General features: G+C 48.0%; 1 protein-coding gene across 1 annotated transcript; it reads left to right on the top strand.

Moving 5' to 3' along the window:
- Positions 1 to 28009: 28009 nt before the first annotated feature.
- Positions 28010 to 59150, top strand: prickle1a (prickle homolog 1a). Its single transcript, XM_018747047.2, has 8 exons — positions 28010 to 28408; positions 51545 to 51727; positions 52693 to 52806; positions 53106 to 53243; positions 54501 to 54704; positions 55822 to 56008; positions 56099 to 56908; positions 57517 to 59150. The coding sequence occupies exons 2-8, from the start codon at positions 51557 to 51559 to the stop codon at positions 58392 to 58394; spliced, it is 2502 nt and encodes an 833-aa protein (XP_018602563.1). The 5' UTR covers positions 28010 to 28408; positions 51545 to 51556; the 3' UTR covers positions 58395 to 59150.
- The last annotated feature ends 942 nt before the right edge of the window (positions 59151 to 60092 follow it).

The following is a 60092-nucleotide window of genomic DNA, read 5'->3' as shown; positions in this document are numbered from 1 at the left end:
AAAGCGACCGAACCAGGGGCATACGCTCACATCTGCGAATCAGAAGGCCGCCCAAACCCGACCGTAGAGGTTCTCCTTACTCTGTGCCCTGAAAGGTATTTTGAAAGGGTTCAGTTACACCTGGTAAGGTATGGAGACTACCCAAAAGCAAAATATAAAATAAAATCTGAGCTGGGTGTTGCTTTGCAGGAAAGTTTCTGCCAAATGCATGAATGTAAATGTAAAACATTGGGAGACAATACACTTTCATATAATGATATACAGTAGACCTATCAATACATACTGTATATAGAGGTGAAAGAGTTTCTCCATACACTGTAGGTCAACATGAGAGTTGGAATGACATGATGCAATATTTGGTAGCATATTAGAGATCGTGGTGTACGTTGTGGCACGATATGGTATCATTATTAACCGTTGAATGCATCCTTTGTTAAGAATGGATAGTCCAGATGTTTGCCATGATGTACTCTGTGAATATCTGTATGGTTACCCAACCTTTTTCAGACTTTGCGCGCATCTTCTGGAGTGTTGTACTTTTTACCATGAAGTTGTTACCAGCCTGTCCATCCAGGTGGCAACGCCCTATGGAGATCTCTGGAGACAGTCCACGGGACACCCTAGAGCATGGGGCATACCAGCTGGCTTCTCCGTGGTGATGAATTCTCGGCAGCGGTACGGCTGTTCGCCTTTCCTCCCCAGGAGGTATGTCAACACCCAGACGAGACCGAGTCGATCAGAATAATCCCTCATAATGAAACAGTACGTTACCCTTGCTGTCTGATCGCGCCGTTTCTCGGATCGCCTCAACGGGTCGAGACACTGCGGTAAAGTACTGCACCCTGGGGAAAGTGTTTAAAAATAACAACATCACTTCTAATGATATAGAAAGGAGGAAGCGGAAGACCCTAAAATGTTGTCGTGTTTTTATTTATCCCTGTGCATAGGAGCGTTTTTCTCAGCTGAGCGATTTAACAAAGCATTTCTGTGACAGTAATTCTGCTGTTTCCATGAGGATTTTCAGACTAAGCCTGTGTTTTATTGGGATTAGTTTTTGTTTACAACTGTTCTGCCAGGAGAACCGGCCTCAGAGATGGAGGGATCCAGCTGGTCAGGCTCACACAGATCTGGTTACGTTGGTCTAGTTAGCAAACTGCTTTCTCCGTGACCACGGGTGATGTAAAAACAAGCAGGCTTGCGGTGCTGCTGGGGGCTGGTGGCTGGCGGCTGCGCCGTCAGAGGGGAGCTCTCCCCGCACGTCTCGCCGCCTGGATCGGTACGTCACACCGAGGGCTGTTCTCTCGACACGCGAGCAGAGGCAGCGGGAAGTGTGTCCCCACGGCCCCGTGGCCGTTTTCGGCGCCGTTTGCAGGAGGGAGTCCAACCACGCTTAAATCAACTTCCGGCCACAGCGCTCCACGGGAACTGTAGGGCCACTGCAACCTGGTCCTGCCACGGTCACTTTCGTGGACTGCACCATTCAACAAAATCAAATTTTTTTGTTGTCCCACAATAATAATTTGTGAATTTTCACCATGGCCTGAGCTGAATTCAAAAATTAAATCCGGAATTTTGCATCACCTGTCGTTTTTTTGTTGAATGGAAAAAAATTCTGCATTGTACAGTGTTGTTGATAAAAGACTCCCTCCACCCGCCAATGTCTACCCTCAAGGCATGCCAGTTTCCTCTGGAATAAATGTCTCCAATACTGTTAATCTCCCATGTGAGTCCTTGAAACACAGTTCCACATATAACTCGATGGGAAAATTATGAGATTAAAAAATACAGCAATTAATTTGCTCCTTGTTATCAGCCGTTGCCTAATAAAAAGAGTCCATTTTCGTTTTTAAAGTTGTATTTTTTTTAAAAGTCAGTGAAACAATGCAGAGGGGGGCGCAGTGGCGCAGTGGCACAGTAGGTTGGACCGGGTCCTGCTCTCTGGTGGGTCTGGGGTTTGAATCCCGCTTGGGATGCCTTGTGACGGACTGGCGTCCCATCCTGGGTGTGTCCCCTCTCCCTCCAGCCTTACGCCCTGAGTTGCCGGGTTAGGCTCCGGTTCCCCGTAACCCCATATGGGACAAGCGGTTCTGAAAATGTATATGTGTGTGAAACAATGCTCTGGGGCTATTTCAGAATGTGTAGAAATACCTGAAATAAATATATGTATTGAAGGGACTGAGGGGACAGCTGGTAGTGTAATGGTTAGTGTTGCTTCATTTGGCCCCAAAGGTTGCAGGTTTGAATCTTATTTCTGCCTGTAGTTTTACTGGAGCAACGTATTTACCTTAAATTGCTCCAGTTAAGCAACCTAGCTATATAAATAGGTCAATAATTGTACATAAATCAACATTGTTAGTTGCTTTGGAGAAATGTGCCAGTTAAATTTAATTCAGACAAATGATCCTGAGGGGATGCGGTGGCGCAACAGGTTTGGGCGGGGCCTGCTTTCTGGCAGGTCTGGGGTTTGAGCCCTGCTTGGGGTGCCTTGTGATGGACTGGCGTCCCATCCTGGGTGTGTCCCCTCCCTCTCCAGCCTCACACCCTGTGTTGCCGCTTTAGGCTCCAGCTTGCCGCGACCCCCTGCTCAGGACAAGTGGCTTCAGCCAGTGCGTGTGTGTGTGTTCCCGCCCATATGATACTACATCGGGTTACTTCTACAATAAACCTGTTCTTCAGATCACCGAAACCCTGACGAAGCTCTGCGTTTGTGCAGTTTGTTGCAAAGAACTGTAAAAACAGAGTAGGTACAACTGGCACAGCTGGTAGTGTAGTGATTAGAGCTGTTGCCTTTGGACCCAAAGGTTGCAAGTTTGAATCCTACCTCTAGCTGCAGCACCTTTGAGCAAGGTACACACACACACACACGCATTTTCAGAACCGCTCGTCCCATACGGGGTCGCGGATCCCAACCCGGCAACTCAGGGCGTAAGGCCGGAGGGGGAGGGGACACACCCAGGACGGGATGCCAATCCCCCGCAAGGCACCCCAAGCGGGACTCGAACCCTAGACCCACTAGAGAGCAGGACTGTGGTCCAACCCACTGCATCACCGCACCACCACGCCCCCCTCTTGAGCAAGGTATTTACTCTAAATGGCTCTGCTAAAATTACCCAGCTGTATAAATGGATAAATAATTATAAGTATGATGTATGTAAAAACTGAGTAATGGATGAGTGACCCAGTGTAAGTAGTGTATCTAGCAGTGTAAGTCACCTTGGTGAATAAGGTATGTGGGCTGATGACACTACATAGAGTTCACTATAAGTTTCTTTGGAGAAAAACATCAGATAAATGAATAAATGTCCTCTGTGAGCCTGAGCCAGTACTCACATCTTACCAGGGAGAAGATCTCTTGGGAGGTGGAATAAGAAGCAGGTTGACAAGACAAGGGTATCACATCGCCTGCAGGCAGGACTTGGGGCTCGAGGTCAGACAAAGTTCAGGTAATAACTGATGCTTGTGAGTAAACATTTGGGAGCAAAGAAACCCTGCACTTTTGCCCTCCCCCCCCAGAGAGAACAGAATGAATGCCAAGTGTGACCACGCTGTTCTCGAACCCGAGCGATGACGTCATCTACGCTGCTTTATAGACTGAATCCTGCATGCGTGAAATTGTGCCTGACAGTAGCCTCTGATCCACATGACTTAATTTCACAGCGATGTACCAAATATGTATAATTAAAACTCGCCGAATGTGAGTGGCCCTAATCAGTTTAATCTCTAGTACAACTTAAAACAGTCTCTGTTTGTAGACAATACTGAATGTCAGAACTAAAGAGACTTACATTAAGAACATAAAGAGCCATAGGGGGAGTTAGAAGTGTAGTGGTTAGAACTACTGCCTTTGGACCTAAAGGGCACAGGCTCAGTTCCCACCTCTGGCTGTAGTACCCTTGAGCAAGGTACTTACCCTGAATTGCTCCAGTGAAATGACCCAGCTGTTATAAATGGGTAAATAATTGTAAGTAGTTTAACATCAGAGGTCACTTTGGAAAAAAGTGTCAGCTAAATGAATAAAGAGAAAAACCCAAGTATACATTTTCTGTACCTCAGTCATCAACCTGTGCTGGAACAGCCAAGGTTTGCATGGATCTCTTTCTACAGATACAGGACCAGCAGGGAAACAGTATTTGTACAGTACTGATAGTGCTATATTTTGGGCAACTGATAGCCTAGTGGTTAGGTCATGGGTTTGATTCCCACCTCCAGAGATTTGCTTGAGGCTGGTATAATAGAGCGGTGGGATTGATCAGGGCCTGCTGTGTGGTGGGTCTGGAGTTGAAGCCCTGCTTGTGGTGGACTGGCATCCTGTCCTGGGTGCATCTGGCCTTGTGCCCTGTGTTGCTGGGTTAGGTTTTGGTTTACTATGACCCTGCTTGGGACAAGTGGTTGTAGACATTGTGTGTGATGGTACTGTTTACCATGCTCATTCACTTATTCTGTTCTCTCAAAGCCACGGTAGGGTTACCTACTCGTTACAGTCACTTAGAACAGCAGACCCTTGACTAAAGGTTGTCCTCTGTCCTCCAAATTCATTCTAACAGATGGTTGGGGGCAGCAGGTGGCATAGCAGTTAGAGCTGCTGCCTATGGACCTTGGGTCATTTCCCATCCCCTGATGTAGTGCCTTCAAGCAAAACACTTACCCTGAATTACCACAGTAAAAATAACCCAGCTGGAGAAATGGGAGGGGGGGAGCACAGTGGTGCGATGGGTTTGGCCTGTGACCGCCATGTGGCAGGCCTGGGGTTCGAGCCCTGCTTGGGGTGCCTTGTGGCGGATTGGCATCCCATCCAGAGTGTGTCCCCTCCCTCCTTACCCCTGCGTCATATGTTGTCGGGTAGGGGGGGCCCCAGCTCACCACGACCCCCGCTTGGGATGAGCGGTTGTAGCAATTGCATTACATTGCACAAATGGGTAAATCACTGTAACGCTTAACACTCTAGGCTGGTTTGGAGGCAAATATCAGGTGAATGAGAAAATAGCAAGTTCATAACAATTATTTAAATCAAATTTGGCAAATTTCTGTTACTGCTGTTTTGATGTACCTTTGTAGCAGAGTGCTAAATGGTACTGAGAAGGTCAGACTGTTCCAAGCTTCACTCGGGGGGGGTCACTCTGGTGTGATGAAGAATCCAACAGTCAGCCGGGTACCAGTTGTTCCGATGCCACGGATACTTTGGCTTTGGCTGAGCATCTCGTTTATGATAGATTTAATGCTAACCAAACTCAGGTTGGCTTTGTTTGCTGTGCTTTGTGAAGTAACAGGGGAGGGGGTTTCAAAGTGTGTGTGTGTGTGTGTGTGTGTGTGTGTGTGTGTGTGTGTGTGTGTGCGCGCGTGCATGTTGTTCTATTACCAGCATGTTTCTAAAAAGTACATGAATAATTTATATTGTAACATGTAATGTAAGCACAAAGATTAATTTGCATTCCAAGCGGGAAGCCATGCTCAATTTCCGAAAATAAAAAGTAGGAATTCTGTTTGTTTTGCCAAAGTTCATAATAATTATACTAGTTAAGTAGGCTTTCAAGAGCAGCGTTAGAATTGCAGCATAGGTGTGTCTGCTACTGGACTCACGTTTTCTCACATTGTTCTCACACACACACACACACACGCACAGGCACACACAAACAAGATGTCCAGATCATACAAGTTATAATGTGTAATTATGTCAAACTAGTAGCAAACTGCCTCACTGAGACCTGCAACCAGATCAGGAAATGCAAGTGAACCACAGATAAATAAAAACATCAGCAATTAAAAAATAAAAAACTGTAGGTTCTGAATGCTGGAGCACGCAGAGAAACGGTGGTGATGATTAAAAACATCACAAAGGTGCATAAACAAAGACACGTGCAGAACGAAAGCGTGTGACCTATTTGCATTTCCAAGACGCCCCAGTCGGCTCGTGTTTAATAAGCCCCTGAGCGCAGATTGCCCGCAGCGCCGCTCGCTGTCAATCAGGTAACACGGTTAATTGTACCGTGGGTTTGAGACCCCAGAGCCCCAGCGGTGTACTTATTAATTGTGGTGCTGGGTTCATCAGCCCATGTTGACCATACCGGTGCCCCGGTTGGCTCCGCATCAACGCTACCCGGAGGTCCCCGTCCTGCTGTGCCGTCCATCACCGAACACCGTCACCATTCTCGTGGGCAATTGCTGTTCCCCTAAATAATGCAGTATGGACCTTCTCCGAACTCAGCATAATACGCCAACAGACCCTTCAGCTGTCAGCCGCAAGGGGCGAGGACAAGGATATTCATAAGCCCTGAGTGTCTGGTCAGTATTCTAAGACAATATAGAAATAAGACTTTAGTATTATTACATTAATAGAAATTATTCAGAATGAACAATTACTAATACATTTAAATGACCTTCTAAGAATGGCAGCTAGCTGTGCCCAAAGTTGGATTTAGTTTAGTTAAATTATGTTTTTTTTTTAGGTAATGGGGAAAATCTGATTATGCAAATAACAGCATGCTTTTGCAGTGAGGTCAGCACACATTGCTCCCCATAGCGCCGATACAAATATGGGTTTGATTTTAGGAGAAGCCAAAATGGACTGATTTTGGATTGAAACATCACTCACAAAGATGCCTACTTCTCACTGTGTACATCTCAGTCTGTCCCACTGCCGCAGGAAGATCTCACACATGTGATCTGCCTTCTTATACATTTTACATTTATTCATTTAGCAGACGCTTTCTCCAGAGCGACGTGCATCTCAGAGAAAATACAATTTGTGCATTACGTTAAGAGATAGAGTGACATGGTTGCACGCATGTGATTCTCAAGTGAACCGACTTTTTCTTTCCACTTTATGCACCGATGTTCATCACACGAGTAGGTGCATAAAACTCAGGATAGACGAATTCTGATCACCTTGCTACAATTTTTTTTTATTTAAAAAGGTGCAGAAACATTATATACAATACAGGAGTAGCAGCTGTGTAAAGGTTTACCTGGGCATGACCGTAAAGTTACGGCGCATGAACATTTACACTATACATGAGCTGGAGGGATCATGGGAGAAGTGAGTCTGGAAAAGGTGAGTTTTCAGACCCTTCTTGAATTTAGACAGAGTTTCAGCAGTTCTGAGTGAGAGGGGGAGGTCATTCCACCACAACAGAGCCAGAACTGAGCACCTCCGCACTTTTATGCGCAGGATCACCAAGTGCACCAAGTGAGCAGAAGTAGATGAGCAAAGTGGTCTGGTTGGGCTGTAGCGGTTGATCAAGTCTTGTAAATACCTAGGAGCAGTTCTATTCATGCATTTGCAGGCAATTACCAGGGTGTTAATTCATTTTGCAGATGCTTTTCTGCAAAGTCGCTTACGCTTACTTACCCGTTTATACAACTGAGTAATTATACTGGAGCAATTTCAGGGTAAACACCTTGCTGAGGGCTACAACAACTGGAAGTAGGATTTCAGTCTGTGACTTTTGGGTCCAAAGGTAGCAGCTCTAACCACCATGATACCAACTGCCCCACCCTGCTCTTAGTTAGAGTTAGTAAACAGCAAGTCTGTCGCTCTCTTAAATAGCTATTATAGCTGCCTGCTTTGGTCTGAAATGTCACAGGTTTGAATCCCACCTCCTGCTGTAGTACCCTTGATTAAGGCACTTACCCTGAATTACTCCAGTAAAAAAACTGCCCAGCTGTATGAATGGGTAAATCACAGTAAGTAGCTTCCCACTGTAAGCTGATTTGGAGAAAAGTGTCACTTAAAATAAACAAAGGTGATTAACATAAAGGGTTGGCATCAAAGAACACCCCTCCCTGAGGCTTACATCTATCTTGTGCCTGTGGTGCAAGTAAGCTGAGATGTGTGAATTGGAGAACAGTGTTGAGTTCTACATGAGTCGTGATGAGACTCCGACCTGCTCTGGTGCTTCATTCTGAAACACCCGTGATGGGGAGGAATCAAGCACCATGTTTGCCTCCCATTTCTGACCCCTTAACCACAGCTGATGTTTTAGTGTATGCACAGACGATGTTTTTCAGTTGTCCGACAATTTAATTCAGCAGCTTATAGTTTATCAGTTTGCTACTTAATTCATTGTTGGCAATAATTTTCAAAAGAAAATAAAGATTTTCTTTTATGCGCTTATTTGCTGGTCTTGTGCCTTTTGTTGCAAGGTTAAGCTCTGGGTTGCCACGACCCCGTTTGGGACAAGCAGTTTGTGTGTGGGTGTCCAGTCCCATGTACACCCACCAATGGATGGATGGATGGATGGAGGTGTGTGTGTGTGTGTGCGTATGCATGTGCGTGTGTATGTACATATATGTATATTTTTTTACACAATCAAACTTTCTACAAATCTCAAACGTTCCATGAAATATTTATAAAGACCCGGCATTCTTTTCTAAGCAGTAGTGAATGAGTATTTGCCGTGATAAAAGCACATACAGATTATATAACATGATTTGCACATTTAACATGATTATCAATTGTGCCACTAATGGAACTTTTAAAGTAACAAACCAGCATTGGTGTTTTTTCTTTTTTTCAAGCAGCAATTTATTTGTAGGCTTTTAGATTTAATTATCTCCAGTCACAGTTTCACCCCAGGCCAATTAAAAATGATGTATGGTTTAATGTTTAATTTAAAAGCTGCTTCTCAGGAAACACACATCCATCAAGCTAACAGCCGTCTATTCACCTCCCGACAAAACCCCTGCAAAATCCTCCAACTCGATTGGCTCCATCCAAAGGACACTTTACAAGTGCACAGCTCATAGAAAGTGCTTGAGTAAGAGCCTGCTATGGTTTTTAAGCACTTTATTTAATTTTCTGGGAGTGCGTTCCTGCTTCTGGCTGTTCCCTTCTCCACAGAATCGCGGTCAGACGAGCTTCAGTATTTCACATTTTCTGTTTTTATACGTTGCCCCTCCGATCAGTTAAAAAACTGGCCATCTTCGTAAAAGCCCCCCACACTGTACCGGAAAATTCATGTCTAATTTAAAACCCATTAAGCCACTCCAATCAGTTGAACTACTGACTAATTTGAGAATGTGATTTGAAATTAATATATTAATATATTTTTCTATATGAAATACAGGTCTACTAAATCTGGCAGGCAAAAACGCTATTACATCCAAATATAAATGCATACTAAAAGTCGATTTTTATTGTATCAGTTTTTAATATAAATTTAGGAGAATTAGGACTCTGATTTATTCATGTCACCAGGGTGCATGACGTAGCAGCCATTGGGGAAGCTTCATGGCCATGATGGATGGTGGCACCGTGTATTGGTGGAGCTTGTCAATGAGCACAAAGTTTGACTGCAGGAGAAATAAATTAACAAAGCAGGACGCCGAGGACTTTGCAAAACACGTTCTTCCTGTGCCGGGTAATTGATGGGCAAGTAAGGAAAAGCTCTGTATACCCCCGTGGCCCATTGAAAAATAAACCCTAAGAAGCCTTTTATTCAATACACCTTAAATTGAGTTACCAGCAATAAGACAGCAGTAAGTATAGACTAAAGTTTTGCCTAAAGTTTAGACTGAAGCGAACAGAGCGCGAACACTTGGTTTGGCTTTTCAGTTTTTGCGTTTAAACGAGTCTGTTTCAGACTTTGACTAACACACTATGAGGGACATTCATAGGTCCTGTATAATCAGAAACCTGATTCCATGGCCTCGGTTAAATAGCACCTCTGCACTGGATCCCAGCTACTCGGCAGAGACCGTCTGGTGATCTCGATGAGGCATTGCAGCCCTGCAAAGGACAGTTGAATCAGTGTTCAGAAGACGGTCCTTGGGACACAGAAGAACGAGTGTTGCTCTCTGTTGTTTCTTTCAAAGAGTATGCGTCTGACCTCCAAATCTCCGTCAAACTTTAATTTCACAGGTTCTTAGAGTAAGACACTACCAGGTGATTTGAGGCAGAAGCCCCAGTGCAGGATGGAGATGCTGGACAGCAAAGTGCAACTTGACAGTTAATCAGCAGAACTTCCCATTTACCCTGTTACATTTTTCTTGGAGTTCAGACCTGTGACGAAATGACAGTTGGTTTCTTAGTGTTTTGCGCTCAGCGAATGCACAGTGTATGCCCTCATGGCTCCCGGGTAATTATTTGTAAACTGTGAAGGGTAAGCAGGTTGTTTACTCTAGTATGGGGGCACCGACATAGGAAAACCTCTGTACACATTTTTTGTCTCGTTTAAAAACTTCTTCACTGGTTGAATTGATTAAATGGGTATGCCAAGCGGTTCCTTCATAAATGATTCTTCATTCCAGCTTCCCGGTATTCAAGTAATAAAGCATCCAATGATACAGTTGCCATTTCTGCGTGTCACACCAGGCAACCGCCCACTTCTCAGATGACGCCATGAGTCTTACATGGGGCTGCTAACCTCTGACCTTCTGGCCCCCGATTTCTCTCTGCAGTAAACCGTGCGGATCCCGACTCTGGGACTGGGTCAGGAAGACTCGTAAACATACAATCAGCCACCACCAGACATACGTTATTCGATACATATCATCCCTGGTTTCACCATAAACGGTGTGCGGGGTAATTTGTCAGTATTACTACTTGTCGCAGATGACCAGATATTGTAGTGTAGAAGATTTTGGCAATTTCAGTAGAGCGAAAATATTTACGTGTACAAAAAATAAAAAAAGAAATTTTACTGACTTGTGACTGACCACCAACAGAAACTGGCTTACGACATGATAATGATGTGGAGTTACGCCCGGAAATGCTGCCCACTGCCAACGCGCCCAGCCGTAGACGTACATGTGCTTCTGCATTAGCATAATGTAATATGCATGTGACCTTCTACATGTGCTTTATCAGCCACATAATTTAAATTTACAAGTGGATTAAAAGCCACGTGACATGACTGCAAGGTTTGGGACAAACCGAAGGCAAGTTTCATCACATGCTGTGCGAACCGGTGGCTAATTCCCGTAGGTGTGGGATTCGTCCACGGAGGGTTGGCTGGCTGTAAACCGCACCAGACTAATGGAACCAATTCTCGATGCGATCAAAAGAACGCGTCCGACCGGCCCCTGCGGGAGCACTAAAACTGCGCAATTACAAGTAGATTTAAATACAAGGGTGTCAAGAAATCAGAGCAGAAGTATGCTCATTTCGTGAGGTAAGCCACTGGAGCTAAGTGCTAATGTCAAGTGATTTGCCATTATGTTGTTTAGTGCCACTTCACTGCTGTTCGCCCTGTTTCACCCATATATTGCCTGTCTAGGCGGTGAATTAGCTCAGTCCTCCACAATAATCCTTCAAAGTCCTCTGTGGCCCTGTTCTCCTCCTCTCATTTTAGCTATTGTGCTCTTACTGCAGTGTTCTGACCTCATTTTTCATATGAAACTGCAGAAAAACCGATGCGTCGCGCAGTTTAAGAATCCCGTTTGTCCGTCCTTTTTTGCTTTGTGTTGTTCTCCCGAGAGCGCGGGCTACAAAAAAACATGCCAATTTGTCTGAGTCACAGAGCTTCTGTAAACACAGCTCGCAGAATAAGAAAAATATGGGTTCAGTTGAAGATAAGGCGGGATCTCAGCCATTAGCTCACATGAAGGTAGCGGAAGCAGTCAAGCACAGGTCACTTGTCTCTTGCTGTGTGCCACTGAGAAGCTTTAGCTTTTTTATTCCAGCGGTACGTCATTGGACCAACTGACTGGGCTTCCACAATCACGCATCTGCATCTAAAACTCTTTGCTCGTTGGTGAAACGCGCTTTGCCCCGTCGCTTTGGAGAAAAGCATCCGCAGAACGAACAAATGTACAGCGTGAATCTCAGACTCTCACCTTCCAGAGGAAACTGACCTTGTGGTGTTAGCACCTCAGGGCCTCGGATGTGCAGAGGTCTGGATGAGGACCGAGTGGCGCGAGGGGTGGTTGTTTTGAAACGCGGCTCCACGGGGCTCTGCGTAAGCGGCGCCTGCACATCGCCTCCCCGTGCCACAGCTCATTCCTTTGGCATTGCTCAGTGGCTGCGATCAGCTGTCTCATAGGGGCATCAGGACAGGCATGCTCAGGGTGCACAGATTGCCGTGTCAGCCCGCAAAACTGGCTTTCGCTGCTTTGTAGTACCTCGGTTGCGATAAACACCAACACAGCAGTCTGGGTTTCACAACAGGGTACGGTGAATTACGGTTTTTTTTTACACCCCGATATCCACAGATGATTCTTTCCATGATTCTTTTCCGAAAAAATTTGCATAATGAATTCGCTATTTCCATTTTTTAATATAATGAATTACATTTACTGGTGGCATCGTGACTCAACCCAACTCTTGCTTGGGTTTTTCATTTCGAATTAGGCTCAGTCCATGTGGGAGCTACATGTCTCCCTGTGTTCGTGTGGGTCTTCTCTGGGTGCTTTATTTTCCTTCCACACTCCAGAAACATGTGGCTTTCTGTTATCCATTACATACACATGTGTAAATGAGGGTGTGTGTGGTTACCTTGTGATGGACAGGGGTCCTGTCTGGGCTGTATCCTACCGAGCCTTGCGCCTTCTAGGATAGGCTCCGGCAGTTAAGGAAAGTAAGTGAGTGAAATTCTAACCTGCTCCCATTCATTTCAACGTTCATCAACTTCTTTTTAAACTTTTCCACAGGTTCTTTCATTTCTTTATATCTTTCTCATGAAATTACCAAAAAGACGCCCATCATCCTTAACATTGTTCCTGAACAGTGTGTGTTCCCGTGCACAGCATATAGTGGTGTAAATGGGTTTGAGGCATTCATAGACCAGAAAGTGTGGAATACTGTAAAAGGTGTCTGGATATGGGGATTCTGGGTAGCAGCCCTTTGTGTCCATATGAGCGTGCATGCAGAGAAGTGACGAAAAAAAACGGATTCTGGTGTCTTGATAATTACATAAATTTATAAATGAAACAAAAATTCAGATTTAAAGCAACCTTCCCCTGTGTGACTGGGTAATGACTTGCGTCAGACATGAAGACGTCTGTTATTTTACTGTTAACTGTGTCAGAAAGAAACACCTGTTAGAACAATCCCTCTGCTTCAGGACAAACATGACAGTAGGCATTCCTTCCGTAAATGTCCAGAATTGAGATTGAGATTACAGTCAAGCTGTCCAGTCACAGAAATCAGAAGCTATGAAATGTGACAGTCTGCTCTGCTGTGTAATGAGCTGCCGGGCATGCTGAGGATGCACAGGACTTAGAATCCAGCAAAGTCCAAGTAAAATCATCTGTACCAATGTACAACTTCTCTGGGCTCTGTCGAAAGAAAAATGTTGCTATGACATCAAGCGTTCGTGCACCAAAGAAGTTCTTATACATAAGACTTTGGCTGATTGTGATGTCATTTCTTTGTAAATAAGCAGAAGCGTGGAGCCAGTGTTACAGGCCGACCTCATACATAAGACATGATGTCAGTGGAAGGTTTTGTAGCTGACCTGTCATCGCAAACCCCCCCTCCATCAGTCCAATTTCAGAAGGGATGCCATGGGCTTCAGACCTTGGCGTATCCTCTCACACTTCTGTGAGCTTTGCCAGGCCTTCTTCCAGCTCTCTGTCTTGTCAGCTCCATGAGGAGGGAAGAAAATTAATCAATTTCATGCACCATGTGCACCACATCTCATGGAAGCGTGCTGTCCAATGAGATCTATTGTTTAGATCATGGAAGACAAACCATGTGGGTCCAAACTACGTGTGCCCTGTTTGTTTTTTAATTACTGGGCTGCACATTTTTTCCAAGCCTTGGGGAAATCTGACACCACAAGCAATATTATTGAAAAGGTTCTAAAGGGGAAATGGTGAACAATGAATTCTGCACCCCTTAGTAGGTCAAGAAGGATGTATATGGTCTCAATAGTCTTTCTGCCACTGTTTTTGTCACTCAGTCCTGTTGTGAACACATAATGATTACAGATCATAGCACTCTAATCGGCTGTCCCAGTGAAAACAAAAGTGTAAGAAAGTATTAAATGACCAGCCTCCATCCAGGTGTGAGTAGTGGGCATTGCCTTCCTGCCTGATAATCTGTCACTTTAAAAAAAAACCCACTTTTTTCAGTTTTTTTATCCTTCACCCACCTGACGAGAAAAAAAAAACAAATTAAAATGAATGGTACCCTTATGACAAGAAGCATGCTGACGAGAGCAAGAGCCGCCCCCACCTTAGTCACCTCCCTGTCTTTGTCAGGACCCCAGTGTGTCATGTCCAAGCCCACAACTCAGCCGACAGCACCTGATTAACTGCCCACCCCTTAAAAGACCCTCCTCAGCTCCCATACCCTTGCGGAATATCGTCAGAGACAACCGCCCTCTTTTATGACGTCCAGTGCACACCCAACCCTTGTCATTTCTCGTCCCTTCGCCTTGTTTCCTGACCACATCCACAGATCTTCGTTTCAATGCCGACTGCCGATCGACCGACCATTCACCTGTCCCTGACACCGAGAACTTGCCTGATCCCCTGAATTCAAATGAACGACTCCGCACTTGGGTCCTGCCGTTCCGGTTCTTTCGGTCGCCCACGACACAATGTCAGTCGGACCCCGTGTCGCACCTTGAGCAACCAACAGTGACAAGAAAGACTCTTAGCAATCCTGAAGGTATCACTTAAAGCAGTCATTTCTTTTGGAATTTGTCCATGAAGGATAGATAGATAGATAGATAGATAGATAGATAGATAGATAGATAGATAGATAGATAGATAGATAGATAGACAGTTCGGTCAGAACATTCTTTCCAAAATGACCTCATTTACTTAGATATCAGGCATTTTATATGTGTGTGTGTGTGTGTGTGTGTGTGTGTGTGTGTCTGTGCGTGTGCGTGTGTGCTCTTGTACACTGGGAATTGAACAGTTTCTTAGATGACCCCTTTCATTGTTTTTTCAAGCCTCTGCTTGACCATGTTTTACATGGAATTTCATGCAGTTGACTTCTTATATCAGTTGTTGGTTTTCTTTTTTATGGATAGCAGTCCTCTTTTTCTGACTTTCATGTTACATCAGCACTGCACTCAAGAGATGGCTACTGCTTGTGGTTAGTGTATGCAGAACGTCTGCTGGGTGATGTAACCATGAGTCAAAGATGAGAGTGACAATCCGTGAAGGCACTGTGACACTCTGCACGTTAGCTCGCGTGTGTGTCGTGGGATCCCTTAAGGGACCACAGGGAGGAAAATCAGCCACAGTACGACAAGAAAAGGCATCACCAAGAGACAAACTGAAGGTGGCTCTGAGTTTTAGGGCCCAGCGGTGATTTAATGAGGTGTCTATGTCAACCCCAAAAGCAGACGGTCTCCACCCACGGTGACACCTCTCCTTCCAGTGGGAACAGTATAACAACCAGTCTGTCTTGGGCTCAGGATTTCATCCCATAAACCATGCTGTTTACACATCTCCACTTGCATCTTGGGATACAAGTCGGTCCGTCTGACCTGCGGAGCGCTATAACTCACGCGTGGCATATCGTCTCTTAGAGTTCCAGCGTATTCAGGGGTCTTGAATGTCGTGCCTTGTGGAAGGGGCTGGGGGTGGAATGCGGGTGTGAGCTTCAGCCGTTCCCAGTGACTGGCAGGAACACATGGGGCTCATGCCACATGGAGCCGCGCCAGCGTTTTAGAGGCCGTTTCTTGGTGATCCCTCACAACCACGCATTCCAGATAGATTAGTCTGGTCTGCTTTGGTCGTGCTTCACACTCAGTGTCCCAGGTTGCAACGATAATATTATCTCCCTAAAAGACCCCCAGGGGAAGCAAGGAGTACAGGCAGGGCTCCACCTGAGTTCTTATATTTTTCAAAATTTTCAAAATTCATTTTGTCCAAGTACTGAAGAGTATCAGTGTTTGAAACACATTCCTTGTCTATTAATTTGAATTTCATTGGAGGGTCACATGAGCTACAAACATAGCAGCCTTGGCAATAACCACTATCTCAGCCAAACATCATTTAAGAGCGACCGACAACGATGGAGGAGAACTTCTGCAGCGTATGCGAAGGAAATGCGAAACCACACGAAAGGACGACCCCACCGTGTTTTCAGCCGCAAGACAACAAAGCCAGCAAAATAATGCAGGACACAAAATAACCCCCCAGTGTCTAACTGCTGTTTTGTATTCATGTGTGACACAAACTCAAACACATTATTGACATTTCATGTTCTTTGCATTAAAACAAGGGAGACACCCCCCCCCCGCCTCCCCCCACTCCCCCAGCACCATGGGGTTGTGGCCTCAGATGGCGATGTGAGCAGAGATTACATTCCCCGCACGTTTCGACTACTGATCGAGGCAGATGCCGTGTTTACATATTTACAGAGATGCTGGAAAACGAAGCAGGACAAGAGGGGAAGGCAGCCGTGTGGTCCCCCCCGAGACCATGAGGCCTGCTCTCTGCCCATGCTGTGCCTGCATATGGCTTGCACAGTGCATATAAGGACCCTGTCTGGTGGCCCGAACCCAAGATGCTGGGGTGATGCCTACGCATTGTAGTCACGTGCCGATACCTAAGACTGTGTGATGCGCTCCAGCCTGGCAGCACACTATCAAGATTGACAGCTACACCTGTAAACAGTCTGTTAAGGGGAGAACAAGTACCAGGTGCAGCCAGTCATCTAACAAAGAGTTATATACACACCTCAGACGCTGAGATCCTGGAGAAGGAGATGTCTGTTTTGCGGTTTGAAGGCGATGTTTGTTGTGTCCTGAGTTTAATTCAGTGGGACGGAGTTGTGTTCCTCGGTTCTGGGTTTTGGTGTTATTGTCTGGATGCAGGTTTTCTTGTGGATGGCAGGGGATAGAAGTAAAAAGAGCCACAAACCTTCCCACAGTGGTTCCCCTGCCTGGTCGCTCTTCGGACCCGGAGCATCAGACGTGCCACAGGTTGCTCCAGCTTTGCTGTTCTCACTTGAAACTGTTTATGCTTTTTGATGGCGGGAGAGCAGCCTGTTTGTACCCCTTGGTTTTGAGAGCCATTTTCGTGTCGGAAAGCGAGCATCTCACTGTTGTCACTAGGGAGAGTCCTTGCTGGATTATGACGACGAGCGTGATGGTTTTATGTTTTGATTTCCATGATATATTTCCCCAAAATAAGAACATATGTGCAGCAGTGACTCCAGGATGCTTATCTATAGGTTTACACGACAGAACCCTCTGAGGAATACATGCCTGTCATTACTCATTTGTGGCACTCAGTTCTTCGCTATCATGTTCCTCATCATTTATCGTAAGGGTTCATCTACATAAAGCCTTGACAGCACTGACAAGGTCTGGCTTAGCGCATATGCAAAAGGATTTCTGAGGGACACCCTTGCAACGCTTGTACGTGCAGGGCCGATCCGGTGGCAGCGGCACGAGATGCATCTGCTACTCTAGGTGTAAGACTTTACCAGATCAGCTGGTCTTGGCAGCCAGGGTTTCAAAGAGCAAGACTGATGTTCTTGCCTGCAGTTGGGGCAGCGCATAATCATCTGCTCCACCATGTCTCAGCAGCACTGCTAAGCATTGTCTAAGTGCTTTGTAGGCCTCAATTGCCTGTACTGTGCCTTGAGGTGCCCCTCACCATTTGCAGAAGATTGAACAAAGAGAACAGGCCGGCCCGATTCCCCCTCTGTCTTGTCTGTGGCGAGTCCGACACATTTATATTCATAACTAGAGATATCTGTGAAAAGATGACGTGCAAACGCTGATGGGAGGGGGAAAAAAATGATTCCATGCATATTTCAGATTCTGTACAGCTGCTCAGAATGCTGGTGTGGGGGCCACTGAATGGACTTGATGTTATTGCCATTATCACTTCCTATTTCATTGTCCTCCTACCTTTTGTAATTCTTATTCATGTGTGGTGACAGTCATGACACACGAGATAAGAAAAATATTTTGTCCATTTGCGCATCTCAGTCCGTCCTTTTTCGTATGGATTTATTGAACTGGCCATTTGTCTTCTGACACTCTCTCTCTGTGTTTATTTGATGCTTAAAATTAATGAAACAATCCAATGCTCCAAGATCTAGATGGTCCACCTAATTGCTGTCCCCTGCATTTTACTCCTGCATGCAGTACTATACAGAAATGAAGCTGGATATGACATGAAAGAAGAATGAATTTCTGCAGGCAAGTGTTCTGGTTTCCCCTATCCTCCTTGGTGAGAATTTGAATCCGCTTTCCAAAGCTGCCTTTGCCAATGGATTTACTCAGCAAATGAGCGCACGCGACTCTTAAAACTGCTGAAGACTGTGACTCCTGACATCACGGGAGACTCCTTGGGTTCTTTCCACTACAACCTAGCCCACATGATCCTCATCCGGTACCAGGAACATCCTTGGATGATTAGCATCTTAATGCAGGATGTTTCTCCTGCAGCCTCCAGGGATGTATTTTTAATCTGCACCATCCACAAAGGCTTATTGTACCTGAAAGGCAGTGCTGGAATATGGACCAGTATGACGTGGTTGCTGGTGCTGTTTATACCCTGAATGCTAACGTTGGCCCCTACCCTGTCTGTGCTTTACCTTCTTTTTTGGGGGTGGGTGACTATTGTAATGAATTATTGGCCTTACCCTTCAGAATGCCAACAACAAGGTGTGGCAAGAGCAGACAGTGAAGATACCCAGCCATGTCTAACTTGTCCATTGTAAAGACAGACAGCCCAGGTCCTGTCTCAAGGGCAGCTTCTGAGGGGATGTTACAGGCTGTGTACTTGTTGTCTGGACCTGGTTACAGAGAAACTGCTGTCAAGCGAAGGCTGCACTCCTTATTTTGTCACCAACATAAGGCAAAGACATATGGGAAGGTTCAAGGACATCGTCATTCTTCCCAGTAAAGCTGCCTGTTTTGATAGTTGAGGTAGGTGTTATAGTGGGTAGAGCGACTGCTTTTGGGACCTGGAGGGCCTACATTCGAATCCCACGGCTGCAGTAGACTTGATGACGGTCCCGGCCCTCAATTGCTCCAGTAAAAATCCCCCGTCTGTATAAAATAAGTTGTTTCGGAGAAAAGCGTCAGATAAATGTGGAAAAAAGAAAGTGGCAGCTACCGTTCCGTAACTTTCCAGTATGATGTTATGTTCCCCCATACTATTTTCTGCTACTTGCTGATGGTTTTACTGCGTTTGGGGGGCACAGCGTTCACCAAAACCCCTTTATATGGAGTTTCTATTTCTGGTGCCTACTCTCAGGAGTGGACCGACTCTCTTTCCCCTACCCTTGTCACCGCGTTGGTCCTTGGAGCTTTTGGAAAGCAGCATGTAGGTTGTGTGCTGCGCACAGCATCGGTGCACCTTAGCATGGGTGTGTTTGCCGGTGGCACTCTTGAGATTTACCATCAGTTGGAGGAGGTGAGACATTACCCTGTCCCCAGGGAGCCAGTCTCTCACCATGAGCATGACACTGTGCAACACACACTATAAGAACAATGGAGTCACATTTCAGACATTGTGAAATTCTTTTACTTGACATGTGACGTCGGCTTGGGAATATTCAAGGCATTAACATTATTTGATCCGGTGGCATACAATTATTATTCTGAAATTAGCCCCGTGAATCATATGCAAATAAACATAAGAAATAATAAAAACAGGGCAAAAACATCAGCGCCGTTTCGTATTTCATCTGACAATGCTTATTTTAACTTCCCTCTAAAGATAACACTCGTTGACAAAACTTATTGATGAAACTGGTTTTTATTGATTCGTAGTGGGCAGGTCAAGTAAAGTAAGATAACATTGTTTTAATCGGAATATAGCACACGTCTAGGATCACGGATAAACAAAATATGCGTTTATGCATTCTTATATGTACTTCCAGTAGGAGGATTCGCTGAGAACTCTAGTTAATTCATATTTACTGCATAGTTTATGAGTGACAATAAACCAAAGTGTAAGAAATCAGGGAGAGAGTAAACACAGCACACGTGCCGGCCTTTTGGAAGGACTTTCAGTTTCCAGTTGAAGCTCGTACGCTCTCTCACTGGATCCATCCAGCGCTGCGTGGGAAATAAAACCAAACAGCAAGGCATGTTCCAACAGGGAATGGAGCAGTGAGGAATACTGGTAATATGAGCTTTCCTGGGGATTACCGCGAAGTGCCGCTGCCTTGTACTTAAACCTGGTGCTGACCGATAGGTAACAGGTTCACACCCCAGAGGAAACTTGCGTCGTACCGCTCAGCAGCGTAATTTTCCCCATTATCTCTTTAGTATAGTTATCTAGCTCAATAAATGAAGCGTGTGTGAAAACAAAATGCGTGTAAAATGTGTAAAATTTTTTGCTGGTGGTCATTACGAGGAAAAAAGTAAATTAAAAAAACTATTTTGACACGAAACCCGACTGGGTGTTCTGCGCAGGCAGGCTGATGAACTGTTACTGGCACATGCCCAGCTGAGGAATCTCAAAAACACAACCTACCGGGGTCTATAATTCAGGAGAGGAAAGCCTGGCCTGCCCTGAGTGCCGAACCATGATGCCTTTTATTGTGAAACGGGGAGAAGTGCGTTCTGAAACTGGATACGCAGAAGAGGATAATGCTGCACTTCAAATCCAGTTACAGTTAAATGACTTCCTACTGTAACCATTAGAAACCTTTAAATAGAGCTCCTACGGCAGAGCGCGGTATCCCATAGCACCCAGCGACGTGTTTGTGCGCCGCAACCAGGCTGCTGACGATATTTCCCGGAGCAGATCAGCGTGGCGTTGCTTTCTGAGGACACCGAAAAAATAACAGTCTGTCACCGTTAGGATCATTTTTTTTATTCAAAAGCTGCACGTCTGAGTTCCCGTTGCCCGTAAATTGAGCACGTGTAGGAAAATTTCTTCGGCGCGCCGATCCTTTCCGGTTTCCGTTATTTTCTTCGTCACCGTAGTCCTACAAAATTAGCCAACGATTAATCAAAATGAAGGCAAATCCAATCGCTAATAAAAGTAAGGCCCTGGGCGGTATCTTTCATTGTTATTTCGTGGCTTAGGTGACACCTCCCTTCCTACCGAAATCTTTTGTAAACGTTCGTGCATTTGAGTCCTTTGCAGAAGCCACCCAGGTTAAGTTTTGTGCTCAGTATGTATGCTTTCGGGTCATTTCTGGAACTCGAACCAACAACCTTCCAGGTGCACTTCTGTGGCTTTAACCACCGTGCCAGGCGGTGTCCCTCATCGCTCTCGCACCTCCCCATGTGACTTTCCTTTCACCGAGCGCTGGAATGCGATCCTCCGCTCGGAGCTGCGGGATTAGCAGACCCGACGGCAGCGATGGCGGCAGGGGTGGGAGGAAAAGAGACTCCGACTCTCTTCCTCATCACAGACGCAGAACGTCTTCGCTCTTTTCCCAGTGTCATCGTGCGCTTCCCCCGAGACCTCTGCGTCTCTCCCACGTACCACTCGCTGCTCAGGCGAATCGGTATAGACCACATGCTGCGCGCAGCTCATACAACCCAAAGTTCTATTTGCACTGACTAAGTTACGCCTAAGAACGCTTCCTGTGTTTCCAAGTCGGAAAAATGACTGAGAGGACTGGGGGTGGTGTTTGAAACAGGGCTACTTTGAGGCATGTGACTCTCACCCCCGTCTGTTTCCTCCAGTCATTTAAAGCGACTTCTGAAGTTTCCAGCTGCCGCGCGGCTCACCTTACGTAGCTACGGCAGGGAAGCGGGGTGTTCAAGTTGCCGGTGGGACGACAGCGGTGCGGACGGGGAGGGGTGCCTTTTCGGTCCAGGGTTCGAGCCTGAGTCGGTGACTAGGTCCGGTCTCTCCTGGGCCCTGTCGCTGCTGCCTATCTCTAGAACATCAGGAGCCTTAATGGTGCTGGAATGCACTCTGGCATTAATGATAGCAATGTGCAGCGTTTAGACATGATTCCCCGCTGCATTTTTGCATTTTTGTTCATTTATTTGACAGCATTCCTCCAAAGCCATGTATAACTCGGTAAACGAATGATCATTTCACCTGCAGACCGAGAGGTACGGATGTAGATAGACGATTCTCAAAGTGCCGATTCCACCGTTTTCGCCAGCGTACGCAACACAAACAGCTGCGTATAGCGTTGATATGGAATATGAAAGTTTTTTTAATAAACAGACAATATAATGTAAGTTTGTAGAGCAGATAGGAGATCAGGAGAGAAGTGAGTCTAAAACATCTACATTTATTCATTTAGCTGACGCTCTTCTACAAAGCAACTTACAATGTTAAAGCTACAGTTATTACAAGCTTACAATTATTTACCCTATTTATACAGGTGGGTAATGTTACTGGAGCAATTCAGGGTAAGTACTTGACTCAAGGGTACTACAGCTAGAGGTGGGGATCAAACCTGCAACCTTTGGATCCAAAAGCAGCAGCAGCAGCAGCAGCAGCAGCAGCAGCAGCAGCAGCAGCAGCAGCAGCAGCAGCACTACCCCCTACGCCACCAGCCGTCCCTCTAAAAGAGAGGTATCCTTTATCGGAAATCACAAAACTGACAAAATTTTACTCAAAGTCTATATTTGGATGGAACTCGTGATGCTGTGTCCTCGGTGTCAAAAAGGCTTTTTTTGCTTCCTTCGAGTTGCCAGTCTATTCATGGGTACGTCTAAGCTGTTCACTAAAATGCTCTTATTCAAAAAAGCCCCCTTGGCGTTCAGGCCAGGCACAGATGGAGGCCCGAGTCCTTCTTGCCGGAGCGCAGGAACAGACGTTAGCGTGTTTGCATTTCCCCCAGCACCCAGCCCGGAGGCCGCCGCTCCCCGCCGCGCCGTCCTGAATAATGGCCCACTTTGTACGTCCGCAGGCCGGCGGCTAACAAAAATACACGTCTTCTGCCCCGCCCCGACCGAGGACAGCGTGGAAATCAGCTGGCAGGCATCGGGACTTGGTTTCGCTTGCGGCGAAAACAGCGCGAGTCCAGCGAGAGATGAAGCAGCAGCTCAGATGCATCGTGGGGTGTTATGGGTGTAAGGATCTCACACCGCACCTCCGTGGGTTGTACACGCGTGAAGCAGGACGCGCAAACAGGCATGCGACTGCCAAGTGAATAATTTCCGTAGCGGGACGTTCCCCTGTAGAGCCCGAATAAAGCCGATTTGCTGGTATTTCAATGCACCTCGTGCTCAGGCTCCCCCGTTCTTCTCACGCTGCCTGGTGACGTCCCCCACGGAGGACATTTTTGTTGGGGAAAATAGGTTTACCTCCCCATCTTTTCCTCCTCCTCCAGTCCTCCAGTCCTCCAGTAAAGGCCTTGACAGCCATACAAGAGCACAGTGAAATTTTCATCCCTTCCCAAAAAAAACACATTCTGCAAACCCATTAAAGATTTAATATGTGAATGTGCTATAAGAGAAGCCTTTTTCTCTGAAAATACTCCAGTTAACTTTCATGGTTGGAGCTGCGCTTCTGGTCGAGCATTTGATGTTAACGGAGTGTGAACTGAGTTTGAAATGCCTGGAATACCCATTCATGTCAGCTGATTGTCAGACTGGGCACTTCTGGGCTCCCAAGCTGCAGGAGGTCCAGCTCTCTTCCGGACCGCTTTTAACCCCCTCCTCCCCAAACCCCACCCGCCATTACCAGGACCCCGTGACATCGCAAAGCATGACTGGGAGCCTTACTGACATCTCCCAACACTTCCTCCCATTGCAGTTAGCTCCTTACCGGCTGGGCTGGCAGGAGAAATATATCACCATGTAAATGCTTCCGCATAAAGGCTACTTGATCCCAAGACCAATAGCGCAGCTCATAGGATCTAAGGCATTATATGCATTGATGTGTTTCAGTGTAAACCGAGTCCAAAAGCTGTAGGGAAATGTCATGCAACAAAAGATATTATCAGATATATAGGAAATAAAGTAAATAAAGAAGTATCTTCAGTCAACCATGAAGCATATTAAGGTCATGAAAAGTGCGAAAGTCCTTTTGAGTGTGGAAGTTGACCCTTGGAAGAGCATATGAAAGTTTGCATTTGCACTACAAACACATTTTGGCCCCTACCAAGCTTTGTGAGTGCTCAAAGAGATCTGAAGATTTTATGACTACACCAGGGGTCACTGAACAGAGATCTGGAGGCTTTTTGGTCACATCCAGGATTACTGACTGAGAGCCAAAGGTTTTCTGACCACATTTAGGGTCACGCACCGAAATCTGGTGGCTTTCTGACCACATCCAGGGTCCCTGACAAAATCTGAAGGATTCTGACCACATTCAGAGTCACTGAACAGAGATCCGGAGGCTTTGTGGCCACATCCAGGATTACTTATTGAGAACCAAAGGTTTTCTAACCACATTAGGGTCATGCACTGAAACCTGCTGGCTTTCTGACTATATCCATGGTCCCTGACAAAGATCTCGAGCATTTTTGACCATATCCACCGTAACTGAAGGAGATCTGACGGCTCCCTAACCACAATCCGGGCTACTGGCTGAGATCTGGAGACTTCGTGACCACATCCAGGATTACTGACTGAGATCTGAAGGATTTCTGACCACATTCACAGTCACTAATGGAGATCTTAAGGCTTTCTGACCACACCCAGGGTCAATGGTGAAGATATGAAGGCTGTTTTGAATATGTCCAGGGTCACTGATGGAGTTCTTAAGGCTTTCTGGGGCACTGACAGAGATCCATGGGCTTGCTGACTAAATCCAGAGCCTCTGACAGAGATCTGTGGACTTTCTGAGCTTTCCAACGTCTGTCCAGCCTGGATTGTGTTTGAGCTGTGATGAAAGCTGGGCATCTGTTTATTGGGGATGACTGAGGGGTGACAAGGGAGGGGGGGGCTCACTGACCTGTTTGTTTTACTAGCCTTGTTTGTCCTGAAGATTTCTTGAGCAAACTTAGAGACTGAGGATCAGTCCCATTGTTTGTTTAGACTCCCGGCAAACAGCCATTGTCTTCCTCCTTATGCAGCTTGAAGCACAAAAGATTTGCTCTTAAACGGATCTCAGCCAACTGAGAGCTTAAAGAAAATTCTCTGGCCCGGATTTTTGGAAAACTATTAGCATTTCCCCTGTCCTCGTTCCCAAAAGTAACTTATTTTAATCGTGCCTGTGGTTGTTAGACTACAGGGAGCACCGTGTCCAGGGAGTCAAGGTGTTTCTCATGTATGGCCTGGATTTCTATTATTTCGACGTGCTCCTGATTTTAATTTGGGTTAGTTACCATAGTCCACTGCTTTACACTGCAGTACACAGGCCAGCTTTGGACAGGCTGCCACTCTCAGAGTGTGTGTGTACTGAAATATATGCAGTGGCAGGCATTAAGTAGCCCTCACCACACACACACACACACACACACATATCTAGGGCAGAGCTGCATTGTTGCCCCCTGTTTGCCTGTTGTCCTCAAAGGGATAGAAAGGTTCACACAGGAAATGTCCTTCCCCTTGTTAATGATCGAAAGGGCACGAAGGCATGAAGAGTGGCTCTCGGAGCCGGGGGACTGCCTGGAGACTTCAAGCAAAGGAGCAACAGCAGAAAAGCGGAGCGCTTAAGCAGGCCCACATGGGGCCTGGTGGGTCGCGTGGAAATTCTCCAGAAAACGGCATCCTCCTCTAATTGGGCGAAGTGGGTTCGAAAGCTCTCTCCACAGGGGCCGTCGCGAGCACCGAGAACCTATTAAAAGGATTACACATTTAACCGGCTGCATTAGATTTTGTCACAGACCGGACAAGGAACAGCCGCCGGGTCTCACACACACACACACACACACACACACACAGAGGTTGTTCTCCCATGATGAAAGCAGCGATAATTTAAATTTTTCAGCTCCGTTCTCTTGAACCCGTGTCAAACTGCCGCGTTTATCGTGCGGCCCGAGATCCTGACGCTCCTGCCGAACAGGAACTCATCTGGCCGCTAAGAGTACGTTTTTCCCGAAGTGCAACAGAAAGGGACTCTGATGCGAAATCATGACAGACATAGCCCTGTGCATTTAAAATTAATTCTGCCTGTTTGCAATTGGCTGATTATTCCCTTCAAACAGCCGACAGGGTTCCTCAGAGACGTTAGATTTGCAGCGTTGAAGTATTCATACGTTCTAAGTTTGCTTTTGCATAAAGGGAGTTTATTTCACACCCTTGTTGTTCCAGTTACAAGCCTAATTATACTTTAAGGGAGTATTAGTCAGGAAGAGTACTTCATAAATAGCATTTAGTAAGTCAAACATTGCGATTTCTCACAGCTTTAAAGATTAATTGATGCTGCCGAGTGCGTCTAAAATGCAGATGGCTATAAATATTAGGAACGACATGGCACAGACAAGGGAATCTGTTTACTTTATCGGTCTGGTCCTACCAGTCTAGGGGAAGGAACTAAATCAGCTTTCCTGACAGAAATGATATATGGACCCGTGTCATTTTCACAGGGATCAATGACTTATTGTTGGCCCAAACTGGTTTTGTGCCTGAATTTATTGTGCACATGCTGGAAATATGTTTCTAAGAAAAACAGCGGAGAATACTTTCGGCGGAGAGATGTTGGGAGCCTGAAATGACTTGTTGGTGGAGGTTGTTTTTCTTTGCACTTCAGACTGTGAATACTTTTCTGATGTAGCGGCAAGAGCAGAAAGGCGCGGTAAACAGGTACAACCTGCAACGTTCTCTGAAATGTCAATGTCAGTGGCAGCAGCGTGTACATCCCTCTGCGCTTTTGGATTTTTCACACGTGTCCCCCTTCCCTGCTTTAGACTGAAAATGATTGACAGCTGTCCATTGACCCAGCCTGGTCCTACTTACGATGCTTTCACACGGGTAAAAATGCAGCGGTCAGAGGTTTGTGACCCAGGTGCGAGGGGGGTTGTCTGGGTCAAGTCTCACGCCAAGCGAATCATTAATCGGTCGCATTTGTGATGTTCGTTGTTCCGGAGGAAAATATCCAATTTTGAAAAAGACAAATTAGCAAAAATGAGTTTTGCCGTGCGTCTGCCGACGAGGAGCAGACGGTCAAGTGCTTAAGCTTGCGGTGTGAAAAAAAAATGTAGGCAACAGTCACAACTCAGCATGCAAGTAAATGCGCGCGCGCGCACACACACACACACACACACACACACACACACACACACACACACACACACACACACACACAAACAGCTTGTCCCAAGTGGGGTCGGGGCAAGCCAGGACCTAACCCGGCAACACAGGGCGCAAGGCCGGAGGGGGAGAGGACACACCCAGGACAGGATGCCAGTCTGTTGCAAGGCAACCCGAGCAGGACTCGAACCCCAGACCCACCTGAGTGCAGGACCCAGTCAAATCCGCTGTGCCACCACACCCTCCTTGCTGACAAATGTAAAGAATGAGAATTTTGTGGTATGTACTGTTATAGTGTACTGCGGTATACTGACACCGTTTCGCAGGAGCTGAATTTATTTTAAATACACCATAAGATATCGAAACACCAACAATGTCCCACATCCTTTCCCTGGCACAGCAAAATGCTTTCCAGATGTGTGCGTACCGGTTTACCTTTCATTCTACACTGTAAATAGGATTAGTGTTACAGTGTCAGTCCAGCCCCAGGGTCGGGACCTTTCAAATGAGCGCGGCGAACAACTGCAGCCGATCGAGTTCCCACCTGTGCTCAGCCTGACGGAGGTGATGTGAGGGGGCACAGCAGGACAGGAAAGAGGAGGCCAGCGACCCTGGAGAGCGCAAAAGCAGACTGAAACTGCAAAAATCGGTTTTCAAAGGTGGTCTTCTCCACCAGGTCGCTTTAACCGGTTTCCCGTGAGATTACCTTGTTTCCGATCACATTACCCCACTCCCTCTTATAATACCCCGCTCTGCAATTGACTGGCCTGGCTTTCATTTGATTGCACCCTTCTGTTAGATAACCCCATGTTCTTCAACTGCCAGTCTCATATGGATTACTGTGTTCTGCATGAGATCATTACCCCATCTCCATTGGTTCGCCTCATTCTCTATTAGGTTGCCCATTCTCTGCTGGATCACCTTTTCCCATCGGTTTACCACGTTTTCCACTGGATTATCATGTTCTCCATTACATCGCCATGCTAATATCTGTTAGTCTATCCCGTCCCCCGTTAGGCTACCATGTTCTCCTTAGATTGGCCCATCCTCCTTCAGTTTACCCCTTCGTTCTGCGCTAGATCACCGACCCGCGCGCGCTCTGTCCGTGTTTTCCACGCTGCCCGGGCTGAGTGTGAGCGTGTCGGTGCCCGCTGGGGGGCGCTCGCGCACACCGGCGCTCGGCCGCCGGAGTTAATGCCATCGCAGCGCGCGGGACGTCCGCAGCTCACTGACGGCACACACTCGTCCGTGTCCGCCTCGCGCACCGCTTCGCGCGACTTATAATTCATGCGTTTTTACTGAAGCTCCTGCACACGATATCATCATCATGCGTTCGCCGGCTGCGCTCCGCTCCTTGTGACGCGCCGCGCCGTGGGGGACCGCGATCGGACCCGGGACCAATGTGATCGCGTGCGAGCGGAGTGTCGCCGAGGAGGATCGTCCGCCGGAGTCCTGCGCCAACGCACCCGGACACTTCGGTGAGTGTGTCGCACTTGTCGCGCTCCGCTACAGGCAACGCTCGCGGCACTCCACGCGCTCCACGGCGGCGCTCCACGGCGCTCCACGGCACGGCCGCTGCTGTCCCTTCCTTCCCCGCCCCGGGTCCGGGATGCTGTCAGTCAGGGCGCAGCGCGTGCTGGGTTTTACTGTGTGTGGAACTGATACCCGTCTCGTGCAGATTCGGTGTGACACGGTGATACCACCGGCCCGGGGGGTTGGAGGGGGGGGGCGCCGACACGACGATCCTCCAAAGTTCAGAGACGAGGCAGGAACTACTAGTCTAGTAGAGCTTAAAGCGGGGGGGGGGGGAGAGAAAAGTTTTTAAAGAACACCTTCAACTTCTGACCTCCGGGAGTGGTCGAGTCACGAGTGTGTGAAGTGTGTGTGGGGTGTGTGTGGGGTGTGACGGCGCGCCGATTTAACGTCCCGTCCGTGGGACGACTCAGAGTTTCGGATGAAGTTAAAGTTTCGCGCGTCGGGGTTTAATTATTGCAGCTCCGCGTCCCGATCATCTCCGTCCGTCCGGCGTCCGTCAGTCACTGTTCTCGGTTACTGTGCTTCGTCCGCTCGTACCACCAAGTTTACCACGGTAAGAGAGCGCGTTCTGTTCTCTGCGTTTCGGCACTATGACCGTACCGTGTAAAGCGCTGGGGGTGGGAGGGGGTTCGGACCTGCCGTGACCACGAGTTGCGCTCTCTCTCTCTCTCTCTCTCTCTCTCTCTCTCTCTGTCCACGTATGTGCTCCGCGCGCTCAGCTGTTGCCTGTCACTTAGTCTTAGGTGACAACTGACGGTGCGTGCCGTGCGCGCGACGCCTCCGTCCTCGAATCCGCCGCTACGGCCGTCGTGTCCCCTTGTTGTTTTCTGCAGACGGAGTGTGATCTGTGGCCGAGCCGTGTGTGTGTGTGTGTGTGTGTGTGTTTGCCAAACTGCTCTCCCACAGCGTGTCCCCCCAGCAGCGCCTTGGCAGCGTCAGCGCGCGAGCAGGAGGGGGAAGGAGGAGGGGGGGGGGGATTGTGTCACTGCGACCGCAGCTGGGACAAGGAGCTGCTGCTTCCACTGGAAACCTGCCAGAGTGATCGCCATCCTCTCAAAGTTACTCTTTTTTGAGTCGTCATCTGCCTCATTTTGGAGTCATCAGTGGTCACTCTTTTCAGTCATCACTCACATTTCGTTCATCACCGTCCTCTCATCTCCCTCCTCATGGCTTTCGAGTGACACCTCTCACCTGGTATACACTCTCTGTCTGTGTGTGTGTGTGTGTGTGTGTGTGTGTGTGTGTGTGTGTGTGTGTGTGTGTAATAAAGTGATCGGTCTTCCTTTTGTCCAACAGCATCTTGTCCCACTTGCACACAAAGAAACTGTCATGAATCTTTTCTCTCGATATGATCCCTTTCCCAACTTGCGATAACATCCTGCCATAGTTTCCCCAGCTGTTACGCTTTAACCATTTTCTCCAAACCGTCTGCTGTCAACGTCTCAGGCGGACCTTGACGGTGTCAAGGCTTCGAGGAGCAGCGTGGAACTCGTGCCGAGGAGCGGGACACACGCCGCTCCCCCTCGCGGTACCAGAGGTAGCAGTGGCACCTAGTGGCTGCATGTGTGGATCTGCTCTTGTCTCCGCCCATTTTCTACTGCCTGTATTCATGAGCGACACCCCCTCTCCTTGCATTTCGATATGTCATGTACCGCTGTCCCAGAAGTTCTCTCCAGGAATCGTTCGATGGGCGTTTTTTCATTTTAAGTCCTTTCTCTTACATCTCCAGCGTAGAGTCACGTTTACTATATTAAGCCGAATATGACACCCCCCCCCCCCCCCACCTTCATCGTAGCTCTTAATTTAAAGTTTGTTCTCTCCAGTCAGCATTGTTTCCAGGGCCGGTCAAAGGAAAAGCGCCGAAAACAAACCCGAGGGACGTCGCGTGACCTCTCTGTCCGCATAATGAGGCAGGTGGCGCAGGGCCAAATTGGGAGGAATGTATCATTCGTACCTCCGAGGTTTATATATAAGCCATTAGCGCAGCCTCAGGCCGCTCCTGCTGCGGTGGGAAGCGGACCCAGGTAATCCTTCTGGAGACAATCCTTCTGGAGACATAGCCCAGATGAAGATTGCGTCATACTTAATGGCATGAGACCATCTCCGTTGCAACTTCACAAAGCTGTTAATACATGGTTTGTGTCATATACTGGCACGTTCAGGTTTTTCCCAAGTTGTCCATGTAAAGACGAAGCTGGAGGTCGTTTTGCTTTTTTTTTTTTTTACACCCTGTGTCCAGCATCCGCCGAATGGTAGTTCTTGGTGAGATGGCTGAGCAGAGTTGAAATGTTTCTCCGCATTGTTGAAGTGCACATTTGTATTGTAAAGGGTTAAACTGAAGCGATAATAGGTGTTCGCCGCGACCGCTGACAAAATTTTACCGCGGTGGGTGCTGGGTCCTCTGGAGACGGTAAAATAAAGCGTACGTGGGACCGCGCTCGCAGTTGCGGACGTATTTATTACGGTACGAAAATTTCACGCAAATGCGATTCAGCCTCAGGCCTCCTTCGGCATGTATGGAATTTGAATTGAATTCGCAGGCATTAATAAAACATGCGGATAAAAAGGGAACATACGACTCAATTTCACGCAACAAGGGCAGTCTGTGGGCGGAGAACGGTGAGCGCTAAGACACGCGATGAGACAAAGGACGAGATTCGTCAAACCGGCCGGTTAGGAGGCTTCGTGACATTGCAGGACGGGATAATCGCTCGTTGTCTCCGCGCTCATGGTTGGACATTTTATACGCTGTTCATTCCTGGGAAACGTTGGAAAAAATGTGGGCAAGTGCTGTTTTTACACCTTTCGAGTGTTCTGTGTAGCTTACCATGGTAAGATGGGTGCCAGCTGTCCCAGGTCAGGTGTTTGGTGAGTTCTCTAATGCTGAGGATGGCCTGCTTTCTAGGAGTGTCCTTATTCTCGGTAAGAGTCGCTTAAGATTTTTTTATGTCCCGAACTGCTTGGGGTGTAAGGACAGTTATTAAAGAGTATTGATTTCAGTCTGCTTGTTCTTTCTTTTAAAACCCTTTCAGGACGTCTGTTGCGTTTTAACTTCATGTGTTATTAATATTTCGCAAATCTGCTGCAGAAGCACGGGTCGCGGCCGCGTGCCAGATTTTGAGCGCCTGGCCCAGACTCGACGGCTTTCGCGGCCCGCAAACAGGCGCGCGCGCGCTCCGGTCGACAGGCCGTCCCGACGTCGGCGCGTTCTTATAAGGCCAAAAGACGGGACGCTGGAGGGGTGTGCGAGATCCACATTCTTGCGCCGCGGTGTTTGGATTTGGGGCGCAGCGGTGGGGGAATCGGAGCAGGATTAAATAAATCAGCGCGGTGCGAAACATAAATAAAGCCATACATTGGTCCCTGTGTGGAGTGCGGTCCTGTTGGGGACGAACAGAAGGCTGATGCCAGTGTGTATGTGTACCGCTCTTGATTTAATAAGTCAAAGCTCGCCAGTGTGCACAGAGCTCTGTTTGTGCTTGCGGGAATTAATCATATTTAAGGCACTCGGGCCAAACTTTTGGCAGGCTTTTATCCCCTGGTAGCAGCGGACCGGGCCCAGTAAGCGAAGGCAGACGCGGACGCGCTCGCCTCCCCCCCCTCCACGCTGGGGAAGAGCTGCGGCGATGCGCTCGCCCGCTTCCCGCGTGAGAAACGGATTTGGGATTTTGGGTTTTGCGGGCCAAAATTATTACGTAAAAAAGCAATATGTGCTATTTCGTTCCAGGGCAGCGGGTGGCGTAGTGGTTACGGCCGCTGCCTTTGGATTCTAAGGTCCCCGGTTGAAATCCCACCCCTTGTTTCGGTGGCTTCGAGCAAAGTACTTACCCTGAATTGATACAGTAAAACTACCCAGCTGTACACATGGGTAAACGAGTTAGTAGCTCTTTTTGCAAGTCGCTGTCGGAGAAAAGTGTCTGCGAAATGAATGAGTGTAAATGGAGAAATGTAGACACGTAGGTCGCCTCGTGGTCAGTGAGCCTGCAGACCAGTGGATGCTGGCAGCTCTGGGCTCCGGCTGGTGGCGCTCCGAAGACCTGCGATGGGAGGGAAGAGCACTGGCAGGCGAGGTGCGGTGTAACGCTGCGCCCGGGTCTTTGCCAGGGGCACCTTAACTGTGGGCAAACTGCTCGGAGCGCCCCCAACAACAGATGACGTTACCGGTGCGGCAAAGCTCTCCATGTTCCTCAGTGGCTGTAAACCAGAACTCGTGTATATTTCTTGGAAAACCGTCAATAAAGCTCTCGCCGCTCACCCCTCCCCCCACGCACACATTCATAGGGAATTGAAGTAAAAGGTGACAGGTACTCTATTGGACTGATTGTATGTGAGTTCCAAAGGTGCTGGAACCACACATGCCATCGTCGGGTGGGGTGGGGCGGGGGGGGCTTTGCCGTAGCGTTCCTGGTGTCCACCGCCGAGGGCAATCGTTTATGGCTTTCCGGACCCCTTGCTGGAAGTATGCGAAACACACCTCCCCCATCCCAACCCGTGTTTTTCGCAGCCTGACTGGGGGCGTCGGCACAGATGTAACCAGTGTGCGTTTTTAAAAACTAGGCTTTGTAAATAAACTGGAAGGAGCCCAACACCCACAGCCAAGCGCAAGCCCCCCCCCCCCCCCCGGGCACCCACGCCCAGCAAACGTTAACGATTTGAACCCCCACAGAAGTTCGTCTGTGGGTCCAGACGGGTTTCGAGTAGCTTGTCACAGTCTCTGCGTTTAATGCCCGTCTGAAGGCGCGCGTTTGGGGAATGTTCACTTTCACTGGCCCCCTCAACAGCAGGTATTTTTCCCCTTGCAAACCACCCGGAACTTTCCTTTCCTCCGAGTTGAACACAGTGGTCTCTTGGAGAGCGAAACAAGCGTTGAGACTGAATAAAGACTCGATCGTCAAATCGTACGATGAGCAACCCCTGCAGGGCCGGAAGGAACGGGAGTCGACGCCTAACGGTTGTTTGTCGGTACCACAGCCGCAGAGTCATTAACCGCTTAATCGTCCGAAGGGAATTAGGTAAATCTTGTCTTTCTGACGCCACTGCAGAAGCCATCGTCTGTTGTATTCTGGATGTTTTTTGCTCCTCCTCCTCCTCCTCTTCATGTCTTACAAGAAACAGTCAGTAAATTCTAAGACCAGCCACCAGGTGCCACTGCTGAGGTGTCGCGAGCCGTCGGCACACGGTCACCACTTACTATATAACATTTACGGTGGAACAAACCCTTGATGCCTCTTCACTAGACTTTTACCTGTTTCGTCTGTCTGTTGTGTGACAGCAGGACAGCGCAGTAATGCTTTAAGAGACGAGGAGAGATCGATGTAAATGTATCGTTCCTTTGCTTGAGGCTTAACTGGAGTCTGTTTTTAACTCAAGATCGTTTTGACGAATACTTGTTGTGCCTTCGTGCCGCTTGAACATTTGTTTCATTGCTTTGGCTATGAAATAATGTCTTATTTCCTTGTCACCCCGAGTGACTCGGCGCCGTTAACGAGTTTATAGATGCAATTCGGATTTCTCCCACCGACAGCCTTTCTATTGTGGCCGGAGGCAACGTCGCCGCGAGATAGGGCGCACGCTCCATCAACCTCCACAGCATGTGTTCCTGCATCTGCGCCCGTGCCGTTGATGAAGCATCGGCGAGGATACCGCGGCAACCTCATCTCATAAGATAGATGAAAGCTCCGGCCTTGGTTTCAAGTCGCCACCTTGGCCGGAAGAGCCGAGAAGTTGTTCTAACCATGCGAGCTTTCCTTTGACTCATCCCGGCACGCCGGTGGTCCTGGGTTTACATAAGACACAACTGTCATCATCTCCTGACCTAATAAGTCCTCGACTGTGATCACGCGCCCATGGAGCGCTTTTGCCCCTAGATATTCTGTAAGGGAATGCGGGCAGGCCGACGCCTCCGCAGACGGCGCGCCCCGCTCGTCTCAAACCCATCCTGGGCAGCGCCGATCTGTCACGTTCGCTTAGTGGGATGTTTTCGACGTTGTCATACGGAGAGCCGCAGTTAGCCCGCTTATTGAGGACGATCGAGGCGACGTGACGCAGGGGCCGCTGTCTCCTCTTCCTGATGACTCACACATGGACGTCACTCCATCCGCAGCACTATCGAAAGGCCCGATGCGCCATCGTGCAGATTTAATCACGACGTCGCATTGGTCTTCAGCTTCTGCATAGTGGCAGTTACCACCACTGGGCTAAAGGGCCCGATGTTTAGGCTGTCGGGGCCTGTCGAGGGATCTCTGTCTCCAGCAGGCAGACTGTGACCCCAGCTGTCATCCAGGCCGAGGCGAGCGGCTCTCCAGCGTCCCCGGTGCTCGTTCCCACTGCCGCAGCCACTAGGGCGGGAGCGTCCAACCTTTTCTGGCCAAGGTCTGCAATCATTATTGTGAACTGCTCCAAGGGCCACAAGTGTAAAAATCACAGTAAGTGACTACTGAATCTTAAATGTCTAAATGGAAAAAGCTGTTATTGTATTTTATTGGGGGGGTGCGGTGGCGCAGTGGGTTGGACCACAGTCCTGTTCTCCGGTGGGTCTGGGGTTCGAGTCCCGCTTGGGGTGCCTTGCGATGGACTGATGTCCCGTCCTGGGTGTGTCCCCTCCCCTTATGCCCTGTGTTACCGGGTAGGCTCTGTGACCCTGTATGGGACAAGTGGTTCTGGAAGTGTGTGTGTGTCTGACTATTATCATGTTTCTCTGTAGAATTTCTGGTATCTATGGTAGGTGTACTGTATATTAATAATTTCACAAATGTTCTTGCAGGTCACATTAGGTGAAATAGCAGTCTGCGTGCAGCTCTCAGGTCGTTTGTCGGACACCCCGTTGCTAGGGGCCTTGTTACCGCGGTAGATCAATGGCATGACAGTAGCGGTCACCTCGGTTTTACCTGGCATCAACCTGGGACTTTCCGGAAGCATCCAGAGGTGCAGTTCGTCAGTAAGCGTTTACCGTTGGGTGTAACGGTAAACTTTTTAATGTTTTTATAAGAGCGCCGAATGAAAAGCACTAACCTGCATTGTACCTGCTCTTGGTAAAGGAGTCCTGTGTGTGTGTGTGTGTGTGGAGGGGCGTGTGACAAAGTGTTCTTGCTCCGAGTTTTACTCCACATAATCCTACCTCATACATGTTGATGCAAGAAGTTGTTTAGGTTGGTCTTGCATTAATCCTTTTACACACAGCATCTGTTTACACAGTTGGTTTGGATGGGGCCCAGTGTGGTGTTTCAGCGGTGATTACGCTGATAGACATCTGCATACCATTGAAGTAGGTTGTGCCAAGTCAAGGCTTCTGGAATTTTCTCAAGGTGGTGAGGTGGCATTTTTTCTCAAGGGCCCAGAACGCTGGTCTTCTCCGGGTCACGCGTCAACCGACCGCATCGGTGGCCTCCTGGGCTCACACTGCCTGGGGGAGTGTCGTGAACCGGTCACAAATGGCATTTATGGTCATTCCAGTTGCTTGGCCTTGAGCAAGCGACCAGTCTGCAATAGTCCTTTGAAAGACAACGTGTTTGTGTTATTACCCTTCGGATATTATAGAGAAAAGACATCATTTTAGGACATATATTTTTATTAAAAATATCATTAACAGCATGCATCTGGGTTCAAATGATCTATAATCAAATACATTGAGTTTTGTAAATAACGTTTAATAGCGGCACAAAATCACAGTATTGCTAAAAATGTGAAATAATGCACAAATGTTAAAAATCTACATCCGCTTTACAGTAAATATATATACATTTTAAATATACATAATTAATATTATAATGTAATATCACACACACACACACACACACACACACACACACACACACACACACACACACACATTGTCTGAAACCTCCTGTCCCATACAGGGTCACGGGGAACTGGAGCCTACCCGGCAACTCAGGGCGTAAGGCTGAAGGGGGAGGGGACACACCCAGGACGGGACGCCAGTCCATTGCAGGGCACCCCAAGCAGGACTTGAACCCCAGACCCACCGGGGAGCAGGACCCAGTCAAACCCGCTGCGCCACCATGCCCCCTCAATGTAATATCAATATATATAAAAATTATATTTTGGTTTGGTTTGGTTCTTCCACAAAACCTCATCAAGAAGTCAAGATGAGCTGATATTTCGTTTTTGCGCTTTTAAAATGCAGTTGTTTTCTCCGTAAGCCCTTCGAAACCATGTTGAAAATGTCCGAATGAAGCAACGAATCATCTGGAACAGGGCGAAGATGATGCTAGCAAAAACTGGTGGTCTCATGGCTCATTTAACTGTGAGCAACAGTCTCGTAATAGATAATATTCTCATCTGGTTTGGTTTGAAGCTTATGAGACTGCCTCGCCTGAACACACACACACACACACACACACACACAGTGCTCTCTTGACACACCTCATCACATGGTGTAACCCGGTACAGTGATCACGCCGACACTTTACACATAACCACTCACAGCTGATTAGTGTAATTTTGGACTTATTCCCTGTACATGTTAAGAGCCCTTAAAAATCACGGCCCGCTGCGGTATGCGTTTCCGAAAAACCGGTGTACTTCAGCCGAAAACATTCCTACACGGCAATAGAATAAAAGCCAGCGGTTATTTTCTGAGCGTGACTGAGTGCTGTACTCTGCACATTTTTTATTGCATGAATTTGGTGGAGTAGGAGGTAATGTGTTCACGACCCAGAGGAGCACGCGGTGTTTAAAGAGGTATTTATATGTTGATCGTGTGGGTCAGCTGTAAAATGTGGCAAGGTAGGGCCAAAAAAGGGTCTACCTTGTTTTTATTGTAAAGCACGGGGGTCCTTCTAGAACGCGGCTTCGCCGCACCCGGACCGGGCCGGAGGTGGATCCCTCCCGCGTCCATACGGCGGCTCTTCCGAACGCATCCGGGCCACAAGAATAACTATCGCGTTCGTGCTCCGCCGCTTGATGTAGTAAACATTCCTTATGATAATAGCGTGAAATCCCCGATCGAGTTGCTTCGTTCTGCCGGGCGTCGCTGATCTTCTCCGACGGGAACGCTGCTCGTTTCCGAGTTTTCCCGTGGATGGGCGGCGGAGGTGTTTTCCGATGAAGTTCGCGGGGAAGACGGCGCTGACGCGGACGGGGGCCCATACTGACACGGAGACATCCCTCCGGCCCTCCTAGTGGTCGGGCCCCACGGAAACGGCCGCCCCAGGCCCATCGCCCCTTGGCGCAAAGCCAGACGTCCTCCCGGCTCCGCTGGCTCTCGGTCATAACCCCCTAATCGGTGCACCGCGCTCTGTAAGAAGACGGATTTTGTGCTTGACTTGAGGGTCCCGTCTCCTGTTAGGATGAGAAATGAAGTGAAAGGAACTCGGAACGGAGCGTGATGTCGCCGCGCGTCTACGGCACCAGGATAACTGAGCCCCGGGGGGCTTGCGGCCCCAGACTCATTCCTCCTTCTCCCGGGGTCGTGTCGTTCTTTTCGTTTTACCTCCTCCCTCCGTGATTTTTCATCCCTGTACGGCATTCTGGGAATATTACCTGGAACCCTAGCAGGGAGTCTAGCGTCCATCGCGCTGCCGTGTGTGACACAAACTGACGGAACGGGTGCGAGAATGCATTCTCGCTGACTTTAACGGCGAGGCTCATAAAACACGGCGAGTTATAAGTAATGATACTTTGATGTGCGTCCCGCACGTCTCGCGGCCCTTTTCCTAAATAATTACGAGTGTCGGCTTCACGGATAAGCACATGTTTTCTATTTGTTTGGAATGAGAGTAAAGGATTGTAATTAAGCAGATGTCGGCGTGCCGACCCCTTCTGCTGGCCCATGCTCCCCGTAGAGGGTCCGCGTGGGGAATTCTGGGATGCCGTGGGGGTGGTCCGCAAGGGAGACTGAAAGATGGCCAAGTGGGGTCCGGGGGGGGGGCTCACTTCCCGTTTCTTGTAAAATGCGTCTCCCCCTGCGGTTTCAGGATTGAACTGGCCGGTTCCGCAAACAAGGGCCGCGCACCCCCACCCCCCTCCACCCCCCACGGCTCTGATTCATCATTACGGGGTGACTGATGAGGGGTATGGAAGCAGAGTGATTATTATTTTTGTAAATTCTTTACACCTAAGCCGTCTTTCCCTCCGGCCATCCATTTGCTGACGACCGTGGCCGCAGCTCAAGGGAAGGTGAGGGAGGCCTTTGGTCCGTCAGCAGGGGGCGCATCCCGTTCCCGGGGGCCGTGAATCACGTCCTCTGTTCTAAACGCAGGAGCGTGGGGGTTGGGCGGCCTGTGGCCCGTGAGAAGAGCGCAGCCTGAACCGAACCGGGACACGCCGTTGCGGCCGCGCTCGGCGTTCACCGCTCACCGAGGAGAGTGTGACCTATTTCTTCCAATAAAGCTGAGCGTATCGCTTACCGTATCAAATTATCCCGAGAGTTTGAAGCAGCGGCGGGTTCATAAGCTGTAATGAAACCCAGCTTTTATGCTGGGGAGCTGGAACAGGCTAGTTGGACGTGGTGAAACGAGAGGGGAGGTCACGCCAAAGGCCGCCCGGTTCAGGTTCGCTCGGGTCCGTGCAACGAGAGCACGCGTAGCGGCCGGTCCATGTTTTTGCGGCGGTCAAGTCCTCGGCCGATGAGCAACGAAGGCGATCAGGGTCGCAGCCCCTGTTTTTGGCTCCGCCGTTGCCACGAAGATGAAGGTGCGCAGTAATGCGGTGCTGCTGCGCTTTATTGAAATTGAGTCCAGTTAAGGGAAGGTGGAATGACGTGAGCTCATTTACTGCGGTGCAACGATGCCCTGTAAAACCAACCCAGGGTATGTGTTTAATTAGCGGGTCATAAAGACTTGGGTTTTTCCCAGGGAACGTTAACTATCGGTGGGATCCTGGCAGAAGAGCACATGGTTCCGTGGCTCCTTTGAAGGCTGGCGGCTTTCCAACACCAGCGTGTGCTGCGTAACAGTGTGAACGAGGGTACAGAGTTCAGTGCAGTGGATCGTTGACATTTATTCACTTAGCAGACCCTTTTCTCCAAAGCAACTTCCAATGAACTCTATGTAGTGTCATCAGCCCACACACCTTATTCACCAAGGTTGACTTACACTGCTGGATACACTACTTACATGGGGTCACTCATCCATACATCATGGAACACACTCTCTTTGTCCCTCACACACTATGGGGAAACCTGAAGCCTGTCTTTGGACTGTGGGAGGAAACCAGAGCACCCAGAGGAAACCCACACAAACACAGGGAGAACATGCAAACTCCACACAGACTGGGCAGGGATCGAACCCATGTTCTTTCACACCGCGAGACAGCAGCGCAACCCGCTGTGCCGCTGTGCCACCCGTCAATCGCTGTAAGTCGCCTTAGATAAATCTGAGTGCCGTTCAACGATCGCCCATCTAACGGAGCGATTCCCCCAAGTGTATAAGGCCTGGTAAACAAGGGAAACCTGGGTCCTCAACTTCCCATCACAGGTAGGACTAGAAGCTGTTGGTAACTCGGTATTTTTGTACTCCAGCCACTGTGACACAACCATAAAAAGCTAGGGTTCGTTTTTGGAGGGAAAAAAAAAAACTCAAAGCTGCAAAAAATAAAAAAAACTCTGGTAAAAGTTTAGAAAATAATGCTCTTTAAAAATAAACGTAAACTAGACAAAGCCTATATCTTTCCAAGCTCTTGTGCTCAAACATTGGTCGGAACTTGTAACTCGCTTGTTCCGAACACGGCAGCAGCGCAAAGCGAGCTGCGCGTCACTTCGGATGAATCACGAATGAACGTAGAGGGAAATACGGGCGCCGTCCACCGTCGCGGTCTGGGGAGGTGTGTGAACCGCCAGCGTATTGCAGCAGAGGTGCCCCGCTCACGTTCGCCTTGCGCACGGTCGTTCGAGGCGCTCCCTCTAACAGCCGACGCTCCGCACTTTCTGCGGGAGGCGAAGGCACGCCGTCCCGCCGCGATGCTACGGGAGACCTCCTCGCTCCGAGGCGTCTTATTATCGACGCTCGCTGTAATCCACTCTACAGCACGTAGAGATTTAGCGGAAATAGGTGTGTAAACCAGCGCGGTTTGCTCGCCGCGCCCGATACACACGGCTTTGTGGACGACCGAGTCGGGATTTGCATTCGTTAGCAACTCCAAAGCTTTCCGCTACAAAGGGGCTTAATGTAGCGTTAGAGGAAGTCGTCGTCCCCGGCGCCATTCCCCCGCCGCCGCCTTCTTTACCCGAACAAATTTGGTCCGATGACAGGCGAACGCCGTTTTTTTGCCGCGCTCGTATCGTGGCCGGGCCCTCCGCTTCCAGGATTCAACGGGGCGCAGAGCGTAAGGGCAGCTTCTTTTACGTTGAGAAGTGCGATTTTGCCGCACCCTCTGAAAACGGAGGAATTAGGCTGTCGAAAATTTCTCAAAATATTACGCCGCCTGGTGAAGTTTACTCGAAACGTACATTGTGACTATCTGGTTAGGAACACGATTAAGCATATCGTTCAGATTGAAAAAAATGAGAAAATTTATTGTGACATTAGACAATTCTTTTGTCTGCAAAGTTGCGGAAATGTGGGCTGAACGTTTGAGCTCAACGCACATCTCGGCGTCGCCTTCGTGTTCGCATCGACGATTCGAGATCTTCGTGATGGACTGGTGTCCCGTCCTGGGTGTACCCCTCCGACCCTGGTGCCCAGTGATTCTGCGATAGGCTCCGGACAGCCGTGACCCTGACAAGGACCGCTGGTTAACGTAAACGACGATGGTTTGAGATCTGTTTTCCCATTCTGTAGAAAATCGATCGAAAGCCACACTGATCCAAACATAGGCGATAATTCCAAAATGTTCGATTTCAAAGTCGGGAGCCAAAATGTAACAAAGTCGTGTTTTACTCTGTTCCAAGGTAAACCTTGCTCATTAAAGTAATAATGGCTGCTTTTATTGAGCTTTATTGCTTTCTTTTGATCAGCGAATCAGCTGAGCTCAAAAACCCTAATTTCATGGTAAGGCGCCTTGTGCACCTGGGGTACGACACTGATCTCTATCTTGACCTGGAGGCACTGGAATTTGGAGGGAAACCTGCATGAGGTGGAGTCGATCAATGTGAACTGATGGGTTAAAAAAAAAAATTATGATGAAATAAATAAAAAAGTATGATGAAATAAAGCCAATGCTGAAACTAACAATAAAGGCCTCGGGTGCGCAGATCCCCCCGGTGAAGGTAAAATTTAGAGCAGAGACTGGAGAGCGCGCTCATCCGTCCGGAAAAATGAGAACGTTTTCCAATAAGCTCAAGCGTGCTCTCCTTTCTTCGCTCCCGACCGAGTTAATCGGCGTGAGCCGAGATCTCGACTCAGGTGATCTGCAGAACGGATGCCCCCCTCCCCCCCGATCAGGTAAAAGCGGGAGGTCACCATGGGGTTGTGAACAAAACTCTTCCTTCGAAATTCTTGCTGTTCAGCGGTGGCGGCGGCAGCATTTTGGTACCAACGAGAAGGTCGGTGGACATGTGGGTGTAGGAGGTTTGGTTTTCCTGCGATCCTTTGGTTGTAATTGCTATCAGGTCATTATGAAGCACCCCAGGGGTCCTGGGGGGGAGGGGTTCTGCAGCACCAGGAGGTGAGTGTGGGAGATCAGTACATTCAGTGCTGCTTGAAAGTATGTGAACCCAATAGACATCGACATTTTTTTCTTGTGCAAAACGTTCAAATGAACTCCTAAATGCTAAATCTGAAAATAAACTTAAAAAAATGAATAAATGATTATGATTTACACACTTGATTCTACTTACCTACTTGGTTCAATCAGTGCAACTTGGGGTTCATTTATTTTTACACCTGCACTACTTGCGTGTTTCTACTACACGCACGATTTTGTCGAAAGCAACATGTGGAACTGGTCGTTACACACCTGTGATGTCACGTGAGAAATGCCGCTTCTCGTTGAATACCCATTTCATGGTAAAACTAAGGGACGCAAGGGCTTCGCATACTTTCAAGCAGGACTGCATTTCAGAGATGCTTTTATTATCATTTAGTTCCATGCATGTATATTAAATTAAGGGAAAATTCCTCCTCAAATAATGCATTTCCTTTGGAAATGTTATCGCTCACGGCGCAGAACTCGGAAAGATATTTTAACGATCGGTTTTCCACAGCAGTTTTCGATTGGCGGGACTTTAGTTAAAATGCGGTGGGTTTAATTCTCCCGATTACAATCTGCCTCGACCGATGTTCGCTCGGCAAGAGTTTGTAATTGTGGCCATGGCCGTGTAAGTAGTAAATGGAAGATAATATAAATGTGGATTATCGCAAGCCCATATAAACATAGTTCCTCACCAAATCGATGTAGTGGATCTTAACTTGAGGCGAAGACTAACTTTTCCAAGGTCGCCATTTAAAATACGATTTAAATGGCTTTTTTCGCGGTAAATCCTAGTGTTTTATTGATAGGTCAGGATAGTAATCTGACTGCATAATTATGGAGTTATGCCCGCCAGCATATGATCCCTTAAGGTAGCCAAAAAACCAGCCCAGGGCCACAACGTGACCACTTCCCCCGTCTGAAATCGCTTCCATTCAGAGCCTCCAAGTCACTTATCAAGTGTGTTGTTTGGCAACGCATGCCTGAATGAATGATGGAATGTGTGTGTTTGTTTACTCAAGACTGGCAGATTTATGGCTTGCAAATGCAAACAGTCCGTTACCAGCAGGTATCAGAGGGCGCCCAAACGTTAAAGTTCACCCTAGGAATTTAATCTGCGCCAAAAGTCAATTAGGTCGCATCCCGGCGAGTACATATCTAGCCTGTTCTCTTAGTGGAAGCAGGCTGTAGTCATTGGGTGTGGGTTTCCCGTTCTCGTAATTTCTTTATTACATTTATTTCTTTAACTGACGCTTCCCTCCATCGCGACCTACAATGTGAAGATACAATTATTTGAACAGACGGGTTATTCTACTAGAGCAATTGAGGGTAAGCACCTTGCTCAAGGGTACTGCAGCTTGAGGTGGGACTGAAACCTGCAACCTTCGGAACCGAAAGCAGCGGTGCGAAACGCTGCGCTACCAGCTGTCCCCGTTGTTTTTACGAACGCAGGGCCAGTTAATAGTAAAGCGTTGACAGCTGCTACCTTTGGTTCCGAAGGTTGCAGGTTTGAAGCCTTCCTCCAGGTGTAATACCCTTGAGCAAGGTACTTACCCTAAATTCCTATAGTGAAATACCCAAGTTGCATAAGTGAGTAAACAGTTGTAGGTACTTTAACGCTGGAAGTGTCTCTGGAGAACAGCGTCAGCTATATGTAAATGGTGACGTAAGTCAGTGGCTCGGTTTTCAACTTCCCCTATTAAACAGGGCAGGAATGATTTTTCAACTGGAGGCGGCAGTGACCCCCCCCCCAGCTGGACCTCTGTGACCCTGGGTGCAACAATGGCTTTAGGAGAAGCCCTCCAACACCATGAACCGAGGAACACCCGAACCATCGCTGCTGCCAAAACACACCTTGTGTGACGTTCATAGTTGGTGTCGCTTCGGCCTCCTGTGTGTGTGTGTGTGTGTGTGCGTGTGTGTGCGTGTGTGCGTGTTTCCGTTACTCGTCCCAGGTTAACACTTTGGAGCAGACTGCAGCCTGAAGATGCTCGAGGTGAACCGAGGGGGCTTCTGGGACGAGCGAGAGGGGGCGGGGCTACGATTGTCTGTGTTGCCTGTGCCAGGGGTTATGGAATAAATTCTTCATTAGTTACACGACCCCTTTAACCGCGGACGTCTCAATGAAACCGGCGGCATTCCGTCAAGACGCGTCCAATTACCGGACAAAACGTCCTCCTTTGACCTGGCGGAGCTTTGAAAAACACGATGTCACAACTAATGGGATCCCTCAGGAAGGGAACTTACATTAATACATTTTAACAACGTGGAGCTGGGTAAAGCGGGGTGGATCCAGCTCTGGTTCTCAGGAAGCCAAACGCCACCACGTGTCAAGACCAGAGGACAGACTGCATGGGCTGCGTTTCTGGAAGGGTCCACAAATTGAGCCGTTTCTCCCTTTTGGAGGATTTCACTCAGTGGTGTAACAGCCAGCGAATTACTGACATTTCCCCTTGTGTCAGTTCTGTGTTGGAGGTGTGACCTCCTCTTGAGGTCCACACCCGTGAACCTTTCTCTGGCAGGAGTGTGAACTTAGAGCGGGGAGGGGGCTGCGTTTGAGCCAAGAAGTTAAACCGGGGGTGTCCAGCCTGCGAGAACGTAGCACTTTTCTCCAAAGCAACTGACAATTATTTACCCATCTATCCAGCCTGGTAATTTTACTGGAGCAACTTTAGGGTAAGTACCATACTCAAGGGTACTATAGCAGGAGGAGGGATCCAAACCTACAACCTTTGGATCCAAAGGCAGCAGCTCTAATCACTACGCTACCAGTTGTCCCCTGGCTTTACACTGGTAAAATTATGAATGTGTACTGTATTTACCATAAACACCATAAATTATGTGGACATACAGGGTAATGCAGTTATATCGAGACACACACACACCACTCCTAATTAAAATACACTCAAATAAATAATAATTTTTCAGTTTAAGACACTTAAGGATGTCGCTCTCGGCCCAGTTCACGGCACGCATCGTGGCCCTTGGCCAAGAAAGGTTGGATGGCGCCGTGTCAAACGCTCTCGCGTTGTGTCTCGCGGAGCGGAAACGGTCGCGTATCACTTACCATTGTGTAAGGTAATACAGTATTATGCAAAGAAAAGAAGTGGCATAGCGTGCAACTTTGCCTGCGGTTTTAAAATGTTGCGTTTAAGCGTTAGGCGCCGAATGGCTCTCAGGGTAGCTGTAGGGTTCGGGTGTCTTTATCCGGCATTAACCGATAATCCCCGCTTTCCTTGTTTGTACCTGGTAATCTGGCAGTTGACGAAAAGGCGTTTTTGTTCCGCGCCGAGCTCGTGGAGCTCGGCCTTTTGTGCGCGGCACAATGATTCAAACACATTTGTCACCGGGGTTTAAATGATGCCAGCGGGGCTTTTGAACCCTTCATAATGAGTAATGGAACTGGCCATTTCAGTGCAAATCACAAGGGCCTGTGTTTGTTCCCCTTTCGCCTACCGTTTTCTAAACCTCGGCTGAAATATTCATCTGCAGGACCGACGTTTCCCCCCCTTGCGGAACTGGTGCTTCGGGCCCCGGAGCCGCTCTTCGCATTTTCATGCTAATGGCTTCGGCAGCCTTGGCCGAACGCGGCGCGGCGCGGTTGGGTCGTCACAATGGAGCGGACGCGCTGACATCATTGTTAGCCCGCGAGCTTTTAGCGCGGACCGCCTCACACGGGGGGAGAAGGCCGAGGTGCAAAGGTTCGAGGAAAGGGCTCTGCGGCTGCGGGAGGAATGCCGTCCTGGCTGCTCGGGGAGCGTCTGCAGAAAGTGCAGCTCATTAGGTATGAGGTGAGAGACCCACTCTTTGGTGTCCGATGCCATTTCTCATGTCGCTGACACCTCTGTCCAAGGTGACTTACGACGTTCGCTTTTTCTGTGCTTTGTACTCTTGCAATGATTTACCTATTTATACCGGTGGGCGTTTTTACCATCTCAATCCAGGGTAAGTACCTTGATCAAGGCTACCTCCAAAGGAGTGAAAACTCCAACCTGGACCCTTCAGCTGGACGGCAATGGCTCTAAATCACTACCTCCTGTGGGCCAGTGAATTTCGGGTGGCACGGGGGTAGCGCTGGTGCCTAGGCTACGGGTTTAGAGCCCACTAGGCTACGAGTTTGATCCCCACTCAGTGCATGTGGAGTTTGTGTATTCTCCCTTCCTCCCACAGTAAAAGGATGTGTTTCAGCTGGGTTTGTGACCCTAAATTGCCCATAGCGTGTGTGTGGTTGTTGCATGGCTCAGCTGTACATACGTGTGAATGATTGTTGGAAGTCTGCTGGAGTGTATTTAACATTGTAAGGCAGCACTGGCTGAAGGTCTCAGCTAAATACTAGTTAATAATGTTTGTACATCGCTTTGGAGGAATCCATCTGCTAAATGAATAAATGTACATGTATGTCACAGCTTTGTTTGCGGGGTCAGTGTTACTCGAGGGAGCAAACTGTAGTCAAAGTACTGGCCAAGTAGTCAAAGGCACTTTGGTTTGAGAAAAAAAAAAGAAAAAAAAATCAGTCATCTTGCAGTCACAGTTAAAGGAGAGCTAACTAAGGGGGAAAATGACCAAAATTCCAGGTTCATTTGATACCCTTAAATGGAGCAGTCTGTGCCGTCAGCTGGGGGAGCTGTGTGGCGGAAGCCAGCGCTGTGCGCTTGGATCACAGTCCCTGCGTCCCCTGGGTTTGGAGAGCAGAGCACCAGGCGGTCTGATGTGAGCAGCGTTTGAAATCCGGAGGGGGTCTGACAGCGCTGGGACGAACCACACGTCTGTGAGCCACATGGGCCAGCTGTGGTTTCACCGGCAGGAAAGCGAGCAGAGACGAGAGCGCAGGGCGGCAGGAGATTAGTCGCTCGTTTCACAGCGATGGAGTCGACCGTGCAAGTAACGCGGGGCCTCTCTGTGCCGGCAGGGACTTTTATCGCACATTAGCCCAAGGTAGGATTTCACATCATGCAGATTTTAATTTTTCATCACAACAAACGGTGAGGATTTGAAAACAGAGGTTCCTCCTACCATGATCAACTAATGGGAGTAGTATCTCCATTGCGGTGCAGTGAGCTCCTGCTCTCCCTCGGAACTGCTGAATCCCTCTCAAAAAGTGTCTTACGGCACATCTCTTTTAGCCCCACTTGCCTCGTGACCTCATATCTGTTTCGTGAACTTGCATTACTTTACATTTTTGGTCAAGAAAACACTCCCTGTCAATACTACATGCAGCTGCTTGCGTTTGTTGCTGAAATGCGAATTAGTTTAATTTGAGTTGTACGTCGCTTTGCAGAAAAGTGTGTGCTAAATGCATAAATGTGAATTTAAATGTGTCCGCGTGGCCCAGTTTACACTGCTGAAAGGCCTGCGGACAGTGCGACATGGCAGACGGCCAGCGTCTCCGGTGTTGTTCCATGTCCATCGGCAAGAGCCATGTTTTCAGGCAGCTGGACAGGTAATCTACTATCTGCCGCAAGAAATGGAAATTACAGACTCTTATTTCCCCTTTCAGACACATAAATCTTGACTAGTATGATGCTGTTGAAGGTACATATATATATAGTAAAACAAATGTAAGGAAATTCCTGCCCAAGAGAGATGTGCATTCATTTATAATTAAAAAAAAAAAAACATTCTTGCACTTATTTATTCAGGATATAATGAATGTGTACTGATTGGTCAGCATATAAAGTGAAGGTGAATTTGAAACGTGTTTACACATCTTTGATCCTGGGACTTTTTAAAATGCATTCTTGAGATGTTTTCTTTCCTTAATGCTTGCTTTAAAAAGGGCTGGGGTTCTGTTTGAACAAAGAGGGACGTTGTTCCAGTGCCAACAGGTGACAAGGTATAACAGGAGCGCCTGTGCCGGCTGGACCTGAAATGGGCTGCAGCTGGTTCCTAAGTTCAGGAGGAGAGGTTCAGCACAAGGGTGAAGGTGAAGGTTTCTCGGAGCCGGTGGTGCAGACGTAGAAAGGTCCAGTGAAGATCTCTTTGTAAGCGCTCAGATCTTGGGACAACTTTCCAAACGTCTTGCGTACGCGTTGCAATACCTTTCCGTGCCAACCGAACGTGGGCGCAGCAGCGAGGTCTGTGGAGAGCGGTGTGTTTTCCGTCTGTTTGCTCTTCGTCGTAAGAGCAAACCCAGCTGAGAGTGAAGGCAATGTTGACAGTTTGAGGATACTGCTGTTTTCGAAGGCCTGTTGGAGTTTTTGTTGTCCTCTTGTACGTTTCTGCACATTTAAAGCTTGATAATCCATGGTGTTCGTTTTTATTTTCATCTCAAATGTCATCTTTCAAGTTTCACCTCGATGGCCTAGCCTAAACATAAACATCGAGGAATGCGTATACATGTATGAACAGATGCAAGGATACACGAGTTGCTCCCCAGGTACGACTATAGAATTTAATTTAATCTCATTATTACATGTGGCACGAGTGCAGAGGAGATGCGATGCATCTCATTATCCTTTTTGACTTATTCCATTATTTCTTATGGGGAAAAAATCCAAGCCTGTCCCGAGTTTACCACAAAATCCCCTTGAATGATGCCTAACATCATACAGAAAAGTTGTGTAACCCAATAAGACAGAATGAATAACTACAACAAAATTATATATAAAATAAATTTAAAAAATAGTAATTTCTTTGAAGTACAGTGGTCATGGACCGGGTTGAGGAAGATGGCTTTATGTCTCACAGATAAATTAATAATTAGAAAATTAAAGCGCCATTGTGCAAAACGGGATGCAAATGCAAACACATAAGTACACAAGGGAGACCACAGAGCTCTAGAATGCAGACGAGAGCACGGGTACGTAGTTCCCACAATGCAGTGCGTCTTACGGTCGGTCACACGCAGTCGCTTGGTACAATTTTGAAATGTTTCTCGCGCCAGACCAAATGATAAGGCCCCAGGCCAGATGCCTCAGGCCAGACAAATGAAAATGTAGACAGATTAATAATTAAGTGTTGCTAATAATGGGGGGTGCGGTGGCGCAGTGGGTTGGACCACAGTCCTGCTCTCCAGTGGGTCTGGGGTTCAAGTCCCGCTTGGGGTGCCTTGCGGCAGACTGGCGTCCTGTCCTGGGTGTGTCCCCTTCGGCCTTACGCCCTGTGTTACCGGGTAGGCTCCGGTTCCCCGTGACCCCGTATGGGACAAGCGGTTCTGAAAATGTGTGTGTGTGTGTGTGTGTGTTGCTAATAATCATGGTCTTAATAAGTGAAAAACCACGTTATCAGGAAACCAGGTAACAAGGGATGAACATACTAGCAAAGCCAAGCAGCTTGAATTTCTTCTGCTTTTCGTTAACTCCATATAAGTACAGTTGTTTAAAGTACTTCCACTTTATTTTAGGGTCCTTTACCAGAGAAGTTTGCTCTGATTTGTCACCGATCAACTTTGAAATGTGACACGCCACCTGAGGGATAGAGCAGTGCTTTATGGGAGAGTTTTTATTTTATGCAACCGATGGTCTCCCAAGCCTCATTAATGAGCACCCGTTACAAGAAACAAGTGGCAATAGTGGGCTTTGGGAAAGAGAGGAACACACACATTGACTACTGGAGTCCATGTGTAAGCAGTTGTGCCATGTTCTAGCCCCAACGGCCCAGCAAATAACCAAGGGGTGGTTTAGGACTCGTTCGCAGGACAGCAGCTGTGGGCGGCCACTTATCTGGCCCATCTCCCAGAGACTTGATCAAGAGTGGAGGTTCAGGAAACGCTGCAGTAGCCCCTTTCTACAATTACTATGTTTGTTGTTGCCCAGGAAATGACCTGCATGGGGTGTGGCGAATGTGGAAGCTTTAGTTTTCCCGTGATCCCGCAGATAAGGTGAGCTTCGGCCACGGATTTGGGGGCAAAGGAAATTGCATTGGCTAGAGAAGGGCTGGATACTCAGTGATTTCTCTGCAGTGATTTCGACATCAGGCAAATTCCTTTGTTTGTTCTGCTGGTGGTTTTGCAGTGGCTAATTGAACCAACGCGGTTAAATTTAAAAGCCTCAAGCTTCTGGAAAGAGGACTGCTGTGTCTCCAGGAAACAAGTGAATTCAGTTAGTGAAGGCAGTGAAATCCTTCCTTAAATAGAGATAGTTGTTTCCTCTGTATGTTAAAGCTCTCATGCTAAGAGAAGAAGGTAACGGACGCTGTTTTTCCGTAAAAGCGTGATTTGAAAAGCCGAAGAATTTCAAGACTTTCCAAAAAACTGTTTAGGTACGTCTCCAAACGGGTTAAGTAATAAGTCCCACAAGCGTGTGTGTTATCAGTTGGTTTGAATGCAATTTGCAAGTGGTTTCACTGCACATGTGCTGAATAACGTGCCGTTCACATACCAGTAGGGGCGACGGTATCTAAGTTCTGATGCAAACCTGTGTGTGTGTGTGTGTGTGTGTAATTACTTGGGTATACATGTGTACAGGACATTCCGGGAGAAAGAACTCCATCTGAAATATCATGTTTTTCTTCGGTCAGCACTGGGTGGAGCTGGTTTGCTCAGCTGTCTGCTTCATATCCCGCACACGGAGGGAGGGCGCAGGGTTGTCTATTCCTGCTGGCGCCTCCAAGTCAAAGCCAGCGATCCTGAGCAATGGTCTCAGCTGCAAAAGCACTCATTTTTACTTAAGTCTAATTTCCCATTACTTTGTTAAAACCTTCTAAAGTGCTTTCTTTTCCATAAACCGCCATTACATAATCTTCTTAGCACCCAATATGTGCTATATATAGGGGAAAAGAAAGAAGGCCTTAAAAACCATCTGCTGATGTTGCTATGCGATATGTTGCCAAAGATGTGCTGTTTTCAAACTGCCACAGCCCACTGACCTCCTTGTCTTAAGTGTCGGGTTCGGGCCTCTGATATTGGACACTAGAAGAAGGTCGGAGGGCGAAGGGCAACCCACTTGTCTCGCATGTGCTCCTGGCTTCTGTATCACCCCCCACAGACCAGCAGTTAAACTGGACTTTCACTCAGTATAACATTTTGTTTTGTTCTCTGCTTGTTTTGTGAAGAATTAAACTTTAAAAAATACTTTCACACGCTAGGGTGAAAAGGAGGAGGGGTGTAGGGGTAGGGGTAGGGGTATGGTTTCTACGATCAGATCATTTTCCATGCAGCCTTTGGTGGATGTATTGTATTGCAAGGCTGCGAAAAGGACAAATCTCATTTCCTAAAACACAAGTATATGCATTAACTAACCCTATATATGGTCTCATTCTTCAGCTGTAGGTGTTACAAATGCAGCTTTGCATTCCGCACAGGAACACTGAGGGCAGAATTATGGTATTTGTTTAGTTTATTACTCTGCTGACTGTAATTCCTTGACGTTTCGCACTGCATTACGAAAAAGGTCAAATCAATTAACATAAGAAGCTTTAGACAGGGGCTATAAGCCCAGCAGGGGGATGCCTTTTAGCAGTCTTTTTACAGAGACAATGCCATGGTAGACATAGGCGGGGGGGGGGGGGGGGGTATGCGGTTGGCTAACATTTCCCTCTTTTCCTGTAAACAGACGCCCCACCTGATGGCACTGGAGAACTCAGCCGGGTTCCACGCCAGCTCACGCAGGCCTGAGCTGGAGCCCAAGATGGGCAAGCTTGCTCTAGGGTTCCAGCGTAGCTCCACATCGGATGATGACTCCGGCTGCGCCCTGGAGGAGTACGCCTGGGTCCCACCAGGCCTGCGGCCTGAACAGGTGAGACGATCCTCCGTCGTCCTAAAGTAGGCTATGCAACGTGAGTTTGTGTGGATTTTTTTAAATTATTACACATTTAGATTTTCCATCTCAAATTTTGATTTAATCGTAGTTGGTGTTGCTGATTTTGCATCTTGAGAAGTGGCCCTTAGTTCTTTGGAGCCTCTCCCTCAGCTTGTCTGTATGCACCCCCCGGCAGGACCAGCTCAGTCCCAAGGAATGTCCTCTTTTTTAAACTGAAGACTTTTCCAAGCAAAGCCTGCAAGTGATTATGTAACTCTGGCCTGTTTGGAGAGGCCATGGATTAAGATCTGGTTCTGGCCCAGTTCAGTCACTGCAAATGATGGCTGCTGTCTGGCTAAAATGTGGCCATTGCTCAACGCAAGGCTGTACCCCCAGTTGCTCTGTTAAGCTACACATGGAAGCAATGAAGGCCCAGTCAACAGGGGGGCTCTGAAACCAAACACCGTGCTCTCTGCCTGTCACACCCCCGCCGGTGCACAGAGGACACAGCGAGGTGACTGTAATCTCTTTATGGCTGCTATAGCCTGGATTGCCGTGCACACGATAGGTGGCTATTGCAGAGCTGCAGCAATCTCTGGGGGTTCTTGTCGCTGGGGGCGGAGAAGCCGGGAGCATTAAATTTACCATCCTCCCCACTCAGTGCACACCTTGTTGTCAAGCTAAATTGCATTCCACAAGCTGGGGTCAACAGCAGGATGCTACTTGCATTGGAGACAAGCTCATTCCGCCAGACGTCTTTTATCTGGTGGCCGTAATGACCGGGAGACTCATAAATTCTGTCCGGGGTCTCGAGGCTAATGTATGGCCACAGCAGTTAAAGTAAAGTCCCTTTCCTGCCCACAGCCACATGCTGCTCTCCCCGTGTCATTAGAGGAACGGCAACACAGGATCTATGATTCGTCCCGGTTCCTGACCCACCTAGACCTGTCCCCTCTCCTCAGGTCCAGCTGTACTTCTCCTGCCTGCCCGAGGACAAGGTGCCCTATGTGAACAGCCCCGGGGAGAAGTACAGAATAAAGCAGCTCCTGTACCAGCTGCCTCCACATGATAATGAGGTAAGACTTGGGATCATAAACATTCCACAAAGCCCCACCAGGGGTACCTTCTGAGAATTCCGGAGGAGGGACCTGGGAGCAGTGCTGTTTTCCCACCCCACGGGCCACAGAGAGCCACTACTCTGTCACAGTCATGCCATGTTACCATCTGCATGAGCGTTTGCATAAGCGCGTCCTGTTCAATAAAAGTCCAAAACCGTGGTTACAGTACAGTTCGGTTATGCTGGGTGAGGGAATTAGCTCGTCTCTCGTGACTTCTAGAAAAACTGTTTTGTGCTGCCATGCTTCGCTTTTCATAGGTGCGATACTGTCAGTCTCTCAGCGAAGAGGAGAAGAAGGAGCTTCAGATGTTCAGTATGCAGCGGAAGAAGGAGGCGCTGGGGAGGGGAGCGCTCAAAATCCTGCCTAGAGCTCTGATGCATACCATCTGTGAGCAGGTACGAACGCTCTTAGCGGTCCCTAGCACAAAGTGCAATACGTAAGAGTCTTAACAGCAGCAACGAACAAAATGGGTTACAAAGAAGAGGAGCTGAAACTGCCTTTACTTACCGACCAGGAGCAATGGAACACAATCCAGAGTATATCTATCAGTGAAATAAAAGCAAACCAGTCAGTAAAATGTCATTTGCCGATGGGGCGGTATCTGCAGTAGCTCTGGAACGCACGATGACCTGGGGCCGTTTTTTATTCCTGTGCAACGCTCTCGTGGCCTTTTCTCTCCAAACAAAGACTTGCTGGTGGAGAAGTGGCCATGGTGTGATTCTTTAGGTGTGATTCTGTCGCTAACCGCTGTTCCCGTCCAACAGCTTTGACTCATTTTTGGGCTCGTCTTCCAAACTCGGATCACTTTGCGGCAGTTGATTTTTAAGCACCCTTAAGCGCGGGTATGGGAAATCATCTGGTAGGATTTCCCACGATTGCTGTCTCCCTCATAATGCAGTGACACACACATTAACTCCCTTTATACCACAGTCCTGTCATACCAGTGTTACTGTTGTGATTTTGTGGCTACAGCATCGCAGTAGCCCACCAGGTAGAGGTAAGAAATGTCATTAGTTAATCAGACTGTTTGGTTCGAGCAGAGAGCTTGGAGAATACGACAGGAAATGCGGATCTAAGTGGTTCGCTGCTCTTGTCCTCATAAGGAATAAGTAAGTGGGTGCGCTTGCAGCCCAGAGTAGAGGAAGAGTGCCACATCATTTACTGATGCATATTGTAGGCTGAGGAGTCTATTAAAGCTGTCAAAACTCGTGCCTTTGTTCACACTTGGACCAACTCGTGAGCCGTATGAGTTGAAGGTTGTGGCTACTGATGAGCAGACACCCATTTTTTCTGCTCATATACACTTGGCATCATGGCTATGTGACAGCCTAGGACCAGGAACGCACTGATGTAACGAAGAATGGCTGGCAGCTGTATTCTCACCGTGGCACTGCGTTTGGTCTCGCTCTATTAGGCCAGTTTTCAGCGTCCTGGTATGAAGATGTGCGTTGAGTGGCTTTCACTATAGTAAAACAGTTGCAGGAACTGCCTGGATGTGAAACGCAAATTACACCGAGTATACACCCACACAGTCTTAGCTTCCTGGTCAAGAGTCAACCTGGGTTTTTCACAAGACCACTTTTCCATCCACTACACCACCAGCAGGTTGCTTTATTCCAGCCCTTACCTTATGTCTGTTTCTGTGCTCCCAGTGCGGCGAGAACATCGGTGGAGGGGTGATGGCAGTGTTTGCCTCCAGGGCGGGCCCTGGACCGTGCTGGCACCCAGCATGCTTTGCCTGTGCCACCTGCAGGGAGCTCCTTGTGGATCTCATCTATTTCTACCATGAAGGCAAAATCTATTGCGGGCGGCATCATGCTGAGCTGCTGAAGCCCCGTTGCTCTGCCTGCGATGAGGTGGGCTCACAGGCCTTTATACCCAGACCAGCACCTCCCAAGTCTCTTACCAGCACACCAGCATAGTCAGTCAGTTCTCACTATTTCAGACCAACCCAAAGATATACAGTACAGTTTTGGTAAAAGGTATCTTTTGCACACCTACTGGAATACCAGGTAACTCTCTTCTTAAACATCGGCAAACACTACGGGTCCCAGTATCTATTTAACTTGTCTGCAGTGACGAAGGAAGACCAGATAGAAAATAGAAATTGTGAGAGAGATTGAGAGTTGCTGCCAACTTTAATACCTTGACATCTTGGTTGCCACTCTTTTTGAACATTAATTGTATTTTTGCAGCCCACGTGTGTTAGTGGGACCGAGCTTGGGCTGTTATGTGTTCTAGAGATCTCTATTCTTGGTTAATAACCTTGTTATTCCTCCAACAACCTGCATCCATCTGCCCCTCTGAGAACAATGTGTTTAGGGAATCTGCCATTTTCTATTGTACAGTAAAAAAGAGAATGATTACATCAGTTGATTACAAATGTGTGTGTACAGATATAATTTTTTTATACGCTTCATTTACTGTCACACAGTATTTTGATATTATAGTTATTAGTTTCCATATGGGGGGGCACAGTGGTGCAGCGGGTTTGGTCAGGACCTGCTTTCTGGTGGGTCTGGGGTTCAAGTCCCACTTGGGGTGCCTTGTGACGGACTGGCGTCCTGTCCTGGGTGTGTCCCCTCCCCCTCCAGCCTTGTGCCCTTTGTTGCCGGGTTAGGCACCGGTTCGCCGCGACCCCCGCTTGGGATGAGCGGTTTCAGACAATGTGTGTGTGTGAGTTATTCCTTGGGTAACAACTGCATATAAAAGATCGAAAAGGATTCAGCAGTTGGGTTTATAGGACCCATTTCTTCCCAAAATAGTCCACGATGGACTGTACGTGGTTTCTGTAGCAGCTTGCGTATTGGACAATGAGGCGAAATAAGCCATAATTGTGACTGAATGTGCTGGGAGCGCAAACACCTGCATGAACATTAGCTCATGAGGATAAAACCTAAGAACACTACCTTGCATCACTTTAATGAAGTACAGCATCACTGAACCCTTTTCCCACTGGCTATGATTCTCCAGATCATCTTTGCTGATGAATGCACAGAGGCTGAGGGCCGTCACTGGCACATGAAGCATTTCTCATGCTTCGAGTGTGAGACGGTGCTAGGGGGTCAAAGGTACATCATGAAAGATGGCCGTCCCTACTGCTGCGGCTGCTTCGAGTCCCTGTACGCTGAATACTGCGAGGCCTGTGGACAGCATATCGGTAGGCCACTTTCCCATATGTCACTTTTCCCTTCTCGGTCAATGAGTCCATCATTCAGGTAGTGTTAACCTAACATCACCATCCCCACAGGAGTGGACCATGCCCAGATGACATACGATGGCTTGCACTGGCATGCTACAGAGACATGCTTCTGCTGTGCCCAATGCAAGAGCTCCCTGTTGGGATGCCCCTTCCTGCCCCGGCAGGGCCGCATCTACTGCTCCAAGGCTTGCAGTCTAGGGGAGGATGTGCATGCTTCGGACTCATCCGACTCTGCCTTCCAGTCAGCGAGATCCCGCGAGTCCCGTCGGAGCGTGCGGATGGGGAAGAGCAGCCGTTCGGCCGACCAATGTCGTCAGTCACTGCTGTTCTCGCCTGCTACCAACTCCCTGACGCACAGGTTGGCTCACCTCGGCTTCACGGAGGACCATTTCTGGAAGGACCGCGAAAAGCATGAGGCTCCAGAGGAGCAGGAGGACTGGGCGGAGCATGATGACTATATGACGCAGCTGCTTCTTAAGTTCGGCGAGCATGGCGCCTTACGGCCTCTGGAGGATAGTCGAGCCATGGACCTCTGGGCACCTGATTCTTCAGCTAAGGTGAAGTTGGCACCAAAAGCGGGAGCCCATAGTCAGAGCCTGGCCAGTAAGAAGTACCAGGCGGATATGTATTGGGCCCAGTCGCAAGACGGCTTGGGGGACTCAGCCTATGGCAGCCACCCCGGCCCAGCCAGCAGCCGCAAGATCCAGGAGCTGGACATGGAACATGGTGCCACCAGCCTTGAAAATAACGAGAAGCCCTGGCTGGATGATTCCCTGGAATGCATCACTGACGAACTGAAGCAGCCAGATCAGAGCGTTCGAGACTCCATGGATTCACTGGCGCTTTCTAATATCACGGGTAAGAGAAGTTGGTATCATTTATGTGTCCTACTTATACACATGACCATGTGGCTACATAAAGACAAAAGTTATGTAGTTATGTATCATTGTGATCAAAAAGCAATTTTTAAGACTAGGTTAAATCTTAAGATTTTCCATGGGCAAGGACCAACTGATGAAATACAATCATATTTATGAAGATTACTGTATTTGAGTCTAGTGTCTCAAATAAGGACTGTTCTTCTCTAAATGCACCATTTACTCCTGAGGAGATCTGGGACACTGTCCAATCAATGCCTTCAGGAATAGCACCAGGACCTGCTTTCCTGTGGAATTGTATAAGAAATTTTTGGCCCAAATTATGTCCTATACTAATGCTGGCAGTTAATGCTCGAAGAGGGTGGTAGCACTCACTCTTGGAACACAGCTTCAATTAGTCAAAGTTTAAAGAAAGACAAAAATACATTAGAATTCTCCTCCGTTTGACCTATTAGTTTGCTGAAGGTGGATTTTAAAATTGAAACCAGAACTTTGGCATGTAGGGTTCACACTGTTCTCCCGAAAATTAAAAAAAATAAATAAATAAGTTTAAATCTAATAAAGTTCTCACAAACGTTTCTCCTACAGGTGCCTCAGTGGATGGAGACAGCAAAGATGTGGCGTTGCTGTATTCCTTACAAAACTTCCAAGAGCTTGAAGCTGAGGACTGCGAGAAAATGAGCAACATGGGGACACTGAACTCTTCTATGCTACACCGGAGTGCCAGTTCTCTGAAAAGCCTCACTTCAGAACTGGAGCGGGAAGGAGAAGCAGAACAGGAGGTGGAGGAGGAAGAAGAGGAGGAGCCTTCTCTTCCAGAGGAGACGCCTGCGCCAGCCCACTTTCCCGTGCTCCGAAGGACCAGGTCTCAGTCGAGGCCGCAGCAGGTGAAATTCTCAGATGACGTGGTAGACAGTGGGCAACTAGATGAGTTGGAGGTGCGGCAGCCCCCAATGAGCGAGCGCACCCGCCGGCGGGTGTACCACTTCGAAGACCAGGACCTGCGCCTAAATCGCCACCACCAGCACCACCGGAGACGCCGGAGCAGGAAGTCCCGCTCAGACAATGCGCTACACCTGGTCCCCAGGGAACGGGCCCGTAGGCGCTTCCCTGAGCGCCCGGCTCCAACCACCAGCCCTCAAGATGGCCGCGAGCCATACGGCCTGCTCTCCCACCCCCACGCCACCTCTGACTACGGCCTTCAGAACCCAGGCACCGACCGCTTCCTGGGGCTATATGGAGACGAGGACTGGTGCTCCACCTGTTCATCATCATCATCCTCTGACTCGGAGGAAGAGGGCTTCTTCCTGGGCCAACCCATCCCTCAACCCCTGTCGCAGAGGTACCGGTACTACGCGGATGATCTTCCGAGCCCAGTGTCGGGCTTAGCCTCACACTCCTTTGATGCACGGACAAAGGGCAAGAAGAAAAAGGGGCACAAGGGTAAAAACTGTATCATTTCATAGAACTGTGACTGAAAGAAAACCGCAGCCATTCGGACTTTTCCCTGTTCCAGATTGCCTCTTTCCAGAGCCAAAGACATCTGCTTGACAAAGTGCTGACTGTGTGTTTACAGGGGTTTTGTGAGCTCTTTGTGTCATCTTGAGTTCAACAGTTCCTCCGTGGGGGAGGACACCGTGTGCTACAGCCAAATGCCGTTAAAATAAGACCAGTTCATGACATTTCCACAGACTCACCACTTGTCTAATCAAATGTAGTGCGTACTTAGAGTCCAGCACATTCTAGCAACACATAAGAATACCAAATAAAATGGCAACAGCATTTCCAAGATAGAATTATATACTATCATGTAGAGACTTTGAAGTAATTTAAACAAATTGAAATTATTAATGTACATATTGTAAGATTCGAGATTTTAAAACTGCTATTTTTTATATGCTAAAATTTAAAAATATTAGCATTGTCTGATGCAGGAGGTACAGCTGAGAGGCCCAGCCTTCTACACATTTAGTGAAACACCACCATACGTTATGCAAGGTTTATCAACACAGACAGAAATCTGCCTAAAAAGGCAATGACCTTGTATATATTAGATTCTTGCTCCCCCCAGTTTATGGATTGTAGTTTGCTGTACGGTCTGCTGTAGCCTGAGTGTGTGACAGGACCACACACACACCTCTGCATAACCGAGGCCTGATTGGAAAAGTTATTTATGGGTCATACTGCATTGTAAACAGCTGTTTTCTGTATAAATGTACAAAAACTGGAACGTATGGCAAGAAATGGTAATAAAAGGATATTGTGTTATCTTAGTGAATTTATTTTTCACTGAAACTACACGCAGAACTAACAAACTTATGTTCAACAGTTGACCTTGAGCTCAGTTTGTTCAGTTGTTAAACTAGAATACACTTTCAGAAGGGAGATTGTATTTGCCTTAGTTTTCTTATGGAATTTCCTAAGTTATTATGGACAGAGAAAACTACACATATTTTAGGAGATATTTAAAGTAGGTATCAGCGATGTGACCGGTATTTCACTGAAATACACACATTTAGAGGTTCAGTAATTCCATTTATTATGTATTCAGCATAAAACTAATAATCAGACCTCTGTGTTTTTCAATGCAATATTCAGTCCTATAAAAAAATCACTAAAATGCAAGCCATTGCCTATTTTGAGCAAAAGTCTCGGAGATGTGTTTTACACAGACATTTCTTCATGTTTTCTGCAATTGCTATATTCCATGTGTTTTATATTTATATGACTGGAAACTTTAAAATTAATTTCTGCAGATACATTTTATGCATTTAGCACGTTCTGTGCAAGTAAATACAAATAAGGACATATTGTAAAATATTCGCATTGTTAAATTAAACCTCCATCATTCAAGCCTCTATAAAACCTTCATCATTCAAGTTCCGCAGTTCTCTGAGACCGTTGTCAACTTATTGCAACAAGCATATACAGTACTTTCAGCTACTGTTGCTTTTCCTTTATTAGCAATTCAACAGCCACACAACCAGTCCATCACTAAACGCTGCCTTAGCTGTGAACTAGAACTATGAAACAAGGTGAGATGGGCCTTTGCCCTATGTCAATCCCACCTTGAGGGTCACACGGTGATTTAGTGTAAGGCTCTGGCTCTTGCCAATGTCCTGGTTCAGTTCAGAGATTAAATGTTTCATGTGGTCAAGGCAGCA

The sequence above is a fragment of the Scleropages formosus genome, chromosome 2 (genome assembly GCF_900964775.1).
Source record: "Scleropages formosus chromosome 2, fSclFor1.1, whole genome shotgun sequence".
NCBI lineage: Eukaryota > Metazoa > Chordata > Actinopteri > Osteoglossiformes > Osteoglossidae > Scleropages > Scleropages formosus.
This window is presented reverse-complemented; position numbering and strand designations above follow the sequence as displayed.

Excerpts from the sequence above, each read along its gene's own strand:
- prickle1a (XM_018747047.2), top strand. The coding sequence starts at position 51,557 with ATGGCACTGGAGAACTCAGCCGGGTTCCACGCCAGCTCACGCAGGCCT. Across the intron at positions 53,244-54,500 it reads TGCATACCATCTGTGAGCAG|TGCGGCGAGAACATCGGTGG; the intron begins GTACGAACGCTC and ends CTGTGCTCCCAG. Across the intron at positions 54,705-55,821 it reads GTTGCTCTGCCTGCGATGAG|ATCATCTTTGCTGATGAATG; the intron begins GTGGGCTCACAG and ends ATGATTCTCCAG.